A 71411-nucleotide genomic window follows, 5' to 3' on the forward strand; every position below is an offset into this window, starting at 1 on the left:
CACGCTGGGAAAATCTCCGGAAGGTTGTTTTTCTCCCAGAGTACCCAAGCTAGGTACTTCTCTGTTCTGTGGATTCTATTGCCTGCCACTCACCCTAACCCAGAGAGTCCACGTCTTGTCATTTTTGCCCTCCACCATCACTCTAGCGTGCTCTGGGGGTGCCAGGGTTGGGAGTGACAAGGTCAGAACCCCCCTCCCAGGGGAGCAGGATCATATTTGGGTAACAGTAATGAGTAATGGTATTAGAACCCACCTTTGTTTCCCGTGCAGTCTGGGCTCCGTTTAAACATAGTTTCTCATTCATTCATGCCCAGCCCTGATTCTTTCATGACTCAATTTTTCTGTGGCTTATGTAGGTATGACACAACCTCAGGCCATCCCAGATAATTGACTGGTGGACAACAATAGTGATGACCTGTCACACTCAGCTGTGATCCACAGTTCATAAAGTGACTTCTCGTATATTTTCTCACCAAATCTTTACAAAAACCTGAAGAGGCTGGTATGATTACTAGCTCCATTTTATAGATGGGATGCTGGCCTTTATGTCAGATAGACCAAGGTTCAAATCCTGGCTCACTCTTCCTCTTACTGTGTGACCTAGGGTAAGTTGCTTAGCCTCTCTGTGCCTCTCTTCTGTTATCTCAGAGTCATGAGGCCTACACTGTCCTTGTGAGCCACATAGCCCTTTTCTGGTGTAGCCCTTTGCCATCCCAGGCTCTGGGATAGAGGAGGCTAGTGAGATTCTTGTGGTTTCCAATAAATGTCCTTATAGCCTTCTGTCGACAAGTGCAGATACCTAAAGCTACAAAACTAACAAGAAATTAATAGGAACACTGATGCTGGATTCTGAGCTCCCTGTCACAAGGAATAAAGTACCTGATCATGAGTCAAGCTGGTATCTCCCTCCCCCAGGGCAAAACAAAGACCTATCCTTGCAGCTTCCTAGACCTGCTGGCTAACCCATTGGTCTCTTGTGCAAAGAGTCCTCTGTTGGGGGGAGAGGAAGGAAAGGGGGAGTGGATGAAAAACACAAGGAATGGAGGGCTCCACCTCAGATACTGGTGTTGCAAAGGACACACACCAGGGCAGGGCTGGTGGCCATACAGTCAACAGTCTCATGTAGTTAATTTATTTTTACAGGGCATAGGTAGTATTGAGGCAAACCAAGTCTGACTTACAGAAAATAGCCCAAGGAAGGAAAATAGGGAGCTGGAAAGAAGAAAGTCTTTCAACTCTGCTTAATAAAGTGAAGAACTGGCTCCCACAATCTCACTTTAAGTCCATTGACTAGAATTCTAGCTTCCAAAGGTCACTCTGCTACTGGGATCTAGTTTCTGTGGCCACCTGATAAGGATGAGCTAACCTTTAACTGAGACCAGATCTGAAGTAAATTAGGTAAACATTCTTTGTTAATCACTGGCACTTGTGTTTTTCACAATGAGCCAACAGTGTTTAAGATCTGGCTTAAAGGCAACCATTTCCACTCTTGCAAAAAGGCTCCACATTTTCCAGGCTTTGATGAGAACTTCGACATAAACGTCAAACACAGTTCCCGCATCCAAACCGATTCTGAGGCCATGTAAAACCTGCCAAAATAATAGTTCCAGATACATCCATAAATCAATGAAAACCATATTTAACAGAAAGAGAATAATCTTATTTAGGAGAATCATCATATACAGTCTACCTAACGCCACTGCTAAAATACTGGGAATGAACTTGGTCCATAAGAAAGGTACTTGGAGGCCTGGTGTGGTGGCTCACGCCTGTAATCCCAGCACTTTGGGAGGCCACGGTGGGCAGATCATCCAAGGTCAGGCGTTCGAGACCAGCCTGGCCAACATGGTGAAACACCATCTCTACTAAAAAAAAAAAAATATGAAAATTATCCAGGTGTGGTGGCGGGTGCCTGTAATCCCAGCTACTCGGGAGGCTGAGACAGGAGAATCACTTGAACCCAGAAGGCAGAGATTTCAGTGAGCCGAGATCACACCACTGCATTCCAGCCTGGGCAACAAAGAGCAAAACTCCGTCTCAAAAAAAAAAAAAAGAAAGAAAGAAAGAAAGAAAGAAAGCCACTCAGTCACAATCAGTTGTTCTATTTGCTGCTACCTGAAGAAGACTAGTATGTTTAATTCAGAAGATAATTTTCCAAGTCTTTTTTTCTCTGCATAAAATTTTTCTCAGCTAATTCTCCAAAGTTAGTGGTGTGATTTTTTATCCCTCCCAGTTGTTAATTTTATAATTATTATAAAGAACCCCTTATATCACTTGTCCTTCTTGTGTGAAGATCTGGCACACAGAGTCAGCTGGGTTTTAAACTTGGGGGCTTCCACACCCTGGGAAAATGCCAACATCAGTCACTGTCTCAAACACCACCAGAAAAAACTCCTGAGAGATAATCAGTTGAAAAAATGAATATTAGAAAAATTTTAAATCCCACATGCAATTTCTCAGGCAAGTAAACAGTTCATTCTTGCATGGTGGCATTAACGGTGTCAATGTTAAATGAAAGCCAGTTAGAAACCGTAGGGCGTTATAGAACAATTAGGTACCTTAATCCACTGAAACAAGTAAGAGGAAAGTATAAACAGTCAAGTTCCTAGCTTATTGGCTCCTAAGATTCCTAATAGCCAGTGGGAGTAGAGAGGAAAGATTCCTCAGAGAGGACCCAGATCCTAGACTTATCTTCCTAAGAGCATGAAAAGTAAATCTGCGTCCTTGTTCTCACCAAGTCAATGGCATGTGGCCACTTGCCAACTACCACAGTAATGGCTTCATTTATTCTTTTCCCCGGATCATCCCCTGAAAACAGATTAATGTTCAAAATTACAGAAGGGCTTAGACATTTAGGTGTAATGTTAGCATTTGGTCACATATTTGCTTGGGCTGTTTCTGCCATAGGTAATCAACCTGATGGTATCAGAACCCAACTTTTGTTCCCGTGCAGTCTGGGCTCCATTTAAACGTAGTTTCTCGTTCATTCATGCCCAGCCCTGATTCTTTCATGAGTCAATTTTTCTGTGGCTTACGTAGGTATGACACAACCTCAGGCCATCCCAGATAATTGACTGATGGGCAACAATAGTGATGACCTGTCACACTCAGCTGTGATCCACAGTTCATAAAGTGGCTTCTTGTATATTTTCTCACCAAATCTTTACAAAAACCTGAAGAGGCTGGTATGATTACTAGCTCCATTTTATAGATGAGATGCTGGCCTTTATGTCAGATACACGAGGGTTCAAATCCTGGCTCACTCTTCCTCTTACTGTGTGACCTAGGGTAAGTTGCTTAGCCTCTCTGTGCCTCTCTTCTGTTATCTCAGAGTCATGAGGCCTACACTGTCCTTGTGACCCACACAGCCCTTTTCTGGTGTAGCCCTTTGCCATCCCAGGCCCTGGGATAGAGGAGGCTAGTGAGATTCTTGGGGTTTCCAATTGACCAACGCACGTCAGGGAAATTTCTTCCTCTTAGCAAGTGTAGATACATCCCAAGGGTGCCTCTCTAGGCAGGGGTTTCTATGTATCAGATCAGCAGGTAACTGCCTAATTTAAGACTGAAGTTTTTGAAAGATCATCGTCAAGTTCCAAATCACCATTTCCTAAAAAGCCTGAGTCAGCGTCTTGCCAGGATACCGCCCCTGCAACAGCACAGAGTGTGGGGCGGTGAAAGGAGAGGGTGGGATTTGAATTCCTGCTCTGCACGAAGTGGCTGTGAGGCTTCAGGGAAGTTACTTAACTTCTCTGATCTTCATCTTCTTGGTCTGCAAATCAGATGAAGAACATTCTTCTTGCCAGGATGTTGTGAAGATAAAATGAGTTATGGTATGTATAGTGCCTGATGTAGTGGGTTCCCATTCAATGGTACCCAGTTTCTTCTTCAATGAGTTAATTTCCAATATTTTGAGAAAAAGCATCTGTGAACTAAGAGTAAATATTGAAAAGTAGTACCAGGGCTTTAAAAAGTACAAATTTGTCCAGGCAAAGTGCTCATACCTGCACTTTGGGAGGCCGAGGTGGGTGGATCACCTGATGTCAGGAGTTTGAGGCCAGCCTGGACAACACGGTGAAACCCCGTTTCTACTAAAATTACAAAAATGAGCCAGGCGTGGTGGCGGCTCCTGTAATCCCAGCTACTCGCTAGGCTGAAGCAAGAGAATCGCTTGAACCCAGGAGGCAGAGGTTGCAGTGAGCTGAGATCATGCCACTGCACTCCAGCCTGGGTGACAGAGTGAAACTCTGTGTCAAAAAAAGAAAAAAAAAATAAAAAGTACAAATTTCCTTTCTCTCTTTCTCTCTCTCTTTCTTCTTTCTTTCTTTCTCTTTCTTTCTTTCTTTTTCTTTTTCTTTCTTCTTTCTTTCTTTTTCTTTTCCTCCCTCCCTTCCTCCCTCCCTCCCTCCCTTCCTTCCTTCCTTCCTTCCTTCCTTCCTTCCTTCCTTTCTTTCCCTTCCTTCCTCTTCTTTCCCTTCCTTCCTTCTTTCTTTCTTTCTTTCTTTCTTTCTTTCTTTCTTTCTTTCTTTCTTTCTTTCTTTCTTTCTTTCTTTCTTTCCTTTCCTCTTTTGACAGAATCTTGCTCTGTCACCCAATCTGGAGTTCAGAAGCGTGATCAGGGCTCACTGCAGCCTCGACCTCCCCAGGCTCAGGTGATCCTCCTGCCTCAGCCTCCTGAATAGCTGGGACCGCAGAAAAGTACAAATTTCAAAATAATATATCCCACATTTATTGAGCACCTATCATGTAGCAGGCATAGTGGGGAGGGAGGCGAAGCGACAATAACCATGATAGCTGTGAGAACAGCCTTGGGGATCAGGAACAACTTCCTGGAAGAGGAGCCGCCTAAACTGAGACAGGAAGGATGATGATGAGCCTGTCTGAAACAGCCATTACCAATTGGTGAGCACCTGCTATGGAACATGAGCAGAAATTCAGTAGCCAAGGAAAAAGGTAGGAAGGACATTCCAGGAAGATGGGAGGGAAGAAACCGATGCTTGAAAGAGCGGGGTGCTGTTAGACAAGTGTAGATGGGGCTGAGGGCTGGAGGCTCGGAGAGATTGGACCTGGAGGCCTGAAGGCAATGTAGAAGGCCCAGTAATCCAGGTAGACATAAGAGAGACTGAGTTAAGACATGAATATAGAAATAGTGAAGACAGGACAGAGTCCAGAAATGTCTAGGGGCTAAGTGGTTTGGAGACTGATTTGTTATACAGGGCGAGGGACAGGGAGGGATCTAGGGTAGCTCCCAGGTTTCTGGCTTAAGTAGCACGGCGAGTGGAATGCTGAGAGGGAATGTAGAAGGAGGGCTTCTAAAATGAGGGTGAAGGCTGGGCATGGCAGCTCACGCCTGTAATCCTAGCACTCTGGGAGGCTGAAGTGGGTGGATCACTTGAGGTCAGGAGTTCGAGACCAGCCTGGCCAACATGGTGAAACCCCATCTCTACTAAAAATACAACAATTAGCTGGACGTGGTGGCGGGTGGCTATGATCTCAGCTACTCAGGAGGCTGAGGCAAGAGAATCGCTTGAAGCTGGGAGGCAGAGGTTGCAGTGAGCTGAGATAGTGCCACTGCACTCCAGCCTGGGCAATAGAGTGAGACTCTTGTCTTAAAAAATAATAATAAAATAAAATAAGGGTGAGGGTGGGAGAGCAAAGGAGGCAAGCTCTCTCGCTAAGTATGAGGAGCCCGTGGGTGGAGAGAGGTCTGGCTGTAGCAAGAGGGCTGGGAGACATCTGCAGACAGTGGTGGTAGAAGCTGTGGAGGGCCTGAGCCCTGAGAAGCGCCAACACTCTCAGGTTGAGTGAGACATCCCAGGAGCTGGAGGAAGCCAGGAGAGCATGGCCGTCATGGGTGCCACTTTTTGAGGCACTGGGTCAGCAGGTCGAAGACTCCAGAGAGTCAGCTAAGAAAGGAAAAGCATCCTCTAGATTTGGCAATTAGCCCCCAATGACACTTTGCCAAAAGCAATTCCAAAAGAGTATTGGAGGAAGAAGTCAAGAAGTGTAGAAGCTTATTTCTGTTTTACCTATTGTTTATTTGTATTAGAGATGGGGTCTCGCTCTGTTGCTCAGGCTGGAGTGCAGTGGTGTGGCAGAGGCTTAAAGATGCTTATCTTTGGCTGGACTTTGAAAAGAAATTGACTAACTTCTGGTGTCTGCTGGTACATACATTGCCTCAAGGGCTGAGAAAAGCTAATGGGACAGAGAAGAAATAGTGAAACATCTCCCTGTTTACTACATGCAAACCTACAGTCAACATTATAAGATGCCAGGTTGGCTTCTTTCAATTTGGCCTACAGCCCTAAAAAGTAAGTGTGTCTTGAAGGCACAAGCCTTAAAGCTGTGAGTGGAGACTTTGAAAAGTATCTAGTCTAGCCCAGAAATGGAAGTAGCAGAATGCTATCGACCGAGTTGTATCCCAAACACTGAAGTCTCATTAATACCTAAAAAGCCTGAGCCAGCTTTTTTTTTTCTGTGTTTACCTTCATACCAATTACATAGTGAAGTCATTATGGAGCAGAGGGGAGCTTGCTCTGAGGCTTGTGTGAGTTGTGGCTGTCAGCCCCTGGCATATATTCCTTAAAATCCTTAAAGAAGACAAGTTATTTAGAAAATACTTCCCATTGCCTGCCATATGTCATAAATGGTATTTAAAAGGACAACCTCAATTAGGTTCACAAACTCTTTATTGGAGGGAGTTAGCATTTCTTGAATTTGTTGGGATGGTTAAAATTAAGGAAAGGATATCTTTCTGTTGCCATGGAGATTAATGTGTCAGTAACAAGCCATATTGATGGGTGCCTGTTGCTCAAGCTGGTACAGACCCTCGTTCCCTCATCATCTCTGGATACCATGGGAAATCTTCAGTATTTTGGAGTCCTTGAGGTCTGTTTGTGAATAAATGCCACCTGTGAGTGCCATGTGGTGGATGGTGAATCTATAACAGTTGCAAATCCTTTGTCTGACAATGTCACCAACACTTCTCACTTCTGAAAACCTCAGCTAAGCAAAAATATGGGCACAGCACACAAGAGGCAAGACAAACAAAATCTGAAATGTCACTTGTTAAAAGTGTTCTGGGATTTTATTAATTTATATCTATTGAAAAACAGAGCTCTATGCCACCGCATGCACAAAACCCTCAAAGGACCAGAAGTAATACAACGTCTATAGCATGGGCTCAGGAATTTATTATTATCATTGATCCTCTCTTCCAACCATGCTCTTCACCTAATAGAATTATGGTACAACAGACCCCAAATCCTCTTGCTGTGGGGGATAATATGTAGGAATTAAGAGCAGAGCTCTGGAATTAGGTTGAGTCTGACACTCACTTCCAGCACTTCCTAAATGTGTGACCGGGGCAGGGTAGACTTGCCAACCCTTCAGGATCCCTCTAAAAGAGGGATAACAGTGGTCTCTACTTTCTAGAGCTGTGCGAGGATTAAATTTTATGTCTAGAGTGTAAACACTCAACCAGTGATCACTTTAATATCTGTCGAGACAAGCTGGGTGGAGGAAGGGAGAGGGAATGGGTTCTTCTCATTTTGTTGTTTGGGTAGAAGAAAGAGTCTTGGGTTCTAAATCTGGAGACTTTGGTATTAGTTCTGCCACAAACTGGCTGTATGACTCGGGGTAAGTTAACTTCCTTAGAGCCTGTTCCTTCATATATCAAACAAGATAAAAGCCAACACGGGCCAGGTGTGTGTGTTGCAATGCATGTAATTAATTTTTTTCTTCATTTACACACAAAGAAGCTGAAACTCAGGGAGGTTAAATTCTTGCCCCAAGGCACAAGACAAGTTCATGGCAGGCCAGTACTCACCCAGACACCTGGTTCCAAAAGCTAGGTTTGGGGCCATCGAACTTGGCCATTCACATCTATGTTCAACGTCACAGACCCGGTCTCAGCATATTTGTGGAAAAATAAAGGAGACACAAGAAAAATAGAGGCAGGAGATTTGAGTCCATGATGCCATTAAGTCAGGGGCTGAGTTCCTCCTGTGGGAGGGAGTTCCAGCTCTGAGCAGACTCCTCCTAAAAGTAGGGCTTTTCCTGCTTCATCCAAGGGCAGGCTGCAGATTTCTATGCATCTGAGATTGGACCCACACAATGTCAATGTCAGGAGGCTCCCGCATGAAGGTCAGCGGATACAACGGATTTCTAAACTGATAATGTCAGTCAGTAGAAAACATGATTCTATTTGCTCAATGGTTACACACACCCTTTCAGGTGCACGGGTTAGCAGGAGTCAGGGTCCTCTAGTAAGAGTCTATTCTGGGGCTGGGTGCCGTGGCTCACGCCTGTAATCCCAGCATTTTGGGAGGCTAAGGCAGGTGGATCATTTGAGGCCAGGAGTTGGAGACCAGCCTGGCCAACGTGGTGAAACCTTATGTCTACAAAAAATACGAAAATTATCTGGGCATGGTGGTGCGTGCCTGTAATCCCAGCTACTTGGATGCTGAGGCAGGAGAATTGCTTGAACCTGAGAGGCAGAAGTTGCAGTGAGCCGAGATCGCACCACTGCACTCTAGCCTGGGCAACAGAACGAGACTCTGTCTGAGGACTAAGCTCTGATTTTTTTTTTTTAAACCTTGCCCAAATTCCAATCTAAGGGGTCTGCGGAATCATGCCCTACAAGCCATAAATTCTAATCAGATGGGTTTTAGTTAACCCTGTATATGGTGACTTTCCAATCTGACTCTGGCGTAACAAGGAAGAAAATCAAAATGTTTTATCCCAAAATATATTTTCTTGCCATACCTTGAAATTGCCCTGCAAAGTCTCTTGTGGGAAAAATCCATATTCTATAGAGAATCTCCTTTCTGCTTTGTTTTCCTTCCTTTCTTTCCAGTTCCAGGAGATAATCAACTAAGAGCCAGGGACCATTCTAATTCCAATAAGAAACATTTTACAACCTGCTCTCTCTGAAGTCTGCTATCTGAGAGCTTCCTTTGCGCAGTAAAACTTGATCTCTACAATCCTTTATCTTAACCCAAACATTTCCTTTCTGTTGATCCCAGGTCTTCAGATAAACTCAACCAATTGTCAACCAGAAAATGTTTAAATTTACCTACAGCCTGGAAGCCTCTGCTTTGTTGCCCCGCCTTTCTGAATCAAACCAATATATTTCTTAAATCTATTTGATTGATGTCTCATGCCTCCTAAAACATATAAAAGCAAGTTGTACCCCTATCACCTTGGGCACATGTTCTCAGGACCTCCTGAGGGCTGTATCACAGGCCATGGTCACTCATATTTGGCTCAGAATAAATCTCTAAAAATATTTTACAGAGTTTGATTCTTTTCGTCAACACATCTCAAAAAAAAAAAAAAAGGAAGCTACTCTGAGTGGCTTTGGGTTTTTAGCTCTGTGGATGAGTGAGGGTGTCAAAAAGCAAAATTGACGAAAAGAGAAATTACACCTGGATAGTTGGTAAACATAGCGCTTTAAAGCTTTAAAGCCACCTGGAGCCTTCAGGTCATCGGCAGTCTCAGCTTTTGCTGGGCTGCTCGTGTTGTTGTGGAGCTGACAAAAAAAGTGGGGAGAGAGAGGAGCAAAAGGGCTGGCAGTGCCCAAGTGTAGTTCTAAGAGAAATGATTTTCAAGTTCAAAGTGCTCCTAGCTTTCTTCATCTGTAGAGCACTCATTACATTATAGAGTAAGCGATGACCAAATAGCTAAGCTCTGATTCGATCAGCTTTCTGTACTTCCTGTAAATTTCCCGCAAGGTCTTGTCCTCTTCGTTCGTGTCATTTCTGTTTGTATAAATTCTCACCTGTGCCAACAGAGAAATACATCCACATATGAGCACGCACACACACACACACGCACACACACACACACACGGTGACTACACTTTTCAGGGCTTGACAACAATTTAAATGATCTCCATGTACAATTGTTGAATCAGGAAAATATGTTGGCAGAATCAGAAAAAGACCAAACCCAACTACTAGAAAAGAGAGCTCCAGATTCCCTTCTGTGAAACTGCTGATTTCCAATGAACAGATGATTGTCCCCCACTGCCTTATCTCTGCCCTTCGTTCCAGAGCAGAAGCACCATTCCTGGATGTCCCCACTCTACCCTGTGCAACCAACCTGGGGGCCTCTTACCTTGAATATACGCAGGGCACACTGCCGTTCTTTCTGACTCTTCAGGATCCGCTCCACAAAAGTAACATCAAGGAAAGCCCAGATTTTGAAGTAAAACAACTTCCTGCAGGATATGATGAGGAGGTGCAGCTCCTCGTCGAGTGACTCATGGTTATTGTTGAATTCACAAGTTAATTTCTGGAAGAGCACCAAAAGGGAAGATGTGTGTGGGCAGAGATGCTGAGACTGAGTTGTTCTGTAACATTTCCACGACCTGGCTCTGGGCCTGATAGCCATGATAGTTTGGGGGCTTTCAATTTTAATCTTTAATTTTTGTGGGTACATAGGTATATATATTTATGGGGTATATGGGATATTTTGATGTAGGCATACAATATGTAATAATCACAATGGGGTAAATAGAATATCCTTAACTTCAAGCATTTATCCTTTGTGTTACAAACAATCCACTTATACTCTTTTAGTTTTTTAAAAATGTACAATTAAATGATCATTGACTATAGACACCCTGTCATGCTATCAAATGCTAGATCTTGTTCATTCTTTCTAACTTTTTTTGTGCCCATTAGCCATCCCCACTTCCCTCTGCACCCCCTACTACCCTTCCCAGCCTCTGGTAACCATCCTTCTACTCTCTATCTCCATGAGTTAAATCGTTTTAATTTTTAGCTCCCACAAATAAGTGAGAACATGCAAAGTTTGTCCTTCGGTGCCTAGCATATTTCACTTAACATAACAACCTCAGTTGCATCTATGTTATTGCAAACAACAGAATCTCATTCTTTTTTGTGACTGAATAGTACTCCATTGTGTACATGTACCACATTTTCTTTATCCATTGATGGACACTTAGGTTGCTTCCAAATATTGGCTATTGTGAACAGTGCTGCAATAAACATGAGAGTGCAGACATCTCTTTGATATATTGACTTTCTTTCTTTGGGGTATATACCTAGCAGTGAGATTGCTGGATCATATGTAAGCTCTATTTTTAGTTTTTTGAGGAACTTCCAAACTGTTCTCTACAGTGGCTGTACTACTTTAAATTCCCACCAACTGTGTATGAGAATTTCCTTTTCTCTGCATCCTTTCCAGCATTTGCTATTGCCTGTCTTTTGAATAAAAATCGTTTTAACTGGGGTGAGATAATATCTCACTGTGGTTTTGATTTGCATTTCTCTGATGATCAGTGATGTTGAGCACCTTTTAATGTACCTATTTTGCCATTTATATGTCTTCTTTTGAGAAGTATCTGTTCAGGTCTTTTGCCTATTTTTTAATTGGATTACTATTTTTTTCTTATAGAATTGTTTGAGCTCTATATATTCTGTTTATTTATTAATCCCTTGTGATATGGGTAGCTTGCAGATATTTTCTCCCATTCTTCCTGTGGGTTGTCTCTTCACTTTGTTGATTGTTTCCTTCATTGTGCAGAAACTTTTTAACTTGATGTGATCCCATTTGTCTATGTTTGCTTAGATTGCCTGTGCTTGTGGGGTATTGCTCAAGAAGTCTTTGCCCAGTTCAATGCCCTGGAGAGTTTCCCCAATGTTTTCTTGTAGCAGTTTCATAGTTTGAGGCCTTAGATTGAAGTCTTTAGTCCATTTTGATTTGATTTTCATATATGGCAAGAAATAGCAGTCTAGTTTCATTCCTCTGCATATGGCTATCCAGTTTTCCTAGCACCATTTCCTGAAGAGGAGATCGTCCTTTTCCCAATGTATGTTTTTGGCACCTTTGTCAAACATGAGTTCACTACAGATGAATGAATTTGTTTCTGGGTTCTCTATTCTGTTCCGTTGGTCTTTATGGGATTAATAAATAACCAGAATACATAAGGGGCTCAAAATCTGTTTTTATGTCAGTCTCATGCTGTTTTAGTGACTATAGCTCTGTAAGATAATTTGAAGTCAGGTAATGTGGTTTTCACAGTTTTGTTCTTTTTGGTCAGGACAGCTTTGGCTATTCTGCATCTTTTGTGGTTCCATATATATATATGTGTATATACATACACATATATATACATATATATACACACATATATACATATATATACATATATACACATATATACATATATACATATATATACATATATACATATATATACATATATACACATATATACATATATACATATATACACATATATACATATATACATATATATATAAATTTAAGATTCTTTGTTGTATTTCTGTGAAGAATGTCATTGGTATTTTGATAGGATTGCACTGAATCTGTAGATGGCTTTCGATAGTATAAACATTTTGACAACATTGATTCTTCCAACTCAGGATTAAAAAACTCACTCAAAACCACTCAACTACATGGAAACTGAACAACCTGCTCCTGAATGACTATTGGGTACATAATGAAATGAAGGCAGAAATAAAGATGTTCTTTGAAACCAATGAGAACAAAGACACAACATACCAGAATCTCTGGGACACATTCAAAGCAGTGTGTAGAGGGAAATTTATAGCACTAAGTGCCCACAAGAGAAAGCAGGAAAGATCCAAAATTGACACCCTAACATCACAATTAAAAGAACTAGAAAAGCAAGAGCAAACACATTCAAAAGCTAGCAGAAGGCTAGAAATAACTAAAATCAGAGCAGAACTGAAAGAAATAGAGACACAAAAGACCCTTAAAAAAAATTAATGAATCCAGGAGCTGGTTTTTTGAAAAGATCAACAAAACTGATAGACCGCTAGCAAGACTAATAAAGAAGAAAAGAGAGAAGAATCAAATAGATGCAATAAAAAATGAAAAAGGGGATATCACCACCGATCCCACAGAAATACAATCTACCATCAGAGAATACTACAAACACCTCTATGCAAATAAACTGGAAAATCTAGAAGAAATGGATAAATTCCTCGACAAATACACCCTCCCAAGACTAAACCAGGAAGAAGTTGAATCTCTGAATAGACCAATAACAGGTTCTGAAATTGTGGCAATAATCAACAGCTTACCAACCAAAAAGAGTCCAGGACCTGATGGATTCACAGCTGAATTCTACCAGAGGTACAAGGAGGAACTGGTACCATTCCTTCTGAAACTATTCCAATCGATAGAAGACGAAGGAATCCTCCCTAACACATTTTATGAGGCCAACTCATGAACAAAGAATATCTTTCCGTTTTTTGTGTCCTTTTCAATTTCTTGCATAATATTTTATAGTTTCCATTGTAGAGATCTTTCATTCCTTTGGTTAATTCCTAGGTATTTAATTTTATTTGTAGCTATTGTAAACAGGATTACTTTCTTGATTTCTTTTTCAGATTGTTCACTGTTGGCATATAGAAATGCTACTGATTTTTGTATGTTGATTTTGTATCCTGCAACTTTACTGACTTTGTTTAGCTGATAGTTTTTTTTTTTTTTTTGGTAGAGTCTTTAGGTTTTTCCAAATATAAGATCATATCATCTTCAAGCAAGAATTATTTGACTTCATTTTCTATTTGGATGCCCTTTATTTCTCTCATCTGATTGCTCTAGCTAGGACTTCCAATACTATGTTGAATGGCAGTGGTAACAGTGGCATCCTTGCTCTGTTCTGGATCTTAAAGAAAAGGCTTTCAGTTTTTCCCCATTCAGTATGGTACTAGCTATGGGTCTGTCATATATGGCTTTTATTGTATTGAGGTATGCTCCTTCTATACCCAGTTCTTTGAGAGTTTTAATCATGAAGGAATGTTGAATTTTATCAAATGCTTTTACAGCGTCAATTAAAATAATCATATGCTTTTTGTTCTTCATTCTGTTGTTATGAGGTATCACATTGATTTATTTGCATATTTTGAACCATTCTTCCATCCCTGGGATAAATCCCACTTGGTCAGCATGAAAGATCTTTGTAATGTGTTGTCGAATTTGGCTTGCTGGTAATTTGTTGAGGAATTTTCCATCAACGTTCATTAGGAATATTCACCTATAGTTTTCTTGTTTTTGATGTGTCTTTATCTGGCTTTGGTATCAGGGTAATACCAGCCTTGTAGAATGAGTTTAGAAGTATTCCCTCTGCTTTTATTTTTCTGGAATAGTTTGAGTAGGATTGGTGTTAGCTCTTCTTTAAATGTTTGATAAAATTGATAAAATTCAGCAGTACAGCCATCAGATCAAGGGCTTTTCTTTGCTTGGGGACTTTTTATTACAGCTTCTATCTTGTTACTTGTCAATGGTCTGTTCAGGTTCTGGATTTCTTCATGGTTCAATCTTGGTTGGTTGTACGTGTCTAGGAATTTATCCATGTCTTCTGGGTTTTCCAATTTATTGGCATATAGTTGCTTGTTGTAGGCTCTAATTATCCTTTGGATTTCTCTGGTATTGGTTGTAATGTCTCCTTTTTCCTCTCTGATTTTATTTATTTGGGTCTTCTCTCATTTTTTCTTATTTTGGCTAATGGTTTGTTAATTTTGTTTATTTTTCAAAAACCTTTTATTTCATTGATCTTTTGCATTATTTGTTTCACTTGCACTCATTTCTGCTCCAATCTTTATTATTTCTTCTCTTCTACCAATTATGGGATTGGTTTGCTCTTGGTTTTTTTAGTCCTTTAAAGTGTATCATTAGAATGTTTCTTTGAAGTTTTTCTTCTTTTTTGATGTAGGCGCTTATAGCTATGAACTTCCCTCTTAGTATTGCTCACTGTATCCCACAGGTTTTGGTAGCTGTGTCTCCATATTGTTTGTTTCAAAAATATTTCAATTTCCTTCTTAATCTCTTCATGACCCACTGGTCATTCAGGAGCATATTGTTTAATTTCTGTGTGTTCATTAATTTCCAAAGTTTCTTGTTATTAATTTCTAGTTTTATTCTGCTGTGGTCAGAGAAGATGCTTGCTATAATTTCAATTTTTTGAATGTTTTAAGACTTTTTTTTGACCTAACATATGGCCTATCCTTGTGAATGATCTGTGTGCTAAAGAGAAGAGTGTGTATTCTTCAGCCATTGGATGAAATGTTCTGTAAACATCCTTTAGGCCCTTTTGGTCTGTAATGCAGACTAAGTCTGCTGTTTCTTTGTTGATTTTCTGCCTTGAAGATCTATCCAATACGGAAACGGGGGTGCTGAAGTCTCTAGCTGTTATTATATAAGGATCTATGTCTCTCTTTAGCTCTAATAATATTTGCTTTATATGTCTGGGTGCTCCGGTGTTGACTGCATATATACTTACAATTATTATATCCTCTTGCTGAATTGACTCTTTTATCATTATATAATGACTCTGTCTCTTTTTACAGGTTTTGTCTTGAAATCTATTTTGTCTGATATAAGTATAGCTACTCCTGCTCTTTTTTGGTTTCCATTGGCATTAAATATCATTTCCCATCTCTTTATTTTCATTCTATGTGTGTCTTTATAGGTGAAATGTGTTACTTGTAGACAGCAGATAATTGAGTCTTTCTTTTTAATCTGTTTAGCCACCTGTCTTTTGATTGGAGGGTTTAGTCCATTTGTATTCAATGTTATTACTAAGTAGGGTCTTACTCTAGCCATTTTGTTACTTGTTTTCTGGTTGTTTTGTGGTCTTCTCTTCCTTCTTTTCTTCCTTCCTGTGTTCTTTTTAGGGAAGGTGATTTTCTCTGGAGGTATCTTTAATGTCTTGCTTTTTATTTTATCTGTTGTATGTTTTTAGATTTGAGGTTACCATGAGGCTTGCAAACAATATCTTATAACTCATTATTTTAAACTGATGACAGCTTAACACTGATTGCATAAACAAACTAATAGACAAGCAAAACTAAACTTAATAAAAACTTTTTACTTTAACTTTGTCTCCCTACTGTTTAACTTTTTGTTATTTCTATTTGTATCTTACTGTACTGTCTATCTATGTCTTGAAAAGTTGTTGTTGTTATTATTTTCGATCGGCTTATGTGTTTGTCTTTCTACGTAAGATATGAGTAGTTTCCTCACCACAATTCCCGTGTTACAATATTCTGTGTTTTTCTGTGTACTTACTATTACCAGTAAGTAATAGTAAGTATACATCTTGGACCTTCAGATGATTTCTTATTGATCATTAATGCCCTTTTCTTTCAGATTGAAGAACTCCCTTTAGCATTTCTTGTAGGACAGGTCTGGTGTTAATGGAATTTGGGGACTTTTTAGATAAGGGACATTGGACATGTAGTTCTTAGAGGAAGAGATTTGAGAATGATGGTGATCTCATCTAAGGTTGCAAAACTTGGAATTTGGAGGCAGTGTACTTGGAGTATACAAGGTGCTGGTCCCAGCCCTGCAGTGGACTGGCTGGGTGACTGTGGGCTGGTCACTGAACCTCAAGTTCTTCTGCAGCACACAAGGATCATGATGATGTGTGCCCTACCCCACCTTTGGTTTATGTGGGTACCTAATGAGGTATTAGCACTTGGAGTCCATCCATGTTTGTAGAGATACATAAACCTGTTAATATCAATTGTCACAACCACTGTGAGGTCCTTGGAAAGACAAAATGATCCTGATCTTACAGGTGAGAAAGCTACTAGATTAGGGAAAAGCCCAGAAGCTCTGAGCTCTTCAGTTGTGTAAATCAAATTTGACTTTTTGTCTGGCCTGGTCCTCCCCATTCTATCTCCCCAATTACCAGGAACTGGCACTGCTATAACCAGACAGATCCCCCACTGAGATCTGACCATAGGAGCCACAGGGTCCCCTGCATGCTGCTGTGGCCTCGTGGAAAGGTAGGAAGAGGCAGCCCAGCCGCTATTCACCTGCAAGGCACCTCTAGGCTCAGGATTCATAGCTCTGAGTGGGGACTTAGGGGCTTTCCCCGGCTGACAGCTAACCAGATAATTCCTTGTGTCTGTACCACATGTAGAAAGTGAGTAGCAGCTTTTGTTGCCTACTGTGGTCTTGGGAGGAGGGCAGGAGGCTTAGTTGGTGATATTTCCTAGAACTTCAATTTGAGATTGAGTGAACATTTGGGAGCCCAGCCAAGAGCAGGCAGCAGTGGACTTTCTTCTGGGGAAGCCAGTCACCTGAACAGCAGTCACTCCTCACAAGTCCCACCTACCTGCAGAGTGTGCCGGAAGGTGGGCAGGAGATCTATCAGAGTGGGTCTCATTGACCAGTCTGGGTCACTGAAATAGCAGCTTCTCAGACTGATGCTCCTGATCGGGATCTCCTGCAAGAGGATTCGGGCTAAGCGTTCGTACTTCATGATCCGTTCAAAGAAGAAGTTCACCTTCAGATTGGTGGCCTGCCTGGCCAGCTTGGCCCAGGACATACCCCAGATGACCTGTCCGTGGGGGTCATGAATGTGGCATTTGATGTTGATGGTCCGGAGGGTGCTGGCGTTCTCACACAAGTTCTCAAGCAGCTCGTCGGAGATACAGTTGTAGTTGAGGTTCAGGGACACAAGACGGTGGAAGGTGGACATGGTCTTTTTGAACTGGGGGCTGCTGTAGACAGCAAGGTGATGGCTGAAATAGTCCTCGATGTTGAGCTCTGAGATCATATTCTCATTCCTCATGTAGCTGAGGGAGTCGAGAATTTGGCAGCCTTGCTCCACGGTCAGCCTGGCCCCTTTTAGGTTGAGATATTCCAGATGTTTGCCCATCTTCTTTAAGAAGAAGCTCAAGCTCTTGATGAATGAGCTCCTGATGCTGTTCCTCCACACCAGGCGGTCCAGCTCCAGGTATTGGATGGAAAGAGATTTCAGACGGTTGTTGCTCTTACTCAGACGAGACAGGAGGCCCCGCATGGTGACCTGGAACTTCCTGGTCAAGACAGCATTGTAAGGATTCAGGAATTTGACCTCCAGGCGCTCCAGATAACGACCAAACTTCTTAACATACCAAAGAGCTGACTCAACTTCAGATGCATGTACCCTGGAAGGTCTCCCGCTGAAGGTGATGGTCCTGTACCGCCAGAGGTCAGCAGAATACATCATCTGGTTCCACTTTCTGCAGACAAGAGCAGCTCTGGACCTGTCCCTGTCTCCTAGCCACCAGAAAACACGGCACAGACACACATCGGGCAGAGTGGCCCAGCAGCTCTGGTCTTGGGGCTGGATCAGTTCACTTTCTTCGTCCATCCAGGAACTGCGATGTACGGTGCAGCTGTGTGTTAGGCAGGGCTTCCAAAACTGAGGAAAGGAAAGCAATCACTTGCTTTCTGTGGGGAATAAAAAGGAAGAGCCATTAGCTGTCAAACAGAGATTAAACTCAAATGAACCAGCTTTCCCTGTGGTCCCAAGTGCATTAGGCACTGTGCCAGGTGTGGGTGGTTCAATGATACATTCATGACACAGTCTACACCTGCAAGGACTTCACAGTCTATCCAGGGATACAGACCAGTACTCTATTATAACCCTGTGAGAGAGCGGGAAGTTTCAGGCGGACTCATAGTGTGGGGTAGCGCACTTGGAAGGTGACTTACTGTTTGACTAAATACAGTGTTTGGAAGTAGAGAGGGCTGCTCAGAGGAGGTGACGTCTGAGTTGGGTTTTGAAAGGTGAGTAGGATTTGCAAGGCGGAACAGGTGAGCCTAGTGATAGTGGTGGAGGAACTGATGCATTCTGGGCAGAGGGAATAATACGTGCAAAGCCCAGAACTGTGAATGTATGTGATGTGTTCCCATTCAGAGAACTAAAAATGGTTTGGTCATCTGGCACTTAACTTGTTAAGTGGGCTAGAAATGGAGGAACTGTAATTTATAGATTCAATGCCATCCCCATCAAGCTACCAATGACTTTCTTCACAGAATTGGAAAAAACTACTTTAAAGTTCATATGGAACCAAAAAAGAGCCCGCATCGCCAAGTCAATCCTAAGCCAAAAGAACAAAGCTGGAGGCATCACGCTACCTGACTTCAAACTATACTACAAGGCTACAGTAACCAAAACAGCATGGTACTGGTACCACAACAGAGACATAGATCAGTGGAACAGAACAGAGCCCTCAGAAATGATGCCGCATATCTACAACTATCTGATCTTTGACAAACCTGACAAAAACAAGAAATGGGGAAAGGATTCCCTATTTAATAAATGGTGCTGGGAAAACTGGCTAGCCATATGTAGAAAGCTGAAACTGGATCCCTTCCTTACACCTTATACAAAAATTAATTCAAGATGGATTAAAGACTTAAATGTTAGACCTAAAACCATTAAAATCCTACAAGAAAACCTAGGCAATACCATTCAGGACATAGGCGTGGGCAAGGACTTCATGTCTAAAACACCAAAAGCAATGGCAACAAAAGCCAAAATTGACAAATGGGATCTAATTAAACTAAAGAACTTCTGCACAGCAAAAGAAACTACCATCAGAGTGAACAGGCAACCTACAGAATGGGAGAAAATTTTTGCAACCTACTCATCTTGGTAAAGGGCTAATATCCAGAATCTACAATGAACTCAAACAAATTTACAAGAAAAAAACAAACAACCCCATCAAAAAGTGGGCAAAGGACATGAACAGACACTTCTCCAAAGAAGACATTTATGCGGCCAAAAAACACATGAAGAAATGCTCATCATCACTGGCCATCAGAGAAATGCAAATCAAAACCACAGTGAGATACCAACTCACATCAGTTAGAATGGCCATCATTAAAAAAGCAGGAAAAAACAGGTGCTGGAGAGGATGTGGAGAAATAGGAACACTTTTACACTGTTGGTGGGACTGTAAACTAGTTCAACCATTGTGGAAGTCAGTGTGGCGATTCCTCAGGGATCTAGAACTAGAAATCCCATTTGACCCAGCCATCTCATTACTGGGTATATACCCAAAGGACTATAAATCATGCTGCTATAAAGACATATGCACACATATGTTTATTGTGGCACTATTCACAACAGCAAAGAGTTGGAACCAACCCAAATGTCCAACAACGATAGACTGGATTAAGAAAATGTGGCACATATACACCATGGAATACTATGCAGCCATAAAAAATGATGAGTTCATGTCCTTTGTAGGGACATGGATGAAACTGCAAATCATCATTCTCAGTAAACTATTGCAAGGACAAAAAACCAAACACCGCATGTTCTCACTCATAGGTGGGAATTGAACAATGAGAACTCATGGACACAGGAAGGGGAACATCACACTCCGGGGACTGTTGTGGGGTGGGGGGAGGGGGGAGGGACAGCATTAGGAGATATACCTAATGCTAAATGACGAGTTAATGGGTGCAGCAAAACAACATGGCACATGGATACATATGTAACAAACCTGCACATTGTGCACATGTACCCTAAAACCTAAAGTATAATAAAAAAAAAAGAAAAGAAAAACAAAACAAAACAAAACAGCGCAAATAAATAACTCTGCCTTTGAAAAAAAAAGAAAAAGAAATGGAGGAACTGGATCACGTGGGAGGTGCTGGATCAAGGGGTCTTGCGTGATGTGATAAAGATTATGTCCTAGAAGCCAGGGAGTCCCACTTCCCCTTTCCCCAAGATTCTGGAATCCTGACATGGCCTGTCGCCTTCCTACATTGCTGACAGTTGTGTTTACATTCAAGAGCTGTAACAGCAGAACAGGGTGGAAAACCCCAGCTGAGGAGAGCCATGAATGTTGATGGGTCAAATGTCTGGAAGCCATGTGGTGAGTTTTGAGGTGTGGAAAGGAAAGGACACTCTGGGGGATAGAGGAAGGACGGTCAAGAGCAGAGTCCAGGCATTGTGGTGGGAATGGGGATGTGTTTGCAAGTTCTTTAGAAGACATGATTTGGTAACTGTTGAAGGAAGAGGTAGGGAAGGCTGGAAAGCTTCTGACCCAACTACAGAGTCCCAGCAGAGAGCTGGGCGAATGTCTGCTTCATCCATAGATATTTTATAGCCATCTGCTAAACTTTTTACAGTTTTTTGCTTTCAAAGTTTCATTTGCCTAAAAACTCTCCTCATGTTGTCTGCCCCTCCCAAACCCCCACTGTTCAAAGCTCAAGCGCTACCACTCCTTAAAGCTCTCACTGACTACTTTACCAAGTAAACCTAAGATTATTGATCATGGCTCATAAAATTGTGGGGCTGGAAAGAGACCTGAGAGTCGATTTCTTTTCAGATGAACCCTGAAGGCCAGAGAGGTGAAGGGACTCACCTATAATCTCACAGCAAGTTACTATCACGCCCCAGACTGGAACTTAAGCTTTTGACTCTTTCTTCTGTACTTTTTTTTCCTGTCCCCACCTCTTGGGCCTCAAGGGTGTAGGGGCAAGTGAATCACATTTCTCAATTCAGGACCGACGTTATTTGCCTGTGCAAGACCCCTCTCTGGTTTTATTTATTCACGTGTTCCATTTTAACCCTCTGTCCCATTCCATTGCCCCCACCATAGACAACTGTTCAAATGTGTTTGATGTGCATCTTTTTGTTTGTATGTGTGCCTGCAAAATGTGTACTTACTGTTTGTGGGAATAAACTTACTGTTTATTCCTGTGGCTCTGTGTACATTTCACCCATTGCGTCTAGCAGCTGAATAGAACCCATGGCAGGTATCCTGCCTGTCTCCCATCCTCTTTCCTTTGATGGACTCCAAGTCTCCTCCAGCTCCCACCAACACCACAGTGGCAGTGAGCACCCTCAAGTAAGCACAGGTGTGGGCCTCCCCAGGGACCTTCTCCAGGCTTTGTCCTCACTATCCCATCACTTTCTCTCACCACCCACTCACCGATTTGGCCCCAGTCTCCAGCTGGCCCTCCCACCTCCACATCCGAACAGACTTCCATAAAGGATTTAACAACAGCCCGCCCCACCCATGACATGGCACCCCAGTGGTTCCCAGCATGGCTGCGTCCACATTTAGTCTGCCTCCTTCTGCTACCTCTTGCCAGTGCCCCTCTTTGTATAACCTGTGTCCTTGCCTTTCTCTCCCAAGGGATCCACACACCCCTTGACATCCTCCTTCTGCTTTTGAGAAGTACTTAAACATTTAACAAATGAAGAAATAGGTCTCTTCAATCACTTGTAAACTGCCCAAGGCTAGGGGCCTCCACAGCACTCACCACCAAGCAAAGCTCCTAAAAGGTGCTGCAGAAGAGATAAACCAATTTAAAAGCTCCACAAAGCAAAGACTTGGAATCAACCCAAATGCCCATCAATGATTGACAGGATTAAGAAAATGTGGCACATATACACCATGAAATACTATGCAGCCATAAAAAAGAATGAGTTTATGTCCTTTGCAGGGACATGGATGAAGCTGGAAACCATCATTCTCAGCAAACTAACACAGGAACAGAAAACCAAACACCGCATGTTCTCACTCATAAGTGGGAGTCGAGCAATGAGAACACATGGACACAGGGAGGGGAACATCACACAATGGGGCCTGTCGGGGGGTGGGGAGCAAGGGGAGGGAGAGCATTAGGACAAATACCTAATGCATGCAGGCCTTAAAACCTAGATGATGGGTTGATGGATGCAGCAAACCACCATGGCACATGTATACCAATGTAACAAACCTGCACGTTCTGCACATGTATCCCAGAACTTAACGTATAATAAAATAAATAAATAAATAAATAAATAAATAAAAGCTCCAGGAAACCTTTTGGCCTAGCAAGGTCGTAGGTCAGAAGAATCATCAGATACTGGTGCTGTAAGGGTGGGGTTGGAAGAATACGTGTGTCTGGAAGAGTTGCTGCAAGGAGACTCCAAATTCTATTTAATGTCTGGGAACCTCCCCTTACCCCCCCAGACCCCAGCAGAGGCGGTGTAGCTTAGTGGGCTGGATCCTAGCTATGCCCATTACAGTCGGATGACCTTAGGCAAGTCAATTTCTTTGGGTCTCAGTCCTCACATCTGTAAATGGGGTAATAATAGTGCCTTTCTCCTAGTGTTGGGAGGATTAAGTGAGCTGATACCTGGAAAGCACCGGGAACAGTGCCTGCCACTAGTAAACGCTATGCAAGAGCTGGCTGCCGTTAATAAGAAAGTTGGTGCCGAGGTACTTCTGCAACGTCCCGTCAAGGAAGATAGGAATACAGACACATCCATTTCACAAATACGGAAACGGAGGTGTTGGAAGGTGAATAAAGTTTCCCAGGGAGAACGTGTAGTAAGTGGGGAGATGGGATTCGAACCCAGGGTTGGCCCACCACATCACACAGCTGCCAACCAGGGAAGGAAATCTAAAGATGTCCTACCCACCGCGGGAGGGGAGTTGGCCGGGCAACTCCTGCAGCCAAAGATGCTTCCCAGAGGAGGTGATGAAAGCAGCCCGCCTCCCCCTCGCGGGCCTCCGGGCACCCCACCGCCACCCCAGCCTGCTCCCGCCCGCGTTCGCCCGTTACCCGTTCGCTGAGCCCCGCTCGGGCTGCGTCCGGTTTGGGCTGCAGGGACTGGAGCGCGCCTGCCTGCTCCGCCCGCGCAGCTGCTGCTCCGACGCCAACTCCATGGGCGCCCGGGGTCTGCGCCTTGCTCTGGCCCAGGCTAAATGCCAAGCTCCGGCCGCCTTTGTGACGCGCCGCTGCCTACAAGGCTCTGTTCCTGCCCCCAGGTTCGCAGAGCCCCAAACCTGCAGTTGCCGGGTCGGTGGATCCCATGTGCAGAGGGCGAGACGGGGCCCTGGCCAGGCGTTGGGAGGCGGGAGGCTCGGCCGGCACTCCGGGTGAGGATGGCACGCCCCTGCCCTTGCTTCTGCGCACAGGGAAGTCATTCGGCCCCGAACTTGGGGCTCAAGACGGTTCAGTTCGCTGCCTTTCCCATCCTGACCCAGCCCCGGTTTTTTTCCGAAGCCGCCGCTGGATAGGTTGCATTACTAGGCTTCCCCCAGCCACTCTCCCTGCCGGAGGCCTTCAGAAGCCGCCCCTCTGCCCTTCACCTGGCCCTTATCCACTGTCCCAGCCTCATTTCTTTCTCCCTCCCTGAACATCTTCTGCTCTCCTTTCCCTGGGCACTGCCCTCATCCTGGGGTCCCGGCTGCTGCCATCCCTGGCCCTGGAAAACCAGTGCGGAACCCAAAGAAATGTGGAAGAGCAGCTTTTAGAGTGGCGTTTTTATTCTTTGGGGACAAAGCTGGGTTCTGTGGGTGTAGGATTCTCCAGGTTCTCCAGGCCGTAGGGCCCAGAGGCTTAATCAGAATTTTCAGACAAAACTGGAGCCTTTCTTTTTTCCCGTTGGTTTATTTGTAGTCCTCGGGCAAACCAATGTCTTTGTTTGAAAGAAGGAAAATAATCCAAACGTTTTCCTTTTAACTTTTTTTTTTTAGGTTCAGGGGCACATGTGCAGGCTTGCTATATAGGTAAATTGCATGTCACGAGGGTTTGTTGTACAGATTATTTCATCATCCAGATAAAAAGCATAGTACCAGATAGGTAGTTTTTCGATCCTCACCCTCCTTCCATGCTCCAACCTCAGGTAGGCCCCATTGTCTGTGGTTCCCTTCTTCGTATCCATGTGTACTCAATATTTAGCTTCTACTTATAAGTGAGAACATGTGGTATTTGGTTTTCTGTTTCTGAGTGAGTTCATTTAGGATAATGGCTTCCAGCTCCATCCATGTTGCTGCACAGGACATGATCCCATTCTTTTTTATGGCTGCATAGTATTCCATGGTGTATATGTGCCACATTTTCTTTCTTTTTTTTTTTTTTAAGGGTGAGTCTCGCTCGGTCACTCAGGCTGGAGTGCAGTGGCATGATCTCGGCTCACTGCAACCACCACCTTCCAGGTTCAGGCGATTCTCCCGCCTAGGCTTCCCAAGTAGCTGGGATGACAGGTGCTTGCCACCACGCCTGGCTAATTTTCGTATTTTTAGCGGAGACTGGGTTTTGCCATGTTGGCCAGGCTGGTCTCAAACTCCTGACCTCAGGTGAACCACCCGCCTCAGCCTCCCAAAGTGCTGGGATTACAGGCGTGAGCCACCACGCCTGGCCGCCACATTTTCTTTATCCATTCTACCACTGATGGACATTTAGTTTGATTCCCTGACTTTGCTATTGTGAATAGTGCTGCCGTGAACATTTGTGTATATATGTCTTTGTGACAGAATGATTTAGATTCCTTTGGGTATATAACCAATAATGGGATTGCTGAGTCAAATGGTAGTTCTGTTTAATCATGTCCCATTTGTCAATTTTTGCTTTTGTTATAACTGCTTTTGGGATCTTTGTCATGAAATCTTTGTCCGTTCCTATGTCCAGAATGGTATTGCCTAGGTTATCTTCCAGAGTTTTTATAGTTTGGGGTTTTACATTTAAGTCTTTAATCCATCTTGAGTTGATTTTTGCATATGGTGTAAGGAAGGGGTTCAGTTTCAGTCTTCTGCATATGGCTAGCTAGTTATCCCAGTACCACTTACTGAATGGGAAATTCTTTACCCATTGTGTATTTTTGTCAACTTTGTTAAAGATTAGATGATTGCAGGTGTGTAGCTTTATTTCTGGGCTATTATGTTCCATTGATCTATGTGTCTGCTTTTGTACCAGCATCATGCTTTTGTACCGGTATCATGCAGTTTTGGTTACTGTAGCCCTGTAGTATAGTTTGAAGTTGGGTAATGTGATGCCTTCAGCTTTGTTCTTTTTGCTTAAGATTGCTTGGCTTTTTGGGCTCTTTTTTGGTTCCAAATAAATTTTAAAGCATTTTTTTTTCTGATTCTGTGAAGAATGTTATTGGTAGTTTGACAGGAACAGCATTGAATCTGTAAATTGCTTTGGGTAGTATGGCCATTTTAACAATATTGAGTCTTCCTATCCATGAGCATGGAATGTTTTTCCATTTGTGTCATCTCTGATTTCTTTCAGCAGTGTTTTGTAATTTTTGTTGTAGAGATCTTTCATATCCCTGGTTAGCTGTATTCCTAGGTATTTCATTCTTTTTGTGGCAATTGTGAATGGGATTGCGCTCTTGATTTGGATCTCAGCTTGGATGCCGTTGGTGCATAAAAATGCTACTGATTTTTGTACATTGATTTTTGTCTCCTGAAAGCTAGCTGAAGTTGTTTATTAGATCTAGGAGCTTTTGGGACAAGACCATGGGGTTTTCTAGGTATAGAATCATATCATCTGCAAACAGAGATACTTCGACTTCCTCTCTTCCTTTTTGGTTGCCTTTTCTTTCTCTTGCCTGATTGCTCTGGCGAGGACTTCCAGTACTATGTTGAATAGGACTGAAGTGCCTTGTTCTAGTTCTCAAGGGTAGTGCTTCCAGCTTTTGCTCATTCAGTATGACGTTGGCTGTGGTTTTGTCATCGATGGCTCTTATTATTTTGAGGTATGTTCCTTCATCGCCTGGTTTGCTGAGGGTTTTTAACATGAAGTCAAGTTGAATATTATCAAGGCTTTTCTGTATCTATTGAGATGATACGTGGGTTTTGTTTTTAGTTCTGCCAAATCTTTTCTTTTAAAGCCCAGTGAACAAAACCCATCACTTTTCACAAGACCACCACAGCAAGTAGGCAGGAAAGCCAGTGTTAAAAGTGAAATCTTTTGAATTTGTAGTACCTTTTCTTTTCCAAATCTAGGTGAAATTTCTCACTTGTTTTCCTTTCGATGAAGCTAACCACCGGCATTTCTCCTAAGAAATGGATATAAAGAAAGTTTGATATGGTTAAAGTAGGAAGTGGTAGCTCCTAGAATATCTCTGGATATTGCTGTCCCTTGTTACAGAGCATGAGCCCTGCCCAAAGACTGGAGTGTAATGGCATAGAAAAGGTCAGGAGCCCACTGAGCCAGGAGTATAGGAGGCTTGCAACAAAGTTTAACAGGGGCCTGTTGCTATCACTGGGTGGAGGGACAGATGGGAGAACACTCACACCATGGATCTTAGGCAGCCATTAATAAAAATAAAAATAAGCCACATTGTTTGGCTTGCAGGGATTTCCTTGGGTATTTGCTGAATTTACATTAGGATGTAAAGAAATGTTGGCCAGGCATGGTGCCTCATGCCCTGTAATTCCAGCACTTTGGGAGTCTGAAGCAGGTGGATCACCTGAGGTCAGGATTTCAAGACGAGCCTGGATAACATGGTGAAACTCCATCTCTACTAAAATGCAAAAATTAGCTGGGTGTGGTGGTGGGTGCCTGTAATCCCAGCTACTCAGGAGACTGAGGCAGGAGAATCGCTTCAACCTGGGAGGCAGAGATCGCAGTGAGCAGGATTCCGCCACTGCATTCCAGCCTGGGTGACAGAGCGAGACTCTGTCAAAAAAAAAAAAAAAAAAGAAAGGTAAAAAAATGTATATAACAGGACTCCAAATGTGTATGTTTGTATGTGGTTATATAAGAAATTGCTAAATAAAATACAGGGTGCCCCAGTTAAATTTTAATTTCAGCAAAACAATCATTGCATGGAACATACTTATACTAAAAACAATTCTTTGTTTCTCTGAAATTCAAATTTGACTGAACGTCCTGTATTTTTATTTGCTAAATCTGGCATCTCTGTTATATAAGGATGGAGAAAATTATGAAAGGAAATATACCAAATCGTGGGAGGCAAGGAAAAATGGCACTAGTAACACCCCCAGCAAATATGAAATTAGCCCATTTTTGTAAAATTATATGCTTATATGCATACATGACGCATAAGGAAGTTAGAAAAAAAGGTTTTGGCCTAGTAAGTCTTTTGTAAGGAGCATGCATAATATACTAAGTGAAAAAGGCAAGTGGCAGAGTAATAAGTATAGTAAGATAATATGTGTGGAAAAAGAAACAAGTAAAAACTTGTTTAGGTTTGTATACGCAAAGATAGAGCTGTGAAAAGATGCCCATAAGACTGTCCAAATTGGTATCTCAGGGTATGGGGTTGGGGAAGTAGGGTTAGCTTTGCTTTTATACTTCTTTATATGATATTATATCAACTAGCTCCAACAAAATCTAGTACTTATGTATTTTGAAAAAAAATAAATTTTTTTAAGTGAGACATTTAGTCTGGAGCTTAAGAGCATCAACTTTGGAGCTATATACATGTGGACTCAGGCTGGATACTGCCACCTTCTAATCGTATAGTCCTTGGGAAGCTACTTTACCTTATCTGTAAAATGGGGATAAAATGCATGCCTATTGTTTATGATGAAGATTATAAAGAGCTCTGTATTGTAACTGGCACACAATGGTTAACAACCTCTAATGCCAGTTGTTATTTTTACTAGAAAATAACCTAGGACATAAAAATCAGGATATTCAGGGAGATGCCTATAAACCCTGATCTTCTTGAAGCAAACCTTGATCTGCTGGAGGTAAGCCACCAACTGGCTTAGGATCTTGACCAAGACATCTCATCTCTGGGCCTCAGTGCCATATCTACACCATGAGAGAGATAGACTGGGTATCCTCTGCTTCATTCATTTAATCAACAGTATTGGGGCACTTGCTCCAAATCAATCCCTGGCCTAGAAGCTGGAGACACAGAGAAGAGGGACCTCGCTCTACCTTCAAAGACCTGGCTTGAGTCAAAGGTGACTCAAGTCTCTCGGAGGTGATGCAAATAAACAGGTGGTAAGTGCTATGAGAGAGTGCATTTGGGCACCCAAAGAAGTGGGAGTAAGAGAAAAGGGCCTTTTCAGCCACAATATTTGTGAACATCTTTCAGATCTTGGATTTTTTTAAGACACTGTGCGGATGGTTCACAGCAAGGTAAGCAGAGAACAGAGGCTAAGTACCTGATGTTGATTTAGGATCGGCAGGGGAAGCAGGATGCCACACTGAGAACATCTCCTCAGAATGTCATAGGCTGCTTTATCTCCTCTAGGAGAGCTGGTCCTGGGCTTGGGCTCTGACATCAAAAGTGGATCCAAGGTTTTGTTTTTGCTTCTTGGTGCTTTCTTTGATGAACTTTCAGAATGAAGAGGAAATCTGTTTATACTTCTTGTCTTTGGACGAACATCTTTCTCCATCGTGGAAGTTTGATTCTCAGCAGCTTGACTTGGAAGAGATGAAGGAAGAATTTTTGGCTTTCCAACAGGAAAGTGTTTCTTAAACTCTGAGTCTGGACAACACTTACCCTGCAATTGTGAATAATGTATCAAATTTTAAAATGACTTCAGCTTTAATGGTCAGAAAATACAGTAGACTAGATAACACAAAAACTTCCCACTGTAAACACTTTTAGATGCTGTAAAAAATGTGACAGACATTCAATTTAATAGCTGGCTTTGCAGGGCAGAAAGAAAATTTTGCATTCCAGGAATGAAGGTCTGACTGGTTGCTATGGTTTGAATGTGTCTCCTCCAAAATTCAGGTGCTGCCAATGTGATGGTATTAAGAGGTGGGGCCTTTGGGGGTGATTAGATCATGAAAGCTCCTCCCTTTTTAATGGGATTAGGGTCCTCATAAAAGAGGCTTCATGAAGCATTTGGCTACAGCCTTCTACTCTTTTGCTTTCTACCATGCTAGGAGGCAGCAAGAAGGCCCTCAACAGACACCAAATGGTGGTGCCTTGATCTGAACTTCCCAGTCTTCAGAGCTGTTCGAAATAAATTTCTGTCCTTCATTGTTACTCTGTCTGTGGCATCCTGTTATAGCAGCACAAATGGACTGGTTAAGCCCAGGAGTTGACACTGCTTATGGGAGATGTAGGGTCAACTTTGTAACTAGGGGCTTGGATGAGAGGAAAGTCCCATCCACACAAGTGGGGAATTGGAAGTAAGACTCTATTGACCCTGTATAAAGCTGGAAACTTTAAAGGGTAAATTATAGTGGGTAAGAGGAAAAGTATCAGCTAATGAGAAAAGGAAAGTGACAAGGAAGCTTTTCCTTCTTGGGTCGGTATTTGAGTGTGGAGACGAAAACTCACGTCCCTGAAAACTCAAAATCACAGGTCCATGCCATTCCCGTGTTTGGGATTAGGATTTACTTTAGCCTCATGGTCTGGGAATCCCTGAGCAGAAGAATTAACATAAACATTGAGATGTCTGGCAGAAGCAATCACAAAATTCCTCTGGAGGGACAATAGCCTCAAAATAGTCATAGAGAATCCTCATAGGTAGAGTCCCACCAGATAGAAACTCACAATCCAAAATTACAAACACACAAGGAAGCAATCCACCTTGAGTAAGAGTCACAGACACAGAAGTAGTCAGATTAGCCTCCAAGAAGTTCAGGTAATGCAACTATAGGATAGAGACTGTAAAATAAATTAATTAAAAATGATTAAATCCAGGAAAAGAATAACACCTCATGAAAAACAGAACAGGTAAATTTGAAATTTTCTAATTTGTAATAAACAAATAATAACTTTATATATTTATGGGGTAAAATGTGGTATTTTAATATATGTATACATTGTGGGATGATTAAATCAAGTTAATTAACATACCCATCACTTCACATACCTATCATTTTTTTTTGTAGTGAGAACAAAAATAGGCAAACTTGAAAGAAAGATAAATTGAACTTCTAGACATGAAAAATGCAGGTATTGAACCTAAATGGATGGGCTAAAAACAGCAGATTAGATTTGGCCAAGAAAGAATGAATGAACTTGGAGATAATTTCAGGAAATTACCCAGAATATAGGAGATAGAAATAGAGAAAATATGAAAGGTTAAGAGACATAAGGCTATTAAAAGAGAGAAATGAAAAAAAAAAAAGAGAGTCATGAAAAAAAAAGACAGTCATGAAGCTAGAATGAGAATGCTTAATATACATGTGTTATGTTCCAGAAGGAGAGTTGAGAGAATGTGGGAGAGTTGGGGAATGTTGGGAATTCAAAGAGATAATAGATGAGAATTTTCAGACCTGATTAGTGACATAAATCTTTATATTAAGGAAAGAGAAATCTTGAGCAGGAGAAAAGCAAACACATTTGAGTACATTGTTCTGAACAGAATGAATAAAAATAAAACTACTCTTAAACACATTACAGGTAAAAGGCAAAGAGGATCTTGAAATCAACCAAATATAAAGATTACGTACAAAGGAATGGCAATTAGGCTGGAAGAAAATACATTAACAGCAATAACAGAAGTGGGATGGCAGTGGAATAATCTTCAAAATGATAAGAGAAAATAGCTGTTATCTAGATTTTGATATCCAGCTAAACTATCATTCATGGATGCAAAAAACAAAAAGTGTATTTTCAGGCAACTAAAGATTTACTACTCAAGGTTCTTGGTGAAGAAACTACTGAGATATACTTCAGGAAGAGAGAAATCATACCCAGAAGGAAAGCTTAGGATCCAAGGAAGAATGTCAGCAAAGGGAAGGGTAAACTTGTGAGTATATCCAGCTGGGCACAGTAGCTCATACTTGTAATCCTAGCACTTTGGGAGGCCAAGGTGGGCAGATTATGTGAGGTCAGGAGTTTGAGACCAGCTTGGCCAACATGGAAAAACCCATCTTTACTAAAAATACAAAAATTAGCCAGACATGGTAGCACACACCTGTAGTACCAGCTACTTGAGAGGCTGAGGCAGGAGAACTGCTTGAACCCAGGAGGTGAAGGCTGCAGTGAGCCAAGATCATGCCACTGCACTCAAGCCTGGGCAACAGAGTGATACTATGTCTCAAAAAAAAAAAAAAAAAAAAAGAAAAAAAGAAAAACCAAAAATGTGTGAGTATATCTAAACAGGCATGAGTTACATAAATAACAACAATAATCAGTAAAGAGGGGTAGTACGAAAGCAAAATGAAACAAAATTCTGGCAGCATTTTCATGTAAGATAGGAGTAGACAATCAGTATTAACATGTTCTCAAATCTATATACTGTTTGTAAGGAGAGTAGAGATAATGACTAACTTTAGACTTTATTAAGTCAAGTATTTGTATTAAAATGTTAAGGGTAACTACTGAAATGATAGAAATAAATGTAAAATTGCCTAATCAGTAGAAAAGAAGAAAGAGAATAAAGAAATCTTGCTCAATCCAATAGAAGACAAAGGAGAAGCAAGCAGCAGCAGCACCAGCAGTAGTAATGAACAAGAGTGGTAAATGCAAGGCCCCAAAACGATGGGGGAAAATTATTGTTAATGTCATTGAGAGTGATAAAGGCATTGTGATTAAGAAAATGACTGTATTTTTGAGATATTAAAGAATGATGGTGAAATAACAGGATGTCTTGGATTTGCTTTAACGTACTTTAGAAAAAAAAAACAAAGAATAGTTTAAGTCTGGAAAACTTTTGATTTCCACACGTTAACAGCTATTTTCTCTTAGCACTTTGAAGATTATTCCACTGCATACCCACTTCTATTATTGCTGTTGATATATTTGCTTTTAGCCTAACTGCCATTCCTTTGCTTGTAATCTTCTTTGGTTGATTTCAAAGAAATCAACCTTTGCCTTTTACCTGTAATGTACCTAAGAGTAGATTTCTTTTTATTCACCTTGTTTAGAACAACAACTGTTATATCTGGGGAGTAAATACATGAACGTTTATTGTATTACCTTTCTACTGTCATATTTGTTTGAAAGTTTTGTAATCAATTTTATTTCTTTTATTTTTAGTGGACAAGTAATAACGATACATACTTATAGAATACAGAGTGATCTTCTAATACATGTATACAGTAGCCAAATCAAAATTGTAATAAAATTTTTAAAAAACAAATTAAAATGGTCAATAGATTCTACAGCCACCCAAGCTATCATTTTCAGACATATAAGGCCTAAAAAATTTGCCTCTCATACTTTCTTTCTCAAGAAACTATTTGAGGATATATTCTATCAAACAAGGAGTAACCTAAGAAAGAGAAAGATGAGACGTGAGATTTGGGAATCAGAACTCCAACCATGGAGAGAGTGGAAGAAATTCCAGATCAACAGCTAATCATCAAGCCCGGGGCATAACATGCTCCCAAAATGAAATGGATAGACTATCTGATGTGTTTAGTTGTACTCAGGGGAATTTTCAGATCTGGTAGAGAATTATAGGGATGATTTAGTGATAGGTACCTAGAAAGTGAAACAAATGAAAAACTGAAGCAATTATCAAGTCCAGGGAAAACAAAAAGTTGTAGGAGAAAGCACACATAATCATAGTTCATGTGGAAAACCATTTATAATGTTTACATGGTTATACTAATGTAATACTGAATATTTATTTAACCAGAATGAGTGAAATCAATAAATTGGAAGGATGAAGTGAAGAACTTTGGAGGTGTGTGTGTGGGATGGGTGGTATAAAAAAAGTGAAATCTATATTCCTAAATCCTTATGAGTCAATAGGTAATGTCTAAAATTGGAAAAAATATAAGAAGGTGCTTTACACATATGAAGGTGATTACCAGAAGAAACAGCTAAAAGTGAAAGTAGAGTATTTGTGTCTGGGGAGTAGTTAGCATGAAGGAGACCAGTGGGGCTTACGGTTTTTCTGAGGTGGTGGGAGACAATTAACAAGGGCCATAATAAGTAAGCAAATTAGATGATATGTTAGAAGTTGGCAAATGCTATGGAAAAAAAATAATAGAAGAAGGTAAGGGGTTGGTAAATAAGTGATGGAGAGGGGGTTGCAATTTTAAATAGGTTGTTGTGGTACATCTCCTTGAGAAGGTGCCATCTGGGCAAAGACTTGAGAGAAGTGAGAGAGTTAGCCCCTGGAATAAGGTGGGGAAGGTGAGGAGGTAGCTTCCAGCCAGAGGCAGTAGCCAGTGAAAAGGCCCTAAGGCATGGTATGCTCAAGAAACAATCAGGAGGTCAGTGAGCTGAACAGGAGTAGTACATGAGATCAAAGAGGTGATGCGATAAGAAAGGAGGCAAAGATGATGTAGATCTCTAAGGCCACTGTAGTTTTGAGTTTGCATAAAATGGGGCAAGAATCAGTACAGAGATCTGAACAGAGGAGCCAAACAATCTGACTTGTATTTTTAGGGGATCACGTTGACCTCTGTGATGAGAATAGACTGTAGGGGGCAAGGTGAGAAGTAGGAAGGCCATTTAGGAGACTGCTGCAGCATCTGGGCTAGAGAGGATGATGGTTCATACCAGGGTAGCAACACGGAGGGAAAAAGAAGTCAAGAGTGAACCTGAGATTTTGGCCTGAACAACTGGAAGGATAGAGTTGCCATCAACTGAGATGGGCCAAGCTGTGGCAGAGAGGATTCCATTTCAGATGTGTTACATTTAAGATGTCTATAAAGCATTCAAGTGAAGATGCAGTAAATAGTAATATACAAATCTAGAGTTTGGGGAGAAAAGCCCAGACTGAGATATAAATTTGGAAGTGTCTGACTACATATGGCTTCTTTTTTATTTCTTATATTTATTTATTTTTTGAGATGGAGTCTCACTCTGTCGCCCAGGCTGGAGTGTAGTGGCGCGATCTCGGCTCACTGCAAGCTTCGCCTCCTGGGTTCACGCCATTCTCCTGCCTCAGCCTCCCGAGTAGCTGGGGCTACAGTCACCCACCACCACACTCGGCTAATTTTTTGTATTCTTAGTAGAGACGAGATTTCACTGTGTTGGCCAGGATGGTCTCGATCTCCTGACCTTGTGATCCTCCTGCCTCGGCCTCCCAAAGTGCTGGGATTACAGGCATGAGCCACCACGCCTGACCTTACGTATGGCATTTTCAAAAATCAGGAGGTAGGATGAAATAATCAAGGCAGTGAATATAGGTAGAAAAGAGACCAGAGACTAAGCCCTGGGGCTCCAAAATTAAGAGGCTGGGGAGGTAGAGAATGAGAGACCACCAAGGTCATTGAAAACCATGAGAGTGTGGTACCCTACAAGCTGAGAAAGTGCATTGAGGAAGAGGGAGTGATGAGCAGTAAATGCCCCCGATAAATTGAGGACTGAGAACTAAGCATTGGATTTAGCAATGCACAGGTCATTGATTTTGACAAGAGCAGATTTGGTTACAGTGGAGACCCAGACTGGAATGGGAATAAGAATGGGAGAAGAAAACATGGAGGCAATGACTTACAGACAACTAGTTCAAATGTTTTTCTACGGAGGGGAACAAAGAAACAAGATCGTAGCTTATAGGAAATGGGATCAGAAGTATTTCATGTTTTTCTGGCTTTGGGTCATATTAATAAAAAGTTAAAGACTGAAAACCAGAAAACCACCTAGTATACATGATTTCAATCCTTAATTTTCAAAATTAAAAAAAAAGTTCTTTTCTTGCAAGGCCAAAGATTCACCATTGATATATAAATATTCAATAGTGGTACCCCTTTAAAAACATTGTAAGAAATGTTAGGACATCCTAGAGTTTTGAGACTTTGTTGTTGCCTGTGTGTACCGCTCATTTAACCTCTCTCTGTTGCAGGACAGAGACGGAAGAATTGCTGGAGCAGTGTAGCAAAAAACTTGTGTGACCTTGTGTAGGCAAAAAGAGAGGATATAGTATACGAGTAGGTGGGGATAGGCTTTAGAGAGGCACATAGAAAGCTCCTCTATGGTTAAGAGTTGGGAAGGCAAAGTAAGTGAATGTGGATGCTGCCAAGGAGATAGATCTGGTGTTGGCTGGTTGTGGATATCTTCTTTTCCTGAACAAGGAGATAAACCATTATCCCCATTTTCCTCAAAAGAAGAAAGCAGCTCAGAGAGGTTACACAGCCAGTAAGGGGCAGAGCAGAACTAAAATGCAGAGTTTCTGAGCACAAATCCAGTTCATGTGTTTTGGAGCTCCCCACTTCCCTGTAGCCTTCAAGTAATTGTGTAGGTGCCTTGGTTGCCAGGCTGGACATTTGAAGGGAAGCAGTCAGCTTCACTCTTGTTTTGGTGTTCACCAAGTATTTTCTCATTCAAACAGAAGACATGGACCACTTACAGAATCGAATAAACATCAGGACTAAGGAAAACAAGTCAGTAGGTGATTTCCATGTACAGCTGAGGCTGAGAATCCTGTGGCTGGAGCAGCCCATCTCAGACTTGAAATGCCTGGGAAATCCTGTGACCCTGCATATTCTGATTTAGCATTTCTAGGGGGAGGGCCTGAGATTCTGCATTTCTAACAGGATTCTAGGTGATGCTGATGCAGCTGGTCCACAGACTGCACTTCAAAAAGCAAAGAGCTGAAAGGTGGAAACAATCCGAATGTTTACCAACAAGTAGAGAAACAAAATGTGGATGACCGTAAAAGGGCCATTAACTTTGGGAGGCCGAGGAAGGCGGATCACCTGAGGTCAGGAGTTTGAGACTGGCCTGGCCAACATGGTAAAACCCCGTCTCTACTAAAAAAAAAAATACAAAAATTAGCCGGGCGTGGTGGCAGGCGCCTGTAGTCCCAGCTACTCTGGAGGCTGAAGCAGGAGAATCGCTTGAACCCGGGAGGCAGAGGTTGCAGTGATCCGAGATCACACCACTGCATTCCAGCCTGGGCAACAGAGTGAGACCCTGTCTCAAAAAAAAAAAAAAAAAAGAAAAGGCCATTAAAAGGAATGAAATGCTGATACATGCCACAACTACAACACGGGTGAACCTTGAAAATGTTATAGTAAGTGAAAGAAGATAGTTACGTAAGACCACATATTATATGACTCCATTGATGTGAAATGTCCAGAATAGACAAATCCATAGAGATAGAAAGCAGATTCGTGGTTGCCAGTAACTGGGAAGATGAGGGAATGGATAGTATCTGCTAATGGGTATAGGATTTCTTTTTGGAATGATGAAAATATTCTAGAACCAGATTGCACAACATTGTGAATGTGCCAAATGTCTCTATAGTGATGGCAAATTTTACACTATATGTGGTTTACCACAATAGTAAAAAGAAAAAAAAAAGAGCTAAAAGCTGGATCATCTCTATGGTTTCTTTAGTTTTGATATTCTGTAGTTTTAGGAACTGAAGTGTTAAGAAAGGTAAACAACTGTCTGCCCAAGGAGAAGGAGAAGAGTTCTTTGGAGAGAAGCCTTGGTAAGTTTCCCAAAGGAGAAATACTTCATTCTGTGCAAAAGAAGGGAGCAACTTGGCACAGCAATGCACTAAAAGGTGCTTAGGGCTATGGAGGGAAGAGCCTGAGTGTTCCCAGGCAAAATCAGTCAGTCAGTCAATCACATAACTGCGTCTCTACAGAGTCCTCTTTTTGCACCAAGCCCTGATGTCAGGAAAATGATAAAAGTCATTCAGTTTTGCAGGAAGCTCACAGTCTAATAGAGCCAACTCCCACATGGGACGGAAAACAGTAAGACAGGCCCTATTGAGGACCAAATTGCAATGTCCAGGCCATGAAGGTTGGAGATGGTCAGAGGTGATCAGGGGGTGTTGGGAGTGGTAAGGGAGGCCCCTTTGAAGGGCTGGGCACAAATGAAGACTAGTTGTGTCTGCTTGATTAGCCTAAGCAAGTCACTAAACTATCTTTTTGAACAAAGCAAAAAATAAATGTGGGGCCCTTTAATATCCATGCTATGTAAAATTGGGCCCAGAATCTGCCTTTCCTATCACACTTTTCAGAATGCGGACCAACTATTGGCATCATTAGAAAATTACTAATTGCTACTCACCATATGGTGGAAATACTTATTTTCTGGAATCATTTGGTTGCAATAATTACAGTAGATTTCCATTTCAGGAGCTGAAATTCTTTTCCCTGAATAAGCAGAGAGACAACACCACAAATTATTGTCCTTGTCAATGGCTAGCCCAGCTCTCCCACAACTGCCTACGTGGCCTGTACTCATGAGCATGAACCGCCTCCCGGACCTGCCTGGCCTTGACTTTCCTGCGCTGCCAACATCCTTGACCACACAGGTAACTCTTGGCTGAGTCACCCACATCATTTCCTTTACGGCCACAGATGTGCACTCAGGGCAGCAGCAGCCGTAATGGAGAGACATTTTCCTGGAACAGGACTGGTTTCTAAGGAGATGAATGGAGCTGTAGCCATGGATGCCAACCCTCTCCAATCTGACTGTGCTCTTTCGTTCCACCAGTTTCCAGGCTCTGTGATCAGACCAGGTGTTGGTTGAACACATCTTTGTTGACAGTGTTGAAGCTGTGTTGTGTTGTGTTGTGTTGCACTGAAGTGGGGTTGAAGACTGTGTTTGATTCTGCTGACGTCCAGCCATGCTGGGATGAAGGAAATGTACATGACTCTCACACTTTTCAGGTTTTCATTGGCCAGTTTTGCCTTTGGGTAGATTGTTTATCAGGAGAGCGTTACTGTCTGGGGAGTTTTAGGCTCTCTCCCATGTTACCATGTTACCAAAACAACTAGCAAAGACACCAAAGGATCTGTCACACTGACGGTTGTGTGCAGTAAATACACCCTCATAAAGAGGTGAGTGAGTCAAGTGACCATAAAATGGTACCAGGGAGCCAATACATAGGCCCCCAGGCCAGGAGCTATCGCTAGCTCCCTTCTGGCCATTGCTGATAATGGAAAAAGCCCTAGATTTGGTGCCAGGAAATGTGGGAGTCCGGTCTTATTTCTGCCTCTAGCAAGCACCTACTTTATTCTGTGTGTAGGTTTCTCATCTGTAAAAGGATGCAATGGATCTCTGCCAGGTTAGGATTGTGCTAGAGGTGCTCAAAGAAAGCCTCCTGTTTCCTAGGACTCCCCATGCTCTCTCTTTTTTTTTTTTTTTTGAGACAGAGTTTTGCTCTTGTTGCCCAGGCTGGAGTGCAATGGCACGATCTCGACTCACTGCAACCTCCGCCTCCCGGATTCAAGCGATTCTCCTGCCTCAGTCTCCCAAGTAGCTGGGACTACAGGCGTCCGCCACCAAGCCTGGCTAATTTTGTATTTTTAGTAGAGACAGGGTTTCTCCATGTTGGTCAAGGTGGTCTCGATCTCCCGACCTCAGGTGATCTGCCTGCCTCGGCCTCCCAAAGTGCTGGGATTATAGGCATGAGCCACGCCCGCCTAGCCTTCTCCATGGCCTCTTTACTCACCTTTGTGGTAGCTAGGCTGTAGCCCCGGCCTCCTGGTCTCCCTGGACCAGTCATTTGAAGACCACAGCAGACACACTGGAAGGCCACTCTGAGGCATGGTTTAGAATTAGAATAGCCAGAAGAACTGAGACCTATACAGCAAATACACTTGTCATCCGTCCTGTTGGGAGCTTCCCTTCCTTGCATCCCATCCAGGAAAGGCTCTGGCCCTTGGAATGTCTCTCTTCCGCCCCAGTTTGTGTGCTCACCTTTCCCGAGCTGGGCCTGTTCACTCCGACAGACATCTGTGTGCTGGGCAAGCACGTGGCGCATGATGAACTGGCCACAGCCTGGGCAGGGCTCTGTCCGGCTGCCACAGTAGGACTCATGGAGCTCCAGCTTGCTGAGCTGCATGTCCAGTTTGCAGAACTTACACTCAACAGGGCGCTCCTGGCACTCATTGGCCTGTGGGAGGTAGCAGGAAGGGCATGATCACTGGCCTTTTTTTTTTTTTGAGACAGAGTCTCACTGTGTCGCCCAGGCTGGAGTGCAATGGCTTGATCTTGGCTCACTGCAACCTCCGCCTCCCGGGTTCAAGCGATTCTCCTGCCTCAGCCTCCTGAGTGGCTGGGACTACAGGCGTGTGCCACCACGCCCAGCTAATTTTTGTATTTTTAGTAGAGACGGGGTTTCACCATGTTGGTCAGGCTGGTCTCGAACTCCTGACCTTGTGGTCCGCCCGCCTCGGCCTCCCAAAGTGCTGGGATTATAGGCATGAGCCACTGCACCTGGCCGATCACTGGCCTCTTTGACTGTAGGCAGATCAAGGACTTGTGCCCATCTGCCTAGGGAATTGGGGCCAATACGAGAAAGCAGATGAGAAGGGCCAGAGTGGGGGACTGCCCTCGGGGGATCTGAGCTCTGATGGACTCATGGACCATGGAAAGCCCTTCTGATCAGTATCTGGGGGACAGGAGGACCTGTGTTATGTGGTGGGCTAGTTCTCCATTGCTCTCTGAGCCTAATGGGGTGAAAAGAGTGGTCAGGTGGAAATCTCTATTACTGGCCTCCCCTTTCCCCTTCCTCTCCTTTTCTCAGGTTGGTCTATTTGGCTGTAAAGGAGAAATCACATGGGGCTCTTACCTCATGAAACTCCAGCGAGGACTTCTGCACGCTCTGCTGACACATCGTACACTCAACCTAAACACACACACACACACACACACACCAGATGTGGGTCCACCCAGCACCAGGGCCTGCCCCACATCCACTTTGGCTCACGGTGTTCCGGGTTTGGGTCTGTGAACTCCCAGAGGGCAGGGATCCGGTGTGGCTACCTCAGTGTCTCTCTAGCACCCAGCCCAGTGTTCAAGAAGTGTTTGCCAGACCAGTCTGAGTTGGCACTGGCTGCCTGAGCTTGAGTATCTCCAGAGAGACAGATCAGGGGCCCCAGGAGGAATAGACATGGAAAGGTGGGAAACAGGGCTCCATCTGACTGCCTTCCAGGACCTTCCTTTTTCACATCCTCTCTTTACAGATCTCAAGACAACAGCCAGTCTTTCCTGAAACCAGAACCTCTTGCCTATGCCAGATCCATAAGCCTGTAGGGAAAGGACTGGAAATGGGAGAACTGGAGGTAGACTCAGCTTAGCATGAAAAAGGCAGGATTAACATTTCCTTTCCATGGGACTTTGTTTGGAGGGGCTAAATGACTTCTCATGGCCCTCAAGTGAGTCTCTGCCTGGGGGACTGGACACTTGCCTTAAGTCTGCAGCCCTCACCCAACTTCCAGACCCCATCTCTCCTGCAGGGAGGACTGGGCCCACTCCCTGACTCCCAGACCCCATCTTTCCTGCAGGGAGGAAGGAACACTTGCCCTTCTCAGACCCCATCTCACCTGCAAGGAAGACTGAACACTCGCCTTGACTCCCAGACCCTATCTCACCTTCAGGGAAGACTGGACCCTTGTCCCCCAGCTCTCAGACCCCATCTTTCCTGCAGGCAGGACTGGACCCACTCCCTGACTCCCAGACCCCATCTCTCCTGCAGGCAGGACTGGACCCACTCCCTGACTCCCAGACCCCATCTCTCCTGCAGGGAAGACTGGACCCTTGTCCCCCAACTCTCAGACCCCATCTCTCCTGCAGGCAAGACTGGACCCACTCCCTGACTCCCAGACCCCATCTCTCCTGCAGGGAAGACTGGACCCTTGTCCCCCAACTCTCAGACCCCATCTCTCCTGCAGGCAAGACTGGACCCACTCCCTGACTCCCAGACCCCATCTCTCCTGCAGGCAGGACTGCACCCTCGCCCCGACTCCCAGACCCCATCTCTCCTGCAGGCAGGACTGCACCCTTGCCCCGACTCCCAGATCCCATCCTCCCTGCCGCCTCCTCACCTGCTGGTGCTCAACCTTGCGGTGCTCCTCCATGTTTTCCCTGGGGACAGGCTCCTCACACTCTGGGCACAGGACCAGTAACCGCAGGCAGTAAGCCTCGTGGAGGGCGAAGTGGGCAGAGGCTACATGTGTTTTGCTACAGGGTCAAGGTGGGGGGATAGGAAAAGAGACTTATTTTCATATTATAAAACATGGAGCTGTATTTCACACTCAGGGCTAGATCTCCAGAGGCCTTAAGCACTGAACATGTGATGATGATGACACCACCTGCCCCACACTCCCTGTGTGGGTCCAAAATCAGAACAGTGCAGCAGCATCTAATAAGAATAAGGACATTCTACAGAGCTCTTACATTGCTGGGGTGGGGCATGGGAAGGAGCAATTACAAAGGTACATAGGGGAGCTTTCAGGGTGACAGGGAGCTTCATCATCTCAATTATGGGGATGGTGTTTCATGGATGCATATAACATAGGCCAAAACTTATCAACTGCTACCCTTTAAAATGTGAGGTTTATTGTAGGTCAATTATACCTCTATAAGGCTGTTTTTAAAATGAAACATTTCATTTTAAATAATGTAAATAATTAAATTATTTCAATTTAACTAATTCAAGAGAAGTGCCAAATTCTGTTGAATCTTTTTTCTTGTTTTCTGGTGCCCCTGTTTGGTCCACAGTGTTAGGAACACAGCCCTGCTATGCTCATGCTTCCTGCCAGGGCCATGCCAACTTCCAGAATCTCCAAAGCGAGAGCTTCCCAAGTCTCCCCTGCCTTCAGGTTCACCTGCACTAACTCACAGAGACTCTGAGGTTCTTCCTGGAGACCACAATGAAGGAAGGGTTCTGAGCCTCCCCCTTCCTGGGCAGGGCGTTTTTCTCTAACCATCCTCTTTGCCAACAAGCGCCCCCTTTCAGCTGGGCGTGGTGGCTCACGCCTGTAATCCCAGCACTTTGGGAGGCCGAGGCGGGCGGATCACCTGAGGTCGGGAATTCAAGACCAGCCTGACCAACATGGAGAAACCCCATCTCTACTAAAAAATACAAAATTAGCCAAGTGTGGGGGCTCACCCCTCTAATCCCAGCACTTTGGGAGGCCGAGGTGGGTGGATCACCTGAGGTCAGGAGTTAGAGACCAGCCTGGCCAACATGGTGAGACCTCATCTCTACTAAAAAAATACAAAATTAGCCGGGCATGGTGGCTCATGCCTGTAATCCCAGCTACTCGGGAGGCTGAGGCAGAAGAATCACTTGAACCTGAGAGGTGGAGGTTGCAATGAGCTGAGATCGTGCCATTGCACTCCAGCCTGGGCAAAAAGAAGTGAAACTCCATCTTAAAAAAAAAAAGAAGAAAGAAAAAAATGACCCCTTTCATTTCCATCAGCTCTTGCTTGTGGCAGCTCGGGAGAAGGGAAATGGGGTGGCCGTAGCCGTAAAGGCCCAGAGGATGAGAAGAGTTACATGCCCATGTTCCTGGCACATGGGACGTGCTCGGAGAGGGACTGTCAAAGCCTCACTCCTCTTGATCTGAACAAGCTCGTTGCTTCCGCTCTGCACACAGCAGGCCCACAGGCAGCATCATCTTCCCTTCCTCTGTTCTCTCTCCTCTGCCTGGCCCGGTCCCTTCGCCCCCTGCTCTTCCTGGGCTGGTTGAGAAACCAGAGTACTCGAAGTGTCTGGCTGGAGCAAAGCCCTCTGGGGAGGTTCCACTCAGGTTCCTGCCACAGGTAGGGAGCTTTGAGAATGGGGCTTTTCGACAGGTCAGATTCTGCCCCCCGGTTAGAGGTGTGGTCCCAGCCTCCTGCTCTGTCCTCCCTGCCCTGCCCCACGGCTCCCTTTCCAAGAAGGGTGAGAGTAGTCCTGGAGAATCTCCGTGGGAGCCTTTCTTTCACAGATGGGTGTGAAGGTCATAGTATCAGAACCCCAAATTAGGACCCAAGGTCTCACAAGTATGAGTAGCCCAGTTGGGACCACTGGCCGGGCTATTTGGCTTCAGAACTGTCCCAGAAAGCCTAACATTTGGGGGGAAGGGGCTGCAGTGAAGTGCAGGTAATGCTGCCCACCCTCACCCGGAGATTACCAAGTTTAAACCCTCCTACCCTTGGGGCCCACGGCCTCCAGCTGCTTGTCCTCCTAAGTGTTTTTATGCAGGAACCATTTTCTGCTCCCTTCAGAAACAGCCCTATCTCGTCTGCGTCTCTCCCTTGCCAGCTCGGGTCTGCCGCTGGAGAAAGCGCTTTCTCACCAGTTCCTGCACACCGAGAAGTCTCCTTCCATGGTCGGCTCTCTGGAGTCTTTCGGTTGAGTTTCGTTTCTTGCAGGCAAGGAAACAAAACTGAAAGTCTTCCGACGGCCCAGCCCACAGCCTCAGGGAGGGAGGAGATCTTCAGAATTCTCGGCTCAGGATTCCCGGTTGATTCCTGTGGCTGGACCCTCCCAGGAAGCCCCTTTACAGCATGGCCAGCCCCTGCTGTCGCCCTTGGCCGTCATTTTTGCTGCTGTCACAGCCGTGTCTACCTCCCTGAGGGTGGTAGCCTGAGGCCAGGCCCTCTCCTGGGCAGCACAGCAGCTTGTTCCCTCACCCTGGCTGGCTGGCTTCGCTCTGTCTGGGTCTCCATTCCTTTTCCAGACCATCCACCTCCCACCCTTCTCCCCCCAGCTCTGGCTCCCTTCTGGTCCTCCCCTGCAGGAAAGAGGGAACTTGCAGCGTTGAGCTTGAATGCTGTTCCCTGAAAATGGCTCCTGGACCTCCAGGCGGTGAGGACTCTGCAAACAGCGTCCAGGGAGGCTCCGGGGATGCAGGGTGGTGTGAGCCCAGACCCAATCTGGTGTGTATCCTCTCCGGGGTCCTTAGAGTTTTTCCAGACCCTGGAAACAGCTGTGCTAACAGAAGAACTCTAAACAACATCTGCAGTGATGACAAGCAGGCCCAGAGAATTCCCGTGGAGTCTGCCAGTGGGGCGGGTGCCGCCTCTCTGAGGAGGATAACAAGATTAAGCAAAATGTCCAGGCAGGGCTCCAGCCTCCAGGCAGGCTCTAAAATTCAGGCACTAAATGAGAAGCAGTGTGTGGTGGTACTGATGATCACAGTGATAGGAGGGAAGAATGAAGGACTGTTTCAGCATTGTCTATGTTCCAGGCACCATTCTAAGCATTAACTAGGCATTGTCTTCGTTTCAATCCCTCATGTAAGCATTATTAACTTCGTTTGGCTGTGGAAACAGAGGCAGTGACAGAGTGAGACTCTGCCTTAAAAAAGAAAAATGAAAAGAAAAAAAAGAGAAAATGGAGGCAGAGAGAGGCTAGGTGAGTCGCTCAACATCAGAGCTGGGATTCACACCAGGCTGATAGGACTCAGGTGTGTATGCACCTAACCGAGAGCCCATCCACCTCATTTGACAGCTAGTTGGGGTAGGGAGCACTTGGCTGAGAGTCAGAGACTGAGGTTTGCATCTTATCTTGTTCCCTTCCTCATCGGCTAGGCAAGCTCCTTAATCCTTCTGACCCTCGCTACCCACTCCTGTCTCTGGGCAGTCTGTCAATACCAAGAATGAAAAATGAGTGGGCTGGGCGCGGTGGCTCGTGCCTGTAATCCCAGCACTTTGGGAGGCCGAGGTGGGCGGATCACGAGGTCAGGAGTTCGAGACCAGCCTGACCAACATGGTGAAATCCCGTCTCTACTAAAAATACAAAAATTAGCCGGGTGTGGTAGTGCATGCCTATAATCCCAGCTACTCAGGAGGCTGAGGCAAGAGAATCGCTTGAACCTAGGAGGTGGAGGTTGCGGTGAGCTGAGATTGCACCACTGCACTCCAGCCTGGGCAACAGAACGAGACTCCGTGTCAAAAAAAAAAAAAAAAAAAAAAAAGGGCCGTGCACGGTGGCTCACACCTGTAATCCCAGCCCTTTGTGAGGCCGAGGGGGGTGGATCATGAGGTCAGGAGATCGAGACCATCCTGGCTAACATGGTGAAACCCCGTCTCTATTAAAAAAAATACAAAAAATTAGCCGGGTGAGGTGGCGGGTGCCTGCAGTCCCAGCTACTCGGGAGGCTAAGGCAGGAGAATGGCATGAACCCAGGGCGGAGCCTGCAGTGAGCCGAGATCACGCCACTGCACTCCAGCCTGGGCAACAGAGCGAGACTCCGTTACAAAAAAAAAAAAAGAAAGAAAGAAAGAAATGGAAAAGAAAGAAAAACGAAGAGCTTTCTTTTCACATATTGTCTCCTGCTGAGATGGGATGGGGTGGTGGCAGGGGTGTATAGATTGGACATCTTAGAGGAATGGAATGTGTGGCCAGGGGATGGGAGTGGAATTAGAAGTGACCATATGTTGCTTCTCATCTACATCCTAATTTTCTTCCAAGATGTTTCCTCCTGCAGACTGTCCCACCCACACCAACCCTTCCCTTCCTCATCAAAATCCCAGCAGTTCTTCAGGACCAACTCCTATGCCAACACTGATCTAGAACCTACCTCCTTGGTCTCTGGCTTTGCTTAGTTGGCTGTGTGTCTGTTGTCTCAACTCCTCCCCATCCAATCACAGGCATGGGCGATTTGAGGGCCAGCTCTTTCTGACCCACCACCCCTGCCTTCCTGGAGAGACCCGCTGGCTTTGTGCTTATTAGGCAGAGTGCAGTACTGAGCTTCGCAGTAGCAGGCAGTCAAATGCTGGCTGACCCGAAAGGATGGGGTGTTTTGAGATAATTAAGCAGGGAGTTAGAAATCTCCCCCCACCCACACAACACCCCCGAGTCGGAGGGCTCTCAAAGCGGCAGCAATGGCCATTTTCTTTTCATTTCTCAAGATAACTTAGATTTCATAACGAATATATGAATACATGCTCTTTAAAAAAATGGAATATTACAGATACAGCAACGTTTCTCTCTGACTATCATGGCTGTTCCTGGGCCATCACTATTATTAATCAGAGAGTGTATGCAGGAACATTCTGGTTAGCACAAAAGCCTGTCCCCATTTCCACTACATCAATCGGTGCTGTGGGCTTGTATGATTTCATCATTCTGCCACCCGTCTTTGGCTGGTTGCCAACTCCAATCCCATAAAAAAAAAAAAAAAAAAAAAAACTAAATGAGAAACGCTGTGTTGTGGGCTTAGAATTCCTTTCCAGGACGCTGTGGCTACCCGCTTGGCCGTTGTTGGGAGTTTCCGGCAGTCTCTTTGTGTCAGGCCTGTGGGTCAGGGGAGGGGGGTGAAGGTTGTCACAGGAAGCCAGTCTCTCAGACGTGAACTGGCTGGGCTGGCCATGTCACCTTTGCAGGAATGGGGGGAAAAGGGGAGCAGGAAGTCCTGGCTGGACTAGGACACAGGAATAATACACCCCTCCGTGCATTGTTTTGAAGATCAGAAGAGAAATTGTGTGAAAGCTGTACTTGTACAGCATGGAAGACAGGAGAGAATATTTAAAAAGGATTGTTTTAATAGTTTGGCTTTGAGAAGGGATCTTACTTAGGATTTCTTCTTTTAAGGGATCACTACGCTAAGGAAGATGATGTAACGACAGAGATATTTCACTTCCCAGACAAAAATTACATGGTGCAATTGCACACACTTCTGTCGGTGGTGTCTTTAGAAGAATCCTGTGGTCAGAGTGGGCCTGAGTCCTAGGAGATGTGATCATATAGTCGGACTCCCCAAGCACAACGTGTTTGGATGGGAGTTCGTTTGTCAGACCACAGGCAATTGCATCAGATGACTAGTCTCTGGATGGCATTCAAGCCTGGGAATATCTGTGACTGTGTTTGGGGAAGACTGTAGGCCTGGCTGGGCAGCAAAGATGGGGAATGACCTGCTGGCTGCTGCTTAGTTGGCATATGAAGGGGAAGGAAGCTTGTCATTAAACTCATGGCAAGAAAGAGCAACTCCATGACATTCTGTCTGTGTGGGGAGTGACCAGTACTTTTCTCTTCCTTTCTTTCTGTAAGAAGTCTCTTTTCACACATTCATAGTTTTTTTTTTTTTTTTCCTTTTTCCTGGTTAAAACATCTCACCCACTTCCCCCACCAACCCATTCCCGTCCAATCAGCAATCACAATCCAAATGTCAATGTCTCTTCCCTGATGTTTACAAGGGTCAGTGTTATGAGCCTTCTCCTTTTCCCAGATTATACATATTGGGTAAAGAGATGAAGTCTGTCTCTGTCACTCAGGCTGGAGTGCAGTGGTGATCATAGCTCACTGCAGCCTCGAACTCCCAGGTTCAAGCAATCCTCCTGCCTTCACACAGACTACAGGCACACGCTACCATACCTAGCTAACTTTAAAAAAAAAATTGTAGAAATGGGGTCCCACCATGTTACCCAGGCTGGTCTTGAACCGGTCTCAAGTGAACCTCCCACCTCGGCTTTCGAAGGCCCTGAGATTACAGAAATGTGCCACTGCATCCAACCAACTTTTTAATAGCTTGATCATGGTGTGGTCCCCTTGGTTGCTGCAAATCTCATGGAACTCAGGACAAATGACCATATATGTAAAAAAATTTTTTTTGTTGATTTTTATGGTGGAGTGGGGGAGGTGAAAGAGAAAGAGTTTAGAGCTTCAGGGTCTTTCCACTCAGAATTTGGGGTGAACTTATTCATATGGTTAAGTTGTGGTAATGAACAGCCACTCAGACTCTCATTTTAGAGAATAACTAGTGTTTTAATTTTTAAAAATGGAAACTTATAAGTATTTCTTCCTACCCTGTCCTTGACATCACGTTGTCTTTCTTACAATGATTCACACTGGCTCTGAGATATTGTGTCCATCTCTTCTTCTTTTTCTTCTTCTTCTTCTTTTTTTTTTTTAAGTGGAGTCTTGCTGTCACCCGGGCTGGAGTGCAGTGGTGCCATCTCGGCTCACTGCAACCTCCATCTCCCGGGTTCAAGCAATTCGCTGCCCCAGCCTCCGGAGTAGCTAGGATTACAGGCATCCACCTCCACATCAGGCTAATTTTTGTATTTTTAGTAGAAATGGGGTTTCACCATCTTGGCCAGGCTGGTCTTGAACTCCTGACCTTGTGATCCTTCCACCTCAGCCTCCCAAAGTGCTAGGATTACAGGCATGAGCCACTGGGCCTGATCCGTCCATCTCTTCTTAATGTTCCGTTTGTAAGGTCATGCTGATACCTTAAAATTGGTCATAGTGAGAGTATTTAAACCATGGAAATGGGCAAATGCTACAAATCAGAGTATATCCCCATCCCCAAGATCTGGTTGTTAAATATTTAGCAGCACATCATTGTTTTTCTATCTCAGTAATGAGGCTCCATGCAGAAGGCCAGGGTTATGTCTAAAAAAAAAAAAAAAAAAAAAAAAAAAAAAAAAAAAAAAAACCAAGTTAAAGAAAATTTATTGTTCCTTAATTATCTTGTTATCATGAAGATATGAAAATTCATTTGGAGGAGAGGTTGTAAGGATCAGCTTTTACATTGACATGTGAACTTATTTCCTCCAAAACAAAATGAATCAAAGGAAGAATATTAATTTGCTTGAGCAAATATGTCAGTATTGGTCAGGAAAAAAAAATATAATGTCACGCCAAGTTGGCAGGATATTATTTTATAAAGCAGAGGGCATAGTCTGGGTTGAATTACTCCCCTATTCAAGTTTGTTATTATAAATTGTATTCGTGGAGAACAGCCTACCCTATTCACTACTTAATTTTGATTACTGATTAATTTTTTGAAAGCTAAATAGCCTATATACACCTGGCTCAGGGGCTACAATCACGAACAAAATAAAGTCTCAGCTCTTCGTGAGCTTGCATAGCAAGATATAATCTCACCCGTGCATAGATATGATCTATTTTAATTGGAGTAAGTGGAGTGGTCAGATCATATCACCTTCACGGAAAGGTAAGACAGGAGGGAGTGTAAGTGTGTGTGTGTGTGTGTGTGTGTGTGTGTGTGTTGAATGCTGGAGGTGAGGGTGGTATGAGATAGGAAGGACATTCGAGGCAGAAGGCAGAGTACAGGGGAGTGGAACAGCATATTACTTTTGGGTAGATAAATACCAAATATTTCATATGAGTATGGAAGCAATGGGAATGGATGATCTATGCCTTTTCTTCAGCAAGCAGTAAGTTGGGGAGCTACTTCCAATTTCATATTTTTTTATGGTGAAAAGATATACATATATTTAGAATTAGCCAGCTGGACTTAGTTTAGATGATCCCAATTTTGTTGGTAACGTCCAAAGCATCGTAATCAGGAGCCAGTTCAACATATGCCTTCTTCTGTCCATCAGGCTGATCAGGGTGTTGACTGTGGCCACATCCGTGTTATAGAGCTTTTTCACAGCTTGTTTGATCTGGTGCTTGTTGGCTTTAACATCCACAATGAACATAAGTGTGTTGTTTTCTTCTGTCTTCTTCATGGCAGACTCAGTGGTCAGCAGAAACTTGATGATAGCATAGTGGTCAAGCTTGTTTCTCTTTGGGGCACTCTCCCGAGGATATCTGGGCTGCCTCCAGAGTCACAGTGTGTTGGGCTGCCAGAAGGTGGCTGGATCTTCTTTTCTTGTGGATCTTGTTTTTTATGTGGCTGTGGACACCTTTCAACACTGCCTTCTTGGCCTTTAAAGCCTTTGCTTTGGCTTCGGCTTTAGGAGAGGCAGGAGCTTCCTTCTTCACTTTTGGCGCCATCTTGTGAACAGGGTCCAATTCCGTATTTTAATTGGAGTGCTTAGTATATTAACGTTTAATATGATTGTTGATATGGTTGAATTTAGGTCTGCAACATTATTGTCATTTTTCCTGTATGCCTCTTGTTTTTTGTTCCTGTGTTCCTCCTTTCTTGCCATCTTTTGGATTCTTTGAATATTTTTTCGAATTCCATTTTAATTTACGCTTGGGGATGCAGCACCTTCCTAGCACGTTGATGTATGATCACCTGCCAGGTAGCTCACCTGAGCTTTAGTGTCCAGAGTTTTTACTGAAGGTCTTTCCATACATTTTAATTTCCCTTCAGCGTAAAGCACGTTTAATTTTGTAGTGTAGGTCTTTTGGCAATGAATTCTTTTTGTTGGTGGTGGTGTTTTTTGTTTTGTTTGGTTTTGTTTGTTTCTTTGTTTTTGAGATGGAGTCTTACTCTGTCACAGAGGCTGGAGTACAATGGCATGATCTTGGATCACTACAACACGTGCCTCCTGGGTTCAAGTGATTCTCCTGCCTCAGTCTCCTGAGTAGCTGAGATTACAGGCACCCACCACTGGGCCTGGCTAATATTTGTATTTTTAGTAGAGACAGGGTTTCACCAGGTTGACCAGGCTGGTCTCGAACTCCTCACCTCAGGTGATCTGCCCATCTCAGCCTCCCAAAGTGCTAGGATTACAGGAGTGAGCTACTGCACCCACCTGGCAATGAATTCTTATAGATGTCTTTTATCTGAAAATTCCTTTATTTTGCCCCAATTCTTGAAGGCTATTTTCACTGGAAGTAGAATTCTGGGTTGACAGTTCATTTTTTCCTTCAGTATATTACAAATGTTATTTGGCCTCCATAGTATCTGGTGAGAAGTACATGGTCATTTGAGTTGTTATTCCCCTATATGTAATCTGTCATTTTTCTCTGACAGGTATCAGGTTTTCTTTTTATCTTTGGTTTTCAGCAGTTTTGTAATGATTCGTCTACACATGGTTTTCTTCATCTTTATCCTGACTGGGGTTTGCTGAATTTCTTGTGCCTGTAAATTAATGTCTTTTACCAAATTGGGGGAAATTTCAGCCATGGTTTTGCAAGATTTTTTTCTGCCCCATTCTTTGTCTCTTTCTCTAGGACTCATTAAAAGTATCTTAGACATTTTGATGTTGAGGATCTCTTCTATTTTATTGTATTTTTCTTCAGATTAGATAATTTCTGTTGATCTAGTCTCAAATTCACTGACTCCTCTGTCATCTTCTATCTGCTGTTAATTTTTAATTTTAGATATTTTAATCAATTTTAGAACTTCCACATGGTTTATTTGTATAGTTTTTATTTATCTGCTGAGATTTTCCATTTGTTTATTTATTACAGATATATATTTTTCTTTACATCATTATGCATGTTTACAAGAGGTGTTTTAAAATCCTTGTCCAATAATTGCAACATATGGGTCATCTTGGATTGGGCTTTTGATTGTATTTTCTCTTGAGAAGGGATCACATTTATCTGTTTCTTTGCTTGTCAAGTAATTTGGGATTGAATTCTAGACATTGTGAATATTATTTTGTATAGATGCTGGCTTCTTTTAGCTCCCTCTGAAAACCATTGATTTTTGTTTGTTTGTTTGTTGCAGGCAGTTAACTGGCTGGATGCAAAGGCAATCTTTGATTCTCAAATCTCAGTTCGGGCTCTTTTTGTTTCTTTCCAAGATCAAGATACAATTTATTGGCTGGGTGCAGTGGCTCACGCCGGTAATCCCAGCACTTTGGGAGGCCGAGGCGGGCAAATCACAAGGTCGGGAGTTTGAGACCAGCCTGGCCAATATGGTGAAACCCCGTCTCTACTAAAAATACAAAAATTAGCCAGGCAAGGTGGCAGATGCCTGTAGTCCCAGCTACTCGGGAGGCTGAGGCAGGAGAATCACTTGAACCCAGGAGGCAGAGGTTGTAGTGAGCTGAGATCGGGCCACTGCACTCCAGCCTGGGAGACAGGGCTAGACTCTGTCTCAAAAAAAAAAAAAAAAAAAAAAAGATACAGTTTGTTTTACTTGACTAAAATTTCTGTGTTCTTTAAAAAAAGGAACATATAATAGTTACACATATTTTGGGAGTACATGTAATATTTTTATACCTGTATACAATGTGTAATAATTAAATCAGTGTAATTGAGATATTCATCTCCTCAAACTCAGTTTAGATTTTTAACTAGGTTACTTAGAACTTTTCTCCTGCATATGTAATTCAGGGGTCATCAAGGGATTTGGGCAGAGTTTATTTGCAGAATTTAAGGCTTCCCCTCTCTGCACTCTCCATTCTGAGATTTCACCATTACTTTCCACCTGCTGTGGTTGTCCTCAGGTCCTTTAGGACAGAAAGATAGTGACTTCCCTATTGGAGCTTTAGATAGCCTACGTGCTCTGCCCTTAGACTAGAAGCTGTGAAAAAAGAAACTCGCTCAATGCAGTTTCCTGCTTCCACGTGTCAGCTAATGTTGGGATTTTCACAAGCATTGGGTAGTGCAGTTCCCTTAAGTATTGACTCCCTCCAGAATCTGTATTTTTGTATCCTCCAGTGCATTCAGGTTGTTTATTTTGGTACCTTGTCCAGAATTTATAGTTATTATTTATGGGAATATCGGTATGATTGCAATGAGTTGGGGAGTGAGTTGGAGATGAGAAATTTTTTTAATTTTTAATTTTTGTGGGTATATAGTAGGTGTATATATTTATGAAATACATGAGATATTTCAATATAGGCATGCAAGCCATAATATTCACATTGGGATTGGGTATCCATCACCTCAAGTATTTATACTTTCTTTTACAAGCAACCCAATTATACTCTTAGTTATTTATTTTTTATTTTTTATTTTTTTTTGAGATGGAGTCTCGCTCTGTCACCCAGGCTGGAGTGCAGTGGTGCAATCTTGGCTCACTGCAAGCTCCGCCTCCCGGGTTCACACCATTCTCCTGCCTCAGCCTCCCGAGTAGCTGGGACTACAGGTGCCCGCCACCACGCCCGGCTAATTTCTTTTTGTATTTTTGGTAGAGACAGGGCTTCACCATGTTAGCCAGGATGGTCTCGATCTCCTGACCTCGTGATCTGCCCACCTCAGCCTCCCAAAGTGCTGGGATTACAGGCGTGAGCCACCACGCCTGGCTGCTCTTAGTTATTTTTAAATGTAAAACTAAATTATGATAGACTATAGTTACCCTTTGTACTGTCAAATACTAGATCTTATTCATTCTTTCTAACTAATTTTTGTAGCCATTAACCATCTCCAACTTCTCCCCACCCACTACTACCCTTCCCAGCCTCTGGCAACCATCCTTCTACTCTCTATCTCTGTAAGTTTGTTTTCGTTTTTAGCTCCCACAAATAAGTGATAACCTGTGAACCTTGTCTTTCTGTGCTTGGCGTATTTCACTTAACACAGTGACCATCAGTTCCATCCACGTTGTTGCAAATGACAGGATATAACTCTTTTTCATGGCTGAATAGTACCCCATTGTGTATATCTATCAGATTTTCTTTACCTATTCATCTGTTGATGGACACTTAGGTTGCTTTCAAGTCTTGGCTATTGTGAATAGTGCTAAAATAAACACAGGAGTGTGGATATATCTTTGATATATTGATTTCCTTTCTTTTTTTTAAAAACGTATCTAGGTTCAGGGGTACATGTGCAGGTTTGTTTTATAGATAAATTGTGTCAAGGGGTTTGTGGTACAGATTATTTCATCACCCAGGTACTAAGCCTAGTACTCAATGGTTATTTTTTCTGATCTTCTCCCTCCTCCCACCTTTCAGCCTTAAGTAGGCCCCTGTGTCTGTTGTTTCCCTCTTTGTGTCCATGTGTTCTCATCATTTAGCTCCCACTTATAAGTGAGAACATGAGGTATTTGGTTCTCCATTTTTGTGTTAGTTTGCTAAGGATAATGGCTTCCGGCTCTGTGCATTTTCCTGCAAAGGACATGATCTGGTTCTTCTCAATGGCTGCATAGTATTCTGTGTTGTTTATGTACCACATTTGCTTTATCCAATCTGCCACTGATGGGCATTTAGGTTGATTCTATGTCTTTGCTAGAATAGTGCTACAATGAACATAAGTCTGCATGTATTTTTTTGGTAGAACAACTTATATTGGTTTGGGTATATACTCAGTAATGAGATTGCTGGCTCAAATGCTAGTTCTGTTTTGAGCTCTTTGAGGAATAGCCACACTGCTTTCCACGGTAGCTGAACAAATTTACATTTCCACCAACAGTATATAAGCATTCCCTTTTTTTTGCAACCTCACCAGCATCTGTTATTTTTTGACTTTTTAGCGATAGCCATTCTGACTGGTGTGAGGTGGTATCTCATTGTGGTTTTCATTTGCATTTCTCTAATGATCAATGATATTTAGCTTTTTGTTGTAGGCTTGTTGGACACACACAGGTCTTCTTTTGAAAAGTATCTGTTTGGCCAGGCATGGTGGCTCACGCCTGTCATCTCAGCACTTTGGGAGGCCAAGGTGGGCAGATCACCTGAGGTCAGGAGTTCGAGACCACCCTGGCCAACATGGTGAAACCCCGTCTCTACTAAAAATACAAAAATTAGCTGGGTGTGGTGGCGCATGCCCGTAATCCCAGCTACACAGGAGGCTGAGTCAGGAGAATCACTTGAACGCAGGAGGCAGAGGTTGCAGTGATCCAAGATCGGGCCACTGCACTCCAGCCTGGGCGACAGAGAGAGACTCCATGTCAGAAAAAAAAAAAAAAAAAAAAAGGAAAAAGAAAAAAAAAGAAAAGTGTCTGTTCATATCCTTTGCCCACTTTTTAATGGGGTTGTTTTTTCTGGTAAATTTGTTTAAATTCCTTATAGATGCTGGATATTAGACCTTTGCCAGATGCAGAGTTTGCAAATATTTTCTCCTGTTATGTAGGTTGTTTACTCCGTTGAGTAACATTCTTTAATTTAATTAGATCCCATTTGTCAATTTTTGCTTTTGTTGTGATTGTTTTTGGCATCTTCGTCATGGAATCTTTGCCATTTCCTATGTCCAGAATGGCACTGCCTAGGTTGTCTTCCAGGATTTTCAGTTTTGGGTTTTACATTTAAGTCTTTAATCCATCTTGAGTTGATTTTTGCATATGGTGTAAGGAAGGGGTTGAGTTTCAATATTCTGCATATGGCTAGTTGGTTATCCCAGCACCATTTATTGAGTAGGATATGTTTCCCCATTGCTTATTTTTGTCAGTTTTGTCAAAGATCAGGTGGTTGTAGGTGTGCAGATTTATTTCTAGGCTTTCTACTGTGTTCTATGTGTCTGCTTTTGTACCAGTACCATGCTATTTTGGTTAACGTAGCCCTGTAGTATAGTTTGAGGTCAGGTAATGGGATGCCTCCTGCTTTGTTCTTTTTGCTTAGAATTGTTTTGGCTATTTGGACTCTTTTGTGGTTCCATATGAATTTTAAAATAGTTTTTTCTAGTTCCGTGAAGAATATCATTGGTAGTTTGATAAAAATATCATGGAATCTGTACATTGCTTTGGCAGTATGGCCATTTTAATGATACTGATTCTTCCTATCCATGAGCATGGAATGTCTTTCCATTTGTGTCATCTCTGGTTTCTTTCAGCAGTGTGTTATAATTCTCATTGTAGAGATGTTTTACCTCCCTGGTTAGCTGTATTCCTAGGTATTTTATTCTCTTTGTGGCAATTGTGAATGGGATTGCCTCCAGTCCCTAGTAATCTCGGACTCCCTAGATCCTGAAGGCAATAATGCCTAAGGCTGTGAAAAGCAAAGATGGTGGCCTGTCCTTCCCCCTGGGAGCTCTGTTCCAGGGAGGTGTAATGCTGCTGCCAGTGGCTGGCTGGAGTTCCAAGCCAGTGGGCCTTATCCTGCAAGGTGCCATGGAAGCAGGGCCTATATGGATGGTCACTGCTCAGCTCCCTGGATTCAGCTCCTTTTCTAGGGGTAGAACCTCCCACTTTGCTAGAGTTGCAGCTGCTTTTGCCAGGAAGCCCAGTTATCTAAAGCTCCTGGGGCTCCATGTATGTCTGAGTGGCTGCTCTGCCAAAATCCCATGTAGCTCTGTATGTCAGAATGCAGACCATGCTGGAGTGGGTTCATAACAGGATCTCCTGACCTGAGGGTTGCAAAAATATATGGGGGACACATGGGTCTCTGGGGTTGTTCACTTACTCACGGAGGCTCCCCTAGCTCTATGTCACTCCCGGGCAGGCCAATGTCCTGCCTTGCTTTTCTCCATTCTCTGTGGGTTAAGTTGGTTTCCTGATGAATCCCAATGCTTATATCTGGATGACTCAGTTGAAGGTGCTGTATTTACTCGCCCTTTCTATTTCTCTCCACGAGAGTGGCGCATACTAGTTGCTTCTAGTCAGGCATCTTGACCAGCCTTCTCCCTGACTGCCTTTCTTTTGGGTATATACCTAGCAGTGGGATTGCTCTATCATATGGTAACTCTATTTTTAGTTTTCTAAGGAGCCTCCAAACTGTTCTCCACTATTAGTACAATAGTAGTTGTACTAATTTACATTCCGATCAATAGTACAAAGGTTCCCTTTTCTCCACATCCTTGCCAGCATTTGTTACTGCCTGTGTTTTGGATAAAAGCTATTTTAACTGAAGTGAGATAATATCTCATTATAGTTTTGATTTGCATTTCTCTGATGATCAGTGATGTTGAGCACCTTTTCATATGCCTGTTTGCCATCTGTATGTCTTCTTTTTGAGAAATTTCTACTCAGATCTTTTGCCCGCGTTGAAATTGGATTACTAGATTTTTTCCTATAGAGTTATTTGAGCTTCTTAAATATTCTGATAATTAATCCCTTGTCAGATGGGTAATTTTCAAATATTTTCTCCCATTCATTCCGTGGGTTGTCTTTTCACTTTGTTCATTGTTTCCTTTGCTGTGGAGAAGCTTTTTAACTTGATGTGATCCCATCTGTCTGTGTTTGCTTAGGTTGCCTGTGCTTGAGGGGTATTGCTCAAGAAATCTTTACCCAGTCCAATGTCCTGGAGAGTTTCCCCAATGTTTTCTTGTAGTAGTTTCATAGTTTGAGGTCTTAGATTGAAATCTTTAGTCCATCTTGATTTGATTTTCATATATGGCAAGACATGGTGATCTAGTTTCATTCTTCTGTATATGGATATCCAGTTTTCCCAGGACCATTTATTGAAGACACTGTCCTTTTCCCAAAGTGTGTTCTTGGCATCTTTGTTGAAAATGAGTTCACTGTGGGTGTGTGGATCTGTTTCTAGGTTCTATATTCTGTTCCATAGGTCTACATGTCTGTTTCTATGCCAGTGTCATGCTGTTTTCGTGACTATAGCTCTGTAGTATAATTTGAAGTCAGGTAATATGATTCTTCCAGTTTTATTCTTTCTTCTGAGGTAGCTTTGGCTACTCTGGGTCTTTTGTAGTTCCATATATATAAATTTAAGATTGTTAGTTCTAATTCTGTGAAGAATGTCATTGGTATTTTGATAAGGATTGCTCTGAATCAGTAGATACTTTGGGTAGTGTGGACAGTTTAACAATATTTATTCTTTCAATCCATGAACATGAAATATTTTTCCATTTTTGGGGTCCTCTTTGATTTCCTGCATCAATGTTTTATAGTTTTCATTGTAGACATCTTTCACTTCTTTGGTTAATTCCTAGGTATTTAATTTTATTTGTAGCTATTGTAAACAGGATTACTTTCTTGATTTCTTTTTCAGATTGTTTGCTGTTGGCATATAGTTCACCAGGGATATAGCAGTAAACAAAATAGGCAAACATGTTTTTCTTCATGGAGCTATATTCTAGTTGAGAAAAATAGATAAAAAGAAAATCAAATATATAGTATTATGAAGAAAAACTAAAGCATGGAAGCAGAATACAGAATATAATGGAATTGGGCAGAAATGTTAGATTGGTTGCTTTGGAAAGGCTTTACTGAGAAGGTGTCTTTTGAGAAAAGACCTGAAAGAAGTGAAGAAACTGTGTTCACACGGATTCCTGGGTAAGAGACTTCCCAGTGGACGGCTAATGCAGCTGGCTTCTGTAGTGGGAGCATGCACGACTAGTTCCTTAAACAGCAAGGAGACCACTGTGGCAGCAGTGGAGTCAGCATGGTGGGTAGGAATGAGACATGAATGAGAAAGACAACAGGTGAGAGAAGGTTATGTAGGACCCTGCAGATTATAGTAAGGGCTTTGGCTTTTACTCTGTGTAAACTGGAAAACCACTGGAGGATTTGATCAGAGACCTGACATGTTCTGACTTACATTTTAAGTGGATCACTGTGGCTGCGGTACTGAGAATAGGCTTTAGGGGGCAAGAAAAGAAGCATAGCTAGAGTTTTGTTGTTATTATTGTTATAGTTTAATTTTACTTTAAGTTCTGGGATACACGTGCAGAACGTGCAGGTTTATTACATAGGTATACATGTGCCATGGTGGTTTGCTGCACCTATCAACCCGTCATCTAGGTTTTGAGGCCCACATGCATTAGGTTCTTGTCCTAATGCTCTCCTTCCCCTTGCCCCCCACCCACCAACAGGCCCTGGTGTGTGATATTCCCCTCCCTGTGTCCATGTGTTCTCATTGTTCAATTTCCACTTATGAGTGAGAACAGAAGCATGGATAGAGTTTGAAGATCACTACAACAATCGAGGTGAGAGATACGGGTGGCTTTCACTAAGGTGGTAACAATGGAGATGACAAAAGATCAGGTTCTCAGTGTATCTTGAAAGCAAGCCAACAGGATTTGCTGAGAGACTAGATGTGGGATGTGAGAGAAGAAGCAAGGATGTCTCCAAGGTTTTTGGCCTGAGCAACTGGAAAAAAAATATGCCATGAACCCACTTGGGGAATATCAGGAGACAGCCTTGGATACGTTAAATTAGCTAGCCTATTGGATATCAAAGTAGAGATGTCAAATTGGCAGTTAGAAAGGATTTTGCCCCACAAAACTTTGGAAGGCTTAGAAATTGGGGGCACCAATTTCCATGGACACTAGGTGTGAGAGTAGGGCTGAATACTGAGTGACTGGTAGAAAAATCTGCAAATATATTAGTTAGACCTCAGGTTCACTATTCAATACTAGCGAGTTCATTTTTGAAGAAGCTGAACCAGAAAATCCCTGGACTCAGAACACCGGGTACTGTGCAAGGCTGGCTGCAAACGTGGAGGTTAAGTGAAAGTCTACATATTGAACAGTGAGGTCTGCAGCTCCTCATCCCCATGCATTTCTCAGGTTTATATTAACCAGGCAAGCATTTGTAAGATCTTTCTCTGAGTGGCCTAAGAGAATAGACCTACAGATACTGACATCTGGGAGTCAGTTAGATGAGTGAAAGAAGTCAGTTACCCAATCCTCTATAGTAAGCTAATAAATCCCATCCTTGGACTGTTCTTTGGTGCCTTGCTCTTAAAAACCAGTAACAGCCAAAGATCATTGCACATTTGAGAAGGGTCTCTAGTCAGAACTAGAAAAACAAACAGAAAAATACCCCCCTGAAAAAGCATTTCTGAGAAAGTAGATATAGAGAAGAAAACTTATGGAGAAAAATCTCAACCCTGATAGTCACATACAGTAACCCTCAGAGAAACAAAGTATTGCATCAATGAAAGAAAACAAGACATTATACAAAAGAAACAACAAGAAGGAACATTTGGAAATTAAAATAGGATCACCAAAATAAAAAAAAATCCAGTGGGAGTGGTAGAAAATAAAGTTGAGGAAATCACTCAAAACAAAAAGTCAAAAAGATGGTAATAAGAGAGAAAAGAAAGATATAATACCAGTCCAGGAGGTCCAAGATCTAATCCTTAGATGTTTTGGAGAAGGACGAGCTGGAGAGGGAAAATGCAGAAATATTTCAAGAAAAGTTCTCAAAACTGAAAGAACTACAGGTTGAAAGGGCCTACCCAGCTCTCAGCAGAAGGAACATGCAAAGACAAATATCAAGGCACTAATTCCAGAAAACCAATGATTTTTGAAAAGCTTCCAAAACTTCCAGAGAGAAAAATTCGATCACATATAAAGACCAGGAGGTATTAATAGCCACACTGGCACTAGAAGATAACACCGCAATGCCTTCAAAATTCTGAGTGAAAAATGATTTTCAACCTAGAATTATAGACCTACCCAAACTATCAGGCCACTCACACTGGCCTCATAAACTCTTTTTCTGGGAAGCTGATGCAGGATATACTCTATCAGGAAGGTGTCTGGCCGAGGGTCCAGAAGTTAGGGGATTGAACAGAGGAGAGATGCCAAGGGAATTTTCAGGATGTAGCCAAGAAAAGTCCCAGATGAGAGCTGTGCGAACAAGTCTAGGGAGTTGTTGGTTCAGATTAGAGCAGAATGAAGGGAATTGTTTATTTTTAATTAGAAAGGGGAACTGATATGTTAGGTGTTTGACTATGTGGAAAATTGTGTTGAGAGACTATTTGAGAATGCAGGAAGATTAAGACTAAGTGGTAAGTACTTTAACAAATGGAGCAATGGAAAACAAGTACTACCTCTCAGAAAAATTAAAAAGGTACAAAAGAAATGAAACTTAATTACAGTACTTGGTTCAACATTTCATGGTTCTAATAATCTGAATACCAATTTAACCAAAATTATTATAGTCTCTATTGAGAAGAGATGAAGAAAAGGAGAAATAATGAGCTGAATATTTAGCTTTTATGATACGAAGTCAGCAAACGATTACTAAAATTGAGAAAGCATAAAATAAGTAGGAGTTTATTTTACTTAGAAATATGGAGGTTAATACTGGAATAAATGTTGGAAGCACTGCTGCTAAGGGAGGAGACCACCCCTCATATTGTCTTATGCCCAATTTCTGCTTCCAAAGAAAGAAGAAGTAAAAACTAAAAGGCAGAAATGAAATCCACAGGGAGGCAGCCCGGTGCCACGCCCTAGGCCTGGTAGTTAAAGATCGACCCCTAACCTAACCGTTTATGTTATCTATAGATTTCAGGCATTGTAAAAATCCCTGTCCTGCTCTGTTCTGTTCTGATTACTGGTGCGTGCAGCCCCCAGTCACATACCCCCAGCTTGCTCAATCGATCATGACCCTCTTGCACAGACCCCCTTAGAGTTGTGAGCCCTTAAAAGGGACAGGAATTGCTCACTCAGGGAGCTCGGCTCTTGAGACAGGAGTCTTGCCGATGCTCCCGGCTGAATAAACTCCTTCCTTCTTTAACTTGGTGTCTGAGGAGTTTTGTCTGCGGCTCGTCCTGCTACACTGCAAGTATTTGTCTCTGGGGAATGAGTGGGATGAGGCGAGATGGGTAGAATGATTAATTTTCTATTGTTGGATAATCTGTTTAGTGCTGCTATACATCTTTCCTTAGTGCTCTCTTGGGCCCATCTCAATCCTCTCAAGTGGTAGAAGGGGGCAGGGACAGCAGGAATTTAAGGCTACCACAATGACCACGCTTGCCAGCCAGATAGAGAATGCTACTGGGGGGTGGGGGCGGTGGCTCATGCCTGTAATCCCAGCCCTTTGGGAGGCCGAGCTGGGCAGGTCATTTGAAGTCAGGAGTTTGAGACCAGCCTGGCCAACATGGTGAAAGCCCGTCTCTACTAAAAATACAAAAATTAGCTGGGCATGGTGGCACATGCCTGTAGTCTCAGCTACTTGGGAGGCTGAGGCAGGAGAATCATTTGAACCCGGGAAGTGGAGGTGCAGCAAACCCAGATCCCACTGCTGCACTCCAGCCTGGGTGACAGAATGAGACTCCATCTCAAAAGAAAAAACAACAACAAAGAAAAGAGGATGCTACTAGGAGAATGAATTCTGTCATCTTTCATTACAGGGACACTTACATGTAGGGATGCTGATGGCAAAATCAAGTGAGGCAATACAGATTGGGCCACACTGGCCTATATTTACCTTGTTGGGAGCTGAAAAGGCCAAAGGGATTGTGACCAACTCAGCATTCCACTAGGGGCTATATGATCAAACAGCAAACCGTTTATCATTAATGCAGGATGTGAGAAAACTCACACTGTGCCTGCCACCAAAAGTTTTGCTGAGGGCCTCACTCCCTGGCACCGGGCTCCTTGAAGTTATCTACTGAGAAATCTAGCGCCTATTGTTCAAAGGATGCAGTCTTGGAAGCCTGCTGTGAACCAAACTGCTGACTGACAATTACCCAACAATCACCCCTCCTTTCTCGCTATCTCTTTTACCTAATAAATACGGAGGGCTGTGTAAAGCTCAGGGCCGTTTCCCACTAGAAGCAAGGTGCCCTCTGACCCCTTCTTCCAAATATACTCTTTTGTCTCTTGTCTTTTATCCCCCCGTTCGCCCCGCTTTGTTCAGTCCCCCAAGGTCTGAACAGGCTACATTACCTGGACAGTAGCCTTGTTGGTGGGAAGAAACACCAGATGTCCAGAGTCACCAAGACATTCTAGGGCATATGGTTGAGAACATGCAAATCATGTATGATCGAAAGCTCCACCCCTCTGCTTCCTTTCCTTCCTCCACTCATACTTCCAGGGCCATCTGTACCATTCCCCAGGGCAGAAGACAAGTACCACACATACCAATTTCCAAGTTAGGTTCATATAGGCCACTCTTTTTATGTATAATAGAGGAAGTCATTTTAGTGTGCTAGGAAATCTTACCTTCTGTTTGCACAATTTCTCTTCTGTTGCAATTCCTTCTTGATTGGGCACAGGTCACTGTCCCTTTTGGGTTTAAATTAAGAAAATTAGGTTTTTATTTAATTACATCTTGTAAATGACAGCCAGGGTTTTGGTGACATCTTCTTGGTTGTCCTTGCATTTATATTCTAACTTTTCTAAGCAGAGACCTGACTTTCTGAAGTTCCCTTTCTGTTTTTATTTTAAATAAAATTTCATCTTCCTATAAACCTTAAGTTTGTTTTTGAACTAATCCCCTCACTATGTCATACAAGTAAAAACATTATTATGAATATTTTTAAATGGCAAAACCAAAGAAATATAATGAATAATCTGTTCACCGTTGCTCAGCTTTAGAAATAAAATATTAGAAATAACTGTTGAAGTCTCCTCTGTACTCCAGTTTGGCTTCCCTGCCTTCCCATATGTATAACTACTCTCCTGAATTTGAAGTTTATTATTCCCTTGCATGATTTTTAAACACTTACTACAGATGTATGGACCCATAAATAATATATAATATTGTTTTTGTATGTTAAGCCTTGTGCAAATGGAGTTTAAATGTATATATCTCTCTACAGCTGACTTATTTCCCTCACTGTTATGTTTTTAAGATTTATGCTTATTCAAACATAGCTGTAGTTTATTCATTTTAATTGCTATAAGATGTCCAATTGTATGACTGTGCCCCAAGTTCTTAATTCATTATCCTGTGTTGGCCATTTGTATATCTGCTTCTGAGAACTGTCTATTCATGTCCTTAGCCCATTATTTGATGGGAGTGTTTGTATTTTTCTTGATGATTTGTTTGAGTTCCTTGTAGATTCTGTATATTAGTCCTTTGTCAGATGAATAGATTGTGAAGATTTTCTTCCACTCTGTAGGTAGTCTCTTAACTCTGCTGATTGTTCCTTTTGCCACGCAAAAGCTCTTTAGTTTAACGAAGTCCCACCTATTTATCTCTGTTTTTGTCGCATTTGCTTTTGAATTCTTGGTCATGAAATCTTTACCTAAGCAAATGTCTAGAAGGGTTTTTCCGATGTGATCTTCTGGAATTTTTATAATTTCAGTCCTTGATCCCTCCTTGGTCGATTTTCTTTTCTTTTTTTTTTTTTTTTGAGACGGAGTCTTGCTGTCTCCCAGGCTGGCATGCAGTGGCGCAATCTCGGCTCACTGCAATCTCCGCCTCCTGGGTTCACGCCATTCTCCTGCCTCAGCCTCCCGAGTACCTGGGACTACAGGCGCCCGCCACCATGCCTGGCTAATTTTTTGAATTTTTAGTAGGGACAGGGTTTCACCACGTTAGCCAGGATGGTCTTGATCTCCTGACCTGATGATCCACCCGCCTCAGCCTCCCAAAGTGCTGGGACTACAGGCATGAGCCACCACACCCAGCCTATCCTCAGTTAATTTTTGTATAAGGTGAGATGAAGATCCAGTTTTATTCTCCTACATCTGGCTCGCCAATTATCCCAGCACTATTTGTTGAATAGGGCGTCCTTTCCCCACTTTATGTTTTTGTTTGCTTTGTCGAAGATCAGTTGGCTGTGAGTATTTGAGTTTATTTCTGGGTTCTCTATTCTATTCCATTGGTTTATGTGCCTATTTTTATACCAGTACCATGCTGTTTGGGTGATTATGGCCTTATAGTGTAGTTTGAAATCAGGTAATGTGATGCATCCAGATTTGTTCTCTTTATTTAGTCTTGCTTTGACTATGTGGGCTCTATTTTGGTTCCATATGAATTTTAGAATTGTTTTTTCTAGTTTTGTGAATTATGGTGGTATTTTGATGAGCATTGCATTGAATTTGTAGATTGCTTTTGGCAGTACGGTCATTTTTGCAATATTGATTCTACTCATCCATGAGCATGTGTTTCCATTCATTTGTGTTGTCTGTGATTTGTTTCAGCAGTGTTTTATATTTTTCCTTGTAGAGATCTTTCACCTCCTTGGTTAGGTATATTCCTAAGTATTTTATTTTTTTGCAGCTATTGTAAAAGGGATTGAGTTCTTTATTTGACTCTCAGCTTGGTCACTGTTGGTGCATGTCAGGCCTCTGAGCCCAAGCTAAGCCGTCATATCCCCAGTGACCTGCACATATACATCCAGATGGCCTGAAGCAACTTACAATCCACAAAAAAAGTGAAAATAGCCTTAACTGATGATATTCCACCATTGTGACTTATTTCTGCCCCAACCTAACTGATCAATATACTTTATAATCTCCCCCCCGACCCTTAAGAAGGTTCTTTGTAATTCTCCTCACCCTTGAGAATGTACTTTGTGAGATCCACCCCCTGCCCCCAAAATATTGCTCTTAACTCCACCGCCTATCCCAAAACCTTTAAGAAGTAATGATAATCCCACCACCCTTTGCTGACTCCTTTTTTGGACTCAGCCTGCCTGCACCGAGGTGAAATAAACAGCCTTGTTGCTCACACAAAGCCTATTTGGTGCTCTCTTCACAGACACGTGAAACATTTGGTGCCGAAGACCCAGGTCAGTGGGACTACTTCGGGAGACTAGTCAGTCCCCTGTCCTCACCCTCACTCTGTGAAGAGATCCACCTACGACCTCAGGTCCTCAGACCAACCAGCCCAAGGAACATCTCACCGATTTTAAATCAGGTAAGCGGCCACTTTTTACTCTCTTCTCCGACCTCTCTCACTATCCCGCAACCTCTTTCTCTGTTCAATCTTGGTGCCACCCTTTAATCTCTCCCTTCTCTTAATTTCAATTCCTTTCATTTTCTGGTAGAGACAAAGGAGACACATTTTATCCATGGACCCTAAACTCCGGCGCTGGTCACGGACTCGGGAAGGCAGCCTTCCCTTGGTGTTTAATCATTGCGGGGATGCCTCTCTGATTATTCACCCACGTTCCACTGGTGCCTGATCTCCGCGGGGACGCCTGCCTTGGTCATTCGCCCACATTCCCTTGGTGGCAAGTCAATTGCAGGGACGCCTGCTTTGGCTGCTCACCCACATTGCAGCCCAGGGCTGCTCCCCATCCCCCTTCTCCATGTCTCTACCCTTCTCTTTAAACTTACCTCCTTCACTATGGGCAAACTTCCACCCTCCATTCCTCCTTCTTCTCCCTTAGCCTGTGTTCTCAAGAACTTAAACCTCTTCAACTCTTGCCTGACCTAAAATCTAAGCATCTTATTTTCTTCTGCAATACCACTTGATCCCAATACAAACTCAATAATGGTTCTAAATAGCCAGAAATCAGCACTTTTGATTTCTCCATTTTACAAGATCTAGATAATTTTCATCGAAAATGGGCAAAGGGTGTGAGGTCCCTGATGTCCAGGCATTCTTTTACACATTGGTCCCTCCCTAGTCTCTGCTCCCAATGCGACTCATCCCAAATCCTTCTTCTTTCTCTCCTGTCTGTTCCTTCAGTCTCCACCCCAAGCTCTGAGTCCTTCGAATCCTTCTTTTCTACGGACTCATCTGACCTCTCCCCTTCTCCCCAGGCTGCTCCTTGCCAGGCCAAGCCAGGTCCCAATTCTTCCTCAGCCTCTGCTCCCCCACCCTATAATCCTTCTATCACCTCTCCTCCTCACACCTGGTCTGGCTTACAGTTTTGTTCCCATGACTAGCCCTCCCCACCTGCCCAACAATTTCCTCTTAGAGAGGTGGCTGGAGCTGAAGGCATAGTCAGGGTACATGTGCTTTTTCGATCAGACTTCCAAATCAGCCAGCATTAGCTCTTCTCATCAGACCCACTAAATATATACAGGAATTCCGATATCTAACTCTGTCCTACAATTTAACTTGGAGTGACTAAATGTCATCCAAACTTCTACCCTCCCAGATGAATGGAAAGAGTTTTTCTCTAGCCAATCTCACGCTGATAATCCTCATGAGCAGACTCCAGGAAGCATTAGAGCAGTTCCGAGAATTCCCAATGGAACTATCAGGCTATTCCCCAGGTATAGCTAGGCGAGATGACATGGTTTCCTGCCTAGTTGAAGGGCTTAAAAAGGCAGCTTACAAAGCTGTTAATTATGACAAACTTAAAGAAACTACTCAAGGTAAAGACAAAAACCCAGCCCAGTTCATGGCCTGCTTAGAAGCAACCCTTAGACTCTTTACAGACCCAGATCCTGAAAGGTCAGAAGGCCTTCTTATTCTCAATATGCATTTTATTTTATTACCCAGTCTGTTCCCGATATTAAATAAAGCTCCAAAAATTAAATTCCAGCCCTCAAACCCCACAACAGGACTTAATTAACCTCGCCTTCAAGGTGTACAATAATAGAGTAGAGGCAGCCAAGTAGCAATGTATTTCTGAGTTGCAATTCCTTGCCTTCACTGTGAGACAAACCCCAGCCACACATCCAGCACACAAGAACTTCCAAATGCCCGAACTGCAGCTGCCAGGGGTTCCTCCAGAACCTCCTCCCCCAGGAGCTTGCTACAAGTGCCAGAAATCTGGCCACTGGGCCAAGGAATGCCCGCAGGCTGGGATTCCTCCTAAGCCATGTCCCATCTATGCGGGTCCCCACTGGAAATTGGACTGTCCAACTGGCCCAAGGCTCTGACTGACTCCTTCCCAGATCTTCTCGGCTTAGCAGCTGAAGACTGACACTGCCCGATCGCCTCAGAAGTCTCCTGGACCATTGCAGACGCTTTGGGTAACTCTTACAGTGGAGGGTAAGTCCGTCCCCTTCTTAAGCAATACGGAGGCTACCCACTCCACATTACCTTCTTTTCAAGGGTGTATTTCCCTTGCCTCCATAACTGTTGTGGGTATTGATGGCCAGGCTTCTAAACCTCTTAAAAAACTCCCCAACTCTGGTGCCAACTTGGGCATTCTTTTATGCACTCTTTTATAGTTATCCCCACCTGCCTAGAGCTCCCTTATTAGGTTGAGACATTTTAACTAAATTATCTGCTTTCCTGACTATTCCTGGGCTACAGCCACACCTCATTGCCGCTTTTTCCCCAGTTCAAAGCCTCTTTCGCATCCTCCTCTCATATCCCCCCACCCTAATCCACAAGTATAGGACACCTCTACTCCCTCCTTGGCGACCGATCATGCACCCCTTACCATCCCATTAAAACCTAATCACCCTTACCCCACTCAACACCAATATCCCATCCCACAGCATGCTTTAAAAGGATTAAAGCCTGTTAACACTCGCCTGTTACAGCGTGGGCTTTTAAAGCCTGTAAACTCTCCTTACAATTCCCCTGTTTTACCTGTCCAAAAACCAGAGAAGCCTTACAGGTTAGTTCAGGATCTGGCCTTATCAACCAAATTGTCTGGCCTATCCACCCTGTGGTGCCAAAGCCATACACTCTCCTATCAACACCTCCCTCCACAACCCCTCCATAACCCATTATTCTGTTCTGGATCTCAAATGTGCTTTGTTTACTATTCCTTTGCACCCTTCATCCCAGCCTCTCTTCGCTTTCACTTGGACTGACCCTGACAGCCATCAGGCTCAACAAATTACCTGGGCTATACTGCCGCAAGGCTTCACGGACAGCCCCCGTTACTTCAGTCAAGCCCAAATTTCTTCCTTATCTGTTACCTGTCTCAGCATAATTATTCACGAAAACACACATGCTCTCTCTGCTGATCGTGTCCGGCTAATTCCCCAAACCCCAATCTCTTCTACAAAACAACTCCTCTCTTTCCTATGCATGGTTAGGTACTTCCGCCTTTGGATACCTAGTTTTATCATCCTGACTAAACCATTATGTAAACTCACAAAACCAAACCCGGCTGACCCCATAGATCCTAAATCCCTTCGCCACTCCTTTCCGTTCCTTAAAAACAGCCCTAGAAGCTGCCCCCACACTAGCTCTCCCTAACTCATCCCAACTCTTTTTCATTACACACAGCCAAAGTGCAGGGCTGTGCAGTCAGAGTTCTTACACAAAAGCCAGGACCGCACCCTGTAGCCTTTCTGTCCAAACAACTTGATCTTACTGTTTTAACCTAGCCCTCATGTCTGCGTGCAGTGGCTGCTGCCGCCCTAATACTTTCAGAGGTCCTCAAAATCACAAACTTCGCTCAACTCACTCTACAGTTCTCATAACTTCCAAAATCTATTTTCTTCCTCACACCTGACACATATACTTTCTGCTCCCCGGTTCCTTCAGCTGTAGTCACCCTTTGTTGAGTCTCCCGCAATTACCATTGTTCCTGGCCGGGACTTCAGTCCGGCCTCCCACATTATTCCTGATACCACACCTGGCCCCCATGACTGTATCTCTCTGATACACTTGGCATTCACTTCATTTCCCCATATTTCCTTCTTTCCTGTTCCTCACACTGATCACACTTGGTTTATTGACGGCAGTTCCACCAGGCCTAATTGCCCCTCACAAGCAAAGGCAGGCTATGCTATAGTATCTTCCACATCTATCATTGAGGCTACCACTCTGCCCCCCTCCACTACCTCTCAGCAAGCCGAACTCATTGCTTTAACTCGGGCCCTCACTCTTGCAAAGGGACTACACGTCAGTGTTTATACTGACCCCATAACCTGCACCATGCTGTTTTATGGGCTGAAAGGTTTCCTCACTATGCAAAGGTCCTCCATCAATAATGCCTCTTCAATAAAAACACTTCTTGAAGGCGCTTTACCTCCAAAGAAAGCTGGAGCCATTCACTGCAAAGGCCATCAAAAGGCATCAGATCCCATCGCTCAGGGCAACATTTATGCTGATAAAGTAGCTAAAAAGGCAGCTTGTGTTCCAACTTCTGCCCCTTACGGCAGTTTTTCTCCTTCTCATCTGGCCACTACCACCTACTCCCTCATTGAAACTTCCACCTATCTCTTCCCACATAAGGCAAATGGTTCTTGGACCAAGGAAGGTATCTCCTTCCAGCCTCATAGGCCCATTCTATTCTGTCGTCATTTCATAACCTCTTCCATGTAGGTTACAAGCCTCTAGCCCACCTCTTAGAACCTCTCATTTCCTTTCCATCGTGGAAATCTATCCTCAAGGAAATTAATTCTCAGGGTTCCATCTGCTATTCTACTGCCCCTCAAGGATTGTTCAGGCCCCCTCCCTTCCCTACACACCAAGCTCAGGGATTTGCCCCTGCCCAGGACTGGCAAATTGACTTTACTCACATGCCCCGAGTCAGGAAACTAAAATACCTCTTGGTCGGGGTAGACACTTCCACTGGATGGGTAGAGGCCTTTCCCATGGGGTCTAAGAAGGCCACCAAAGTCATTTATTCCCTTCTGTCAGACATAATTCCTCAGTTTGGCCTTTCTACCTCTATATAGTCTGATAACGGACTGGCCTTTATTAGTCAAATCACCCAAGCAGTTTCTCAGGCCCTTGGTACTTAGTGGCTCCTGGTTTTACCTCAGACTGCCACCCTTAAGTCTCTCTTTAAGTGGATAGAAGATCTTCGGTGGCAAGGTACCCTCCAATACTTTCACCCTGATGAAGTCCCTGTTCTATACTTACTCTTATTCTCTTTCCCGTTTTTTTTTTTTTTTTTTTTTTGAGATGGAGCCTCACTCTGTCACCCAGGCTGGAGTGCAGTGGTGCGATCTTGGCTCACTGCACGCTCCACCTCCTGGGTTCATGCCATTCTCCTGCCTCAGCCTCCCAAGTAGCTGGGACTACAGGTGCCCGCCACCACGCCTGGCTAATTTTTTGTATTTTTAGTAGAGACAGGGTTTCACCATGTTAGCCAGGATGGTCTCGATTTCCTGACCTCATGATCCACCTGTCTCAACCTCCCAAAGTGCAGAATTTTTTTCTACTCCTGAGAAGAATGTGATTGGTATTTTGATAGGGATTGCACTGAATCTGTAGATCACTTTGGATACTACAGAAAGTTTAACAATATTGATTCTTCCAATCCTTGAACATGGAATAACTTTCCATTTTTTGGTGTCCTTTCCATTTCTTTCACCAGTGTTTTATAGTTTTCATGGTAGAGATCCTTCACTTTGGTTAATTCCTAGGTATTTAATTTTACTTGTAGCTACTGTAAAGAGAATTACTTTCTTGATATCTTTTTCATATTGTTCACTACTAATAAATAGAAATGTTATTGATTTTTATATGTTGATTTTGCATGCTCCATCTTACTGAATTTGCTTATTAGTTCTGATAGTTTTTTGGTGGAGTCTTTAGTTCTTTCCAAATGTAAGATCACGTCATCTACAAACAAGGATAACCTGACTTCTTCCTTTCCAATTTGTATGTTATTTCTTTCTCTTGTCTGATTGCTCTAGTTAGGACTTCCAGTACCGTGTTGAATAACAGTTGTAAAGTGGGCATCCTTGTCGTGTTCCAGATCTTAAACGAAAGGCTTTCAGTTTTTCCCCATACAATATGGCACTAGTTGTGGGTCTATTATATATAGCTTTTTTTATGTTGACATGTGTTCCTTCTGTAACCAGTGTTTTTAGGGTTTTATCATGAAGGCATGTTGAATTTTATCAAAGGTTTTCCAGCATGAGTTGAAATGATCTTATGTTTTTTGTCCTTCATTCTGTTGATATGATGTATCACATTGATTGATTTGCATATGTTAAAGCCATTTTTGCATCCCTGGGATAAATCCCACCTGGTCATGATGAAAGATCTTTTTAATGTGTTGTTGAATTCAGTTTGCTAGTATTTTGTTAAAGATTTTTCCATCAATGTTCATCAGGGATATTCATCTGTAGTTTCTTTTTTTGATGTGCCTTTGTTTGGTTTTGGTATCAGGGTAGTACTGGTCTTGGAAAATGGGTTTGGGAGTCTTCCTTTCTCCTCTTTCAGAATAGTTTAAGTAGGATTGGTATTAGTTCTTTAAATGTTTGGTAGAATTCAGCAGTGAAATGACTGGGTCCTGGGTTTTTCTTTGCTGGGAGACATTTTATGATGGCTTTGAGCTCATTACTCATTGTTATTGGTATGTTCAGATTTTAGATTTTCTCATGGTTCAGTCTTAG

At 43.2% G+C, this 71411-nt stretch overlaps 2 protein-coding genes and 1 pseudogene across 8 annotated transcripts; all 3 read right to left on the reverse strand.

Annotated features, from left to right (window-relative positions):
* Positions 1 to 9430: 9430 nt before the first annotated feature.
* On the reverse strand, positions 9431 to 23494 carry FBXO39 (F-box protein 39). Its single transcript, XM_030799688.1, has 4 exons — positions 23437 to 23494; positions 17144 to 18246; positions 10117 to 10293; positions 9431 to 9778 (listed from the first exon to the last, which is right to left on the reverse strand). Exons 2-4 carry the CDS (start codon positions 18164 to 18166, stop codon positions 9650 to 9652), a joined length of 1329 nt encoding a protein of 442 aa, XP_030655548.1. The 5' UTR covers positions 18167 to 18246; positions 23437 to 23494; the 3' UTR covers positions 9431 to 9649.
* Positions 23495 to 24062: 568 nt separating this feature from the next.
* Positions 24063 to 43489, reverse strand: XAF1 (XIAP associated factor 1). 7 transcript variants are annotated; one of them, XM_030800206.1, is made up of 8 exons: positions 43423 to 43487; positions 41182 to 41317; positions 39927 to 39983; positions 39053 to 39248; positions 37618 to 37769; positions 37415 to 37500; positions 28686 to 29027; positions 24063 to 26599 (listed from the first exon to the last, which is right to left on the reverse strand). In XM_030800206.1, the coding sequence occupies exons 5-8, from the start codon at positions 37745 to 37747 to the stop codon at positions 26543 to 26545; spliced, it is 615 nt and encodes a 204-aa protein (XP_030656066.1). In that variant the 5' UTR covers positions 37748 to 37769; positions 39053 to 39248; positions 39927 to 39983; positions 41182 to 41317; positions 43423 to 43487; the 3' UTR covers positions 24063 to 26542. The 7 variants fall into 7 exon arrangements, 6 of the variants coding, with proteins under 6 accessions (XP_030656066.1, XP_030656067.1, XP_003274640.2 ...); XM_030800207.1 differs by having other exon boundaries at positions 37614 to 37769; XM_003274592.4 differs by lacking the exon at positions 37618 to 37769 and having other exon boundaries at positions 43423 to 43489.
* A 5848-nt stretch (positions 43490 to 49337) lies between these two features.
* Positions 49338 to 49817, reverse strand: LOC105738623 (annotated as a pseudogene).
* Between the last annotated feature and the right edge of the window lie 21594 nt (positions 49818 to 71411).

This window comes from Nomascus leucogenys, chromosome 19 (assembly GCF_006542625.1).
Source record: "Nomascus leucogenys isolate Asia chromosome 19, Asia_NLE_v1, whole genome shotgun sequence".
In the NCBI taxonomy this organism is placed as follows: Eukaryota; Metazoa; Chordata; class Mammalia; order Primates; family Hylobatidae; genus Nomascus; species Nomascus leucogenys.

Bases quoted from the DNA above. Each gene is read 5' to 3' on its own strand.
- FBXO39 (XM_030799688.1), bottom strand. From the start codon at position 18,166: ATGGACGAAGAAAGTGAACTGATCCAGCCCCAAGACCAGAGCTGCTGG. The intron at 10,294-17,143 runs GTAGGTGGGACT...GTGCTCTTCCAG, and splicing joins CCTTCCGGCACACTCTGCAG to AAATTAACTTGTGAATTCAA. The intron at 9,779-10,116 runs GTAAGAGGCCCC...CTGTTGGCACAG, and splicing joins GTGCCCTGCGTATATTCAAG to GTGAGAATTTATACAAACAG.
- XAF1 (XM_003274592.4), bottom strand. From the start codon at position 43,454: ATGGAAGGAGACTTCTCGGTGTGCAGGAACTG. The intron at 37,501-39,052 runs GTGAGCACACAA...CTGCTTATTCAG, and splicing joins ACAGGCCCAGCTCGGGAAAG to GGAAAAGAATTTCAGCTCCT. The intron at 29,028-37,414 runs GTGAGTAGCAAT...TCACAATTGCAG, and splicing joins ATAAGTATTTCCACCATATG to GGTAAGTGTTGTCCAGACTC.